The following is a 64,633-nucleotide window of genomic DNA, read 5'->3' as shown; positions in this document are numbered from 1 at the left end:
TTTAACCATGATAGGATTTCATGATAGGACAGTATGAAAAAAAAAAAAAAAAAAAAAAACGATGACCCGGGACCTGTCGTCAAAATCCCAAAAGTGATAAATGTCAGTGCTTTTTTTTTTTTTTTAAACAGCTGTCGGAATCCGTTCCCCCACCCTCACCATCAGTTTAAACAATATTTTTTGCCTTTTAACCATGATAGGACAGTATGAAAAAAAAAAAAAAAAAAAAAAAAACGATGACCCGGGACCTGTCGTCAAAATCCCAAAAGTGATAAATGTCAGTGCTTTTTTTTTTTTTTTTAAACAGCTGTTGGAATCCGTTCCCCCACCCTCACCATCAGTTTAAACAATATTTTTTGCCTTTTAACCATGATAGGACAGTATGAAAAAAAGAAAAAAAAAAAAAAACCGATGACCCGGGACCTGTCGTCAAAATCCCAAAAGTGATAAATGTCAGAGCTTTTTTTTTTTTTAACAGCTGTCGGAATCCGTTCCCCCACCCTCACCATCAGTTTAAACAATATTTTTTGCCTTTTAACCTTGATAGGACAGTATGAAAAAAAACAAAAAAACGATGACCCGGGACCTGTCGTCAAAATCCCAAAAGTGATAAATGTCAGTGCTTTTTTTTTTTTTTTTAAACAGCTGTCGGAATCCGTTCCCCCACCCTCACCATCCGTTCCCCCACCCTCACCATGCATTTTAACCATGATAGGACAGTATGAAAAAAAAAAAAATTAAAAAAATACGATGACCCGGGACCTGTCGTCAAAATCCCAAAAGTGATAAATGTCAGTGCTTTTTTTTTTTTTTTAAACAGCTGTCGGAATCCGTTCCCCCACCCTCACCATCAGTTTAAAGAATATTTTTTGCCTTTTAACCATGATAGGACAGTATGAAAAAATGAAAAAAAAATGAAAAACGATGACCCGGGACCTGTCGTCAAAATCCCAAAAGTGATAAATGTCAGTGCTTTTTTTTTTTTTTTTAACAGCTGTCGGAATCCGTTCCCCCACCCTCACCATCAGTTTAAAGAATATTTTTTGCCTTTTAACCATGATAGGACAGTATGAAAAAATGAAAAGAAAAAAAAAAACGATGACCCGGGACCTGTCGTCAAAATCCCAAAAGTGATAAATGTCAGTGCTTTTTTTTTTTTTTAAACAGCTGTCGGAATCCGTTCCCCCACCCTCACCATCAGTTTAAAGAATATGTTTTGCCTTTTAACCATGATAGGACAGTATGAAAAAAAAAAAAAAAAAAAAAAAAACGATGACCCGGGACCTGTCGTCAAAATCCCAAAAGTGATAAATGTCAGTGCTTTTTTTTTTTTTTTTAACAGCTGTCGGAATCCGTTCCCCCACCCTCACCATGCATTTTAACCATGATAGGACAGTATGAAAAAAAAAAAAAAAAAAAAAAACGATGACCCGGGACCTGTCGTCAAAATCCCAAAAGTGATAAATTTCAGTGCTTTTTTTTTTTTTTTTAACAGCTGTCGGAATCCGTTCCCCCACCCTCACCATCAGTTTAAAGAATATTTTTTGCCTTTTAACATTGATAGGACAATATGAAAAAAAAAAAAAAAAAAAAAAAAAACGATGACCCGGGACCTGTCGTCAAAATCCCAAAATTGTTAAATGTCAGTGCTTAGACAACTAGGCTATAGGGGACAAGTGTAAAACAAAAGTTTGTTGAGTATTTGAACCTCACTGCTAAGAAACATGAGAGGGGGGAACAGAATCCAATGGCAAAAAAACAGCTGTCGGAATCCGTTCCCCCACCCTCACCATCAGTTTAAAGAATATTTTTTGCCTTTTAACCATGATAGGACAGTATGAAAAAAAAAACAAAAAAAACGATGACCCGGGACCTGTCGTCAAAATCCCAAAAGTGATAAATGTCAGTGCTTTTTTTTTTTTTTTAAACAGCTGTCGGAATCCGTTCCCCCACCCTCACCATCAGTTTAAAGAATATTTTTTGCCTTTTAACCAAGATAGGAAAGTATGAAAAAAAGAAGAAGAAAAAACGATGACCTATCGTCAAAATCCCAAAAGTGATAAGTGTCAGTGTTTATTTTTCTTTAAATTGTGATTTTGACGACAGGTCCCGGGTCATCGGTTTTTATTTATTTATTTCATACTGTCCTATCATGGTTAAAAGGCATTTTTTGCCGTTGGATTCTGTTCCCCCCTCTCATGTTTCTTAGCAATGAGGTTCAAATACTCAACAAACTTTTGTTTTACACTTGTCCCCTATAGCCTAGTTGTCTAAGCACTGACATTTAACACTTTTGGGATTTTGACGACAGGTCCCGGGTCATCGTTTTTTTTTTTTTTTTTTTTTTTCATACTGTCCTATCATGGTTAAAAGGCAAAACATATTCTTTAACACTTTTGGGATTTTGACGACAGGTCCCGGGTCATCGTTTTTTTTTTTTTTCATACTGTCCTATCATGGTTAAAAGGCAAAACAATATTCTTTAAACTGATGGTGAGGGTGGGGGAACGGATTCCGACAGTTGTTTTTTTGCCGTCGGATTCTGTTCCCCCCTCTCATGTTTCTTAGCAGTGAGGTTCAAATACTCAACAAACTTTTGTTTTACACTTGTCCCCTATAGAGCTGGTAAGTCCCGCCCCTTCCGTAAAACCCCGCTGGACCTCAAAGTTGAAAAAACGTCAATGCAAGTGAATGGGAGAAAATAATTATTTTCTGGTCCCGTTTGAATTGTGCCATGAATGTGAACATATTGTTGTCTGTGAATTTTTTATATAATCTTTCATGTTACAAGTTTGACAGTATATGGTATGATTCGTCGGCTAGCAGTTGTGGAAAAGACATAACGAGAAAGACTACATGTCGCCTATGTGACGTCACTCCTTAAAGTTGACTTACCCGTGGTTTTCGCCAACCTCAACGGTCCTCTCCCTGAAAGAAGGCGGTGAAGTGCACCAAAGACACAGCCATGTCTAGCGGGATCCGTGAGCTAGATCCGTGAGCTAGTGGTGTTGACGTTTCAAACGTGTCGAAAGCAGTGAAGAGTTGTAGTCCACAAAGTGCTCTCACACAAAGTCTACCCGTATCAAACTTCTACCCGCTAAATTGTAGCATTCTTCACACGAATGAATATATAAAAAATTCACAGACAACATATGTTCACATTCATGGCACAATTCAAACGGGACCAGAAAATAATTATTTTCTCCCATTCACTTGCATTGACGGTTTTTCAACTTTGAGGTCCAGCGGGGTTTTACGGAGGGGGCGGGACTTACCAGCTCTATAGCCTAGTGGTCTAAGCACTGACATTTAACACTTTTGGGATTTTGACGACTAGAGGTCAGGTACCGGGTCATCGATTTTTTTTTTCTTCTTTTTTTCATACTGTCCTATCATGATTAAAAGGCAAAAGATATTCTTTAAACAGATGGCAGTTAAGCTCCATCCACACAAAAATTGAATCAGCCTTTTTTTAAGCCACTTCATCAAAACCTCTCATAATGAGAGTGGGGGAACGGATTCCCGACAGCTGTTTTTTTGCCGTTGGATTCTGTTCCCCCCCTCTCATGTTTCTTAGCAGTGAGGTTCAAATACTCAACAAACTTTTGGTTTCCACTTGTCCCCTAGTGGTCTAAGATCTGACTTTTAACACTTTTGGGATTTTGACGACTAGAGGTCAGGTCCCGGGTCATCGTTTTTTTTTTTTCCCCATACTGTCCTATCATGATTAAAAGGCAAAAAATATTCTAGAGCTATTCAGATAGGGGTGTGATCCTTTTGGGAAGGGGCGTTTTTGTGAAATCGCTTACTGCACCTTTAATAGACATCATTTGAAAATACATTAATGTGTCTGATTATCTGGTTTAATAATCACAGCACAGCTGAAATCCAAAGAACAAAAGCTTTATTAATAAAGGGATTGATAATGGTCAGATGTTAAAAATAAACAATTGTAAAAGTCACATTTTATGCAGAGTGAAACAAAAAAAATTAGAATTGATTATCTTACAATCATGAACAAATTAAGAAAAACGATTTAATGTAGAAATCAGAAAGGCACTTTATCAGCAAAAAAAAAAAAGAAAAAAAAAAAGGGTTTATGTATCAGCCCATGTGCTATTTTCAAGGTAGATTAAAATATTTTCTGTCATCTGATCATATATATGTGACCCTGAATCACAAAGCCAGTCACATGTCGCACAGGTATATTTGTGGCAATAGCCAACAATACACTATGGGTCAAAATGATTGATTTTTCTTTTATGCCAAAAATCATTAGGATATTAAATAAAGATCATGTTCCATGAAGATATTTAGTAAATTTCCTACCGTAAATATATAAAACATTCATTTTTGTGAGTGAATGCAGCACAATCGTGAACATAAATGGACAACTGGTTTTGTGGTCCAGGGTCACATATATTATTAAAATTCGGTTATATGCAAGCCTGAAATTTACACATTTAAATTCACAGACATTTAAGCCAAGTTCATACTGTACAATGTTTTGGCTACAATGTGTATCGTACAGTCTGACATAAAACGGTTGATGTTGTTGTAAAAAGCACTTTATCGTCAAAAAACAGCGGTTTATGAATCAGTCCATGTGCTCTTTTTTCAGGGTAGATTAAAGTATATGTGTACAGTAAAAATCTTAATGTGCACCCAGCTTTAAAGAATGGGAAGATCTGGGATTTCCATGATAGCTTCAAAAGAAGGTGTAGAACAGATGTGGCTAGTGAAGACTGGCTCTTTGTTAGTAATCATGTCTCCATTCAAGATGCAGATATTGTTGGACCGCACTCTCATCAGTTTCCACTAGGGGGTGAAAGAACACAACAGTCAGTTTTTTCACATCATTACCGGTAAGTGATATATTTATTTGAGATATAGTTTTGAACTGTGATTAAAATTCAGTTAGACAAGTTCTTTAAAGTCTTAAAAGCCCTATAAGATCTTCCTTTATGAAAGTGGGAAGCATTATTTGAGACTTTCTGAGTATTTTGAGACTCTCTGAGTTATTTTTTATTTATTTTTCATTTATAGTTACTGCTTAACTATGGATTATTTGTTTTGCTTGTTTAGTCTGTTTTGTTTTATATCTGTTTTTGTTTTTGTTTGTCCAAAATTGTTAGTATTGTTGTTCTCGTCACCTGCTCCTTTTACCCTATTTGTTATATGCCTACCACTTATTTGTGAGTTATTGATATAATAAAATGATTAAAAGTCATTCATCTTAACATTAGGAGTCTTGCTACGAAAATTGATCTTCTCAGGGTATGGGCTGCTTTACATAAACCTAATATAATCACTATTTCTGAATCGTGGCTTCATAACAGAATCACTAATGATGAGGTGGGAATTGATAATTATGTTTTATATAGAGCTGATAGAACATCAAGAGGAGGAGGTGTTGCTACTTATGTTGATACAAATCTGGTCTCTGAGTGTGTCTCTCCTAATGTTGAGCCCATTAACTTTGAGTGTCTTTTTACTAATATAAATTTTCATGAAAATAAACAGCTTACTATCGGAAATATTTATAGACCTCCCTCTGCTCCCACTGATTCCTTTAATGGGATCTTGGCTACTATTAATTATCTTGACAGACACAATGAACTGATCATATTAGGTGATTTTAATAATAATTGGTTGGATCGGTCTTCCTCAGGTGTTAGAAATCTTTTAGGTAGTGTAAGCCTCACTCAGTTAATTAAAGAACCCACGAGAGTTGATGGTCGTTCTTCTACCTTGCTTGATTGGATCCTTGTTTCCAATCCGGATAGGATTATTAAATCGGGTGTTTTATCAGATTGCTTTAGTGACCATTCTATAGTATACTGCATCTGGAAAATTAAAATACAGAGTTCCCCCTATAAATATATCACAATAAGGCAATGTAAAAATATTAATGTTAATTATTACATACATGATCTATTAGATATTAGATGGGACAGGCTTCAACTAATTCCACTTGTCGAAGAGGCATGGAACTTCTTCTATACTGAAGTAAAAACTGTAATTGATAAACATGCTCCTGTTAGAACGATTAAAGTCAAAGGTAGACATTTACCATGGATTAATTCTAATTTACTTCAACTATTTAAACAAAGGGATAATGCTTGGGTTAAATATCGTTTATCAAAAGTTGAATCGGATGGGACAATATACAGGCAGTTAAGGAATAAATGTAAAACTGAAACTAGGAATGCCAAATCCAATTATTATAGAGACTGTTTCTCTCGTGATTTCAATAATCCTAGGCACTTTTGGAATCACCTAAATAACATTCTTAACAAAAATAAAAAACTTCTGTGAAACAAATATGCAAGGATAATTACATTTTGTCTGATCCTTTGCATATAGCTCATGCCTTTAATGATCATTTTTCGTCTTTATGTAGTTTAAAATCTGTTTGCCCTGATGATTTGGCATGGTCCTCTTATTCTTCCATGCCTGCTGGTTCCTTTTCATTTTACAAGATCATGCCCACTGATGTCTTTAATGTATTACAGGACCTTAAATTAAAGTGTAGTACAGGACCAGACGGTCTGGAAGCTAAGTTTGTCAAAATTGCAGCTCAAATATTGATGTTTCCTCTTGCAGATCTTTTTAATTTATCATTAACTACTTGTACTGTGCCTCAAATTTGGAAAGCTGCAAGAGTGACACCTCTTTTCAAAGGTGGAGACCAATCTGATGTGAATAATTATCGCCCGATTTCTATCATTTGTGCAGTTGCTAAAATATTTGAGAAATTAATTTTCAATCAACTTACTGAGTACATTAATAATTATAACATTTTATCTCCGCATCAATCTGGCTTTAGATCCAATTTTTCTACTTCAACTGCTCTCTTAAAATTTACAAATTATGTTTTCTCTGGTTTTGATAATGGTCATTTCACTGGAGCTGCTTTCATTGATCTCTCAAAGGCCTTTGATATGGTTGACCATTAGCTTTTACTGGATAAGCTCTACGCTATTGGTTTGTATAAACATGCTGTGCTCTGGTTCAACTCTTATTTGCATAATAGACGTCAATGTGTTGTTTACCAAGGATTCCAGTCAGATTATTTAATTGTTGATAAAGGTGTTCCTCAAGGCTCTACTTTAGGCCCTTTACTTTTTTCAATCTTTATCAATGACCTGGCACAAGTTTGTTCTAATTGTAAATTAGAGCTTTATGCTGATGACACTGTCATCTATACATCTGATCTGGATTTGCTGCAAGTTCAAAGAACTCTTCAATCTGACTTTGATAAAGTGCAACAGTGGCTGTCCATTAATAAACTTCTGTTGAACATGAAGAAGTCCTGCTGCATGGTTTTCTCCACGATACAAAATCGCCGCTGTGCTACCTGTTTTGAATTAAAGTTTTTAGATGGGTCCCTTATGCAGATTGTGGAGGAATTTAAATATTTGGGCTAGATTCCAACCTTACCTTTAAGATACATATTGATACTATTATTAGGAAAGTATATGGATGTCTTAACACTCTGTATAGATCAATTAACTGTTTTTCATCTCCAGTCAGGAAAAAAATTATTTCTCAACTGGTAATACCAATTATTGATTATGCAGATATAGTCTACACTAATACCTCTGAGTCCAATCTCAAACCCCTTAATGTTGTATTCAATTCTCTTTGCAGATTTATCTTGAACTGTCCATTTAAAACTCATCATTGCTTTATGTATGATTCACTACACTGGCTGCAACCTAAACCACGAAGGGATTACCACTGGATTTTGTTTATTTTTAAATGTGTTAATTCCAATTGTCCTGCATACCTTAAACAGTACTTAATACCCTATTCCTCAACATACTCACTTAGACACCTCCAATATCCAACATTTTTTACGGTGCCAAGGTTATTTTCTGTAGCTGGTAGGAGAGCATTCCAATATAAAGCCCCTCATGATTGGAATAACCTTCCTCTTTTTTGAGGTCCATTTCTACATTTGGTTTATTCAAATTGTCGCTTTTTTCTTTTCTTAAAACTACATGTTCTTGTAATTAGGGACACCAATGGTATTACATATGAATGGCTTATGTTAAAACATTTAGTAATACTTCAATATGTGTGCTATGTTGGTTGTGGGTGCAGGGCAGGTGAGCGAGGTGCTGTTTTGTGTGTGTTTGTATTTGTGTCTTTTTTGTGTGCGGTGTGATTGGCTGTATATGTGTGCAGGACCCCCTTGAAAATGAGATGATACATCTCAAGGGGCTATCCTGAAATAAATTCAATTCAATTATAATCAGGTGTATATGTTTTTGTTTGCTGACAACCGGTTCTGAAAAAATGGAGGAAGCCTTGCATTAAGGCAAAACCTTGAAGTTTGACACAGTGTAATGTTTTTGGCAGAACATCAACAGACATTTTATTTTGTTGAAATGAAGACTTTCCATGTATTTTGAGGGCATTACACTAAATCAAGTTTAATTTTCCATCCCAAGAAAGATTATTTCTGAAATCTATAGTAGCCAGTAAAGTTGTGGCATTAAAAACAGGTTTAGGTCAAACGATGTGTTGTGACTGCCAGAGGTTTATAATGAAAGCCTGTCTCACCACTCTTATCGTCAAAGTTGAGAGCAAGAAGACGCTTTTCAACCTCCTCTATGCCCTCTACACTGGTATAGGGAAGCCCGGTGTAACCTCCCTGCTCCGAGCAGAAGTCAATAAACCTATGAAAATACAAAAGAGACACGCATCATTTAGTCAGTTCCTCATCAGCGTTTGCATTTCATCCATGTGTAAGTTGGAAGTGTACAGTAAATACCGGCCCCAGATTTCATCCGTCCGCAGAATGAAGGGGTTTCCCACCATGATGAACAGCGATTTTGCTCTTGTCACCGCAACATTGAATCTCTAAAGAACAAGACATGAATTGAACAAATTCAAGACTAAAGTGTGTTTTAGCACGTTGTTACAGAAAGAGCATATTCACAATGCAGCACACAACTCAGTTCAAGTTCACATCATGTTGTGATATTACACTACCCTTTTAAAGTGTGTGGTCTGTAAGATTGGGTACCTTCTCATTCTTGAGAAACCCTATGCTGAATGTTTCATCCAAACTGATGTGTTCCTTGCTGCTGCGAACAGCTGACACCATGATGACTTTCCTCTCTTGGCCTTGAAACTCCTCCACGGAACCAACCTACACAACACACCGAACACACAAAGGGAGACGCATATCATTTTGTGTTCACCTGTCCTAATTTAAGATAAAAATCCATGCCAGAGTGTCTACTAACTTTAAGCTCATTAATGCACATGCACTTTTGGAGGTCCTCTTCTAATTTGATGGCCCGTCTGATCTTCTCCACCTATGGAATCAAACCCCAGAGAAAGTAAAGTGATGGTACAGACCATCAGAGATTCAAGAGAACTGTCATATTTTTAACTGATATTTTTGGTGACAGAATAGGGCTGTCCAAGAGCAGGCTCCACCTGTTTCCTGTAGGGGGCGATAATGCCAATTTCTCTTGGGGAGATTCTAGAGATTCCCTTCTTGGCCTGTGTCAGGAGCAGCTTCTTCAGGTAATCTATGATGATATCGATTTCAAAGGTGTTAAAGAACGAGGGGCTGTTCGACTCTCTTTCATCCTTCCCGGGAACTCCATGGAAAATCACAGGAAATCCCTGGGGGGTAAAAAAATACACAAATGGGTAATATACTCCAGGACACTGATTTAACTATAGTGACTAAAGTGCTGTTTAATGTCTCATACTCTTTTGGGCAGGTACTCCCAGCTGCAGTACTGGTTAGAGCTGATCTCATTTGCACATGCCTTCAACTCCCCATCATAGAACAACTCATTAGGGACCTTCAGAATGGATGGATGAGACCTGAAGAGAGAGAGAGAGAGAGAGAGAGAGAGAGAGAGAGAGAGAGAGAGAGAGAGAGAGAGATGGTTGAAAATACCATCATTGGCAGAGAGATAAAATTCTGGGAGTTAAGACTATAAAAGAGAAAGGATGCCCTCTCCTCACACCGTGTCCTAACACACGCAATGCCGCGACACGCGATAAAAGGTGTAGATACGGTTTTTATTTTTCTGTGACGTCGCGCTGGAACAACAAACACAAAGTGTGGCAATGACAATCTCAGGTAATGTTTTCTCTACTAAACGCCGACAGAAGAACAATGAAATATATAAAAAAAATAAACCAGTGTTAAAAAAAAATGTCATTACAACTTTGTAAATAGTGCTGTTTTGAGAAATGCATGTTTTCTATGTCATTTTTGTTATTGTGATTGTAATTCTTCCTTAAAATCACTTGTTCATGTTTCATGTATAAAAATGGACTGAACTGGACAGTAAACTCGATCGGCGGGGAAAAAAGACAGCAAACTCGGGTTTTATTTGGGTATTGCTAGAGCCTGTCCGACTATTACATAATAAACTAAAAGAAAGTTTATCATATTTCCTGGCTAGTGCACTTTATTTATTTATTTTTATTATCATAACCATAGTGTCATGATTCTGCCATCTAGTCCTTGTCTGTCTTTAAGTCTTGTGGCAGGATCATGACAGACCCATGTTTTATGTGCAAACACATGGCCTTGTTGGGCCATGTGCTTGTTGTCTCGTCATCTAGCCCCGCCCTCCTTGTTATCCTCGTTTAGTCATTATTGCTTTACCTGTGTCACCTGTATGTTATCCTCATTTAGTCATTATTGCTTTACCTGTGTCACCTGTTTTGTTAGCATTAGTCTCCCTATTTAATCCCCTTGTGTTTGCTGTCCTGTGTCGGTTCATTGTTAATCCTTGTCAAACCTTTGTCAGTCTGTGAGTATCTTGTGAAGAGCTGTTGCGCTATTGCCTGTATTAGTTGTTTGTTTTCTTGTAGTTATCTGTCACAGTCTAGTTAGTCTCCATTGTTCTGTCTATGTTTTGCCCCCTCGTGGGCTTAGTTTTCCCTGTTATTTGTTTAATAAATCGTGTTGCCCTGACTACTGTCTGCGATTGGGTTTGTACTTCCTCACCATCATAACAGAATGAACCGACCAAAGAAGAACCCAGCAGACAGTTTGTCTTTTCCTGCCGAGGGACAATCTGATCCCCTTGAACAATGGTGGCTGTCGATTACCTCCGACATGAGGAGTGGCAAGGCACCGTTTTCCCCCCAGGGAGAGAGGTCGTTGAGTGAGTACGCCCACGACGTGGAAGAGAGGAGGAGGTTCTTGCCAGAGATCCTCCTCAATTCATACTTCATCGCGGGTCTCAATGGTCCTCCTCCTTTGAATGAACGGGAGGGGCTGATCCGCCGTCCGTTTCGGGAAGTGGTGGACCGTTTGTGTCGGGAGGAGCTGCAGGACTCCTCCACGAGGTCTTCACCTTCTGCCTGGCTGCCAGTCATTCCTGAGGGTCGGCTGATAGGCGTTGCGACATTTGGGAACCAGGTTGGCTCCTCCACGACTCCATCCGCACCTGTAAGTCTCCGCGGCAAGCGAGGGAGACGGATCTCGTGGGAGTCCGCTTCGGAGTCTTCAGCGACGGAGTCAACCCTGCCAGAGTCTGTCCTCCCAGCACCAGTTACGGTCCCTGCTGAACTTCCCCTACCGGTGACCAGCCCGGTTTTGGTCTCTGCTCCGCGGCCAAGGAGAAAGAGGAGGAAGAAGGGAGCTTTCTGTCCCCCATCTCTGTCTCCTCCTGAGTCCGCGATGGCTCTTCCAGTCAACGCTGTTCCAGAGTCCGCTTCAGTCAACGCTGTTCCAGAGTCCGCTTCAGTCAACGCTGTTCCAGAGTCCGCTTCAGTCAACGCTGTTCCAGAGTCCGCTTCAGTCAACGCTGTTCCAGAGTCCGCTTCAGTCAACGCTGTTCCAGAGTCCGCTTCAGTCAACGCTGTTCCAGAGTCCGCTTCAGTCAACGCTGTTCCAGAGTCCGCTTCAGTCAACGCTGTTCCAGAGTCCGCTTCAGTCAACGCTGTTCCAGAGTCCGCTTCAGTCAACGCTGTTCCAGAGTCCGCTTCAGTCAACGCTGTTCCAGAGTCCGCTTCAGTCAACGCTGTTCCAGAGTCCGCTTCAGTCAACGCTGTTCCAGAGTCCGCTTCAGTCAACGCTGTTCCAGAGTCCGCTTCAGTCAACGCTGTTCCAGAGTCCGCTTCAGTCAACGCTGTTCCAGAGTCCGCTTCAGTCAACGCTGTTCCAGAGTCCGCTTCAGTCAACGCTGTTCCAGAGTCCGCTTCAGTCAACGCTGTTCCAGAGTCCGCTTCAGTCAACGCTGTTCCAGAGTCCGCTTCAGTCAACGCTGTTCCAGAGTCCGCTTCAGTCAACGCTGTTCCAGAGTCCGCTTCAGTCAACGCTGTTCCAGAGTCCGCTTCAGTCAACGCTGTTCCAGAGTCCGCTTCAGTCAACGCTGTTCCAGAGTCCGCTTCAGTCAACGCTGTTCCAGAGTCCGCTTCAGTCAACGCTGTTCCAGAGTCCGCTTCAGTCAACGCTGTTCCAGTGCCGGCAGCAGAGAGGGTTGCTCATGAGTCTGCAGTCGTGAGAGCTGAAGAGAGAGCCGTGGCCGATTCTGCTGCTAAAGCAGTGTTACAGTCGGTTTCAGCTAGTCAGGAGATGCCTGTCGTCATTGCTGCCAGGACCCTGTCTGATTATTTGTCTCGTCTCGTCAAAATCCTAGAAGTCCCTGTCAAGCCTGTCTTGTCCCCAGACCCCGTGCCTAGAGCTGCAGAGAACGCTGTTCCTGAGTCGGTTGCAGAGAACGCGAATCCTGAATCGGACATGAGAAGCGCATCTTCCGAGTCTGATGTGAGGAGCGCTGGTTCTGATTCGTCTGCAGAATTCTATGACCCCGTTCCAGCTCTGCAGCCTGCTGCTGCATTGCCTCTCTCCACTGCCCAGCCACCTACTACATCCCCTGTCTTGAGTCCTGCTTCATCTCCTACTGTTTCCCCCATCAAGATTCGTCCCGTATCGTCGCCCCCTGTTGTCCCTATCAAGTCGCCTTGTGTTTCCCCGGTCAGCCCTGTCTGCACTCAGCCCCGTACTGTTTCCCCCAAGACTGTTCCTCGTGTGTCCCCATCCAAGCCTGCCCGGATTCCTTGTCCACAGCCCTCATCCGGAAGACCCAAGACCACAGTCCCACCCACCCACCCTGAACATTCCCCCATGAACTCTCTTGTTCCCCCGCCCCCCCCCTCCCGTGTTTATTTTTATTGTTGCATCCCAACCCAGTTGTCGTGTTTTCGTGTATGCCTTTATTGTTATTTGTCATGTTTAGTTGGTTTGTGTCTTTGTCTCAGTCTGTCATGTCCCGTGTTTGATGTCCCCTTGAGGAGCGTCTGGAAGCCGCTCCTTAAGGTGGGGGTTCTGTCATGATTCTGCCATCTAGTCCTTGTCTGTCTTTAAGTCTTGTGGCAGGATCATGACAGACCCATATTTTATGTGCAAACACATGGCCTTGTTGGGCCATGTGCTTGTTGTCTCGTCATCTAGCCCCGCCCTCCTTGTTATCCTCGTTTAGTCATTATTGCTTTACCTGTGTCACCTGTATGTTATCCTCATTTAGTCATTATTGCTTTACCTGTGTCACCTGTTTTGTTAGCATTAGTCTCCCTATTTAATCCCCTTGTGTTTGCTGTCCTGTGTCGGTTCATTGTTAATCCTTGTCAAACCTTTGTCAGTCTGTGAGTATCTTGTGAAGAGCTGTTGCGCTATTGCCTGTATTAGTTGTTTGTTTTCTTGTAGTTATCTGTCACAGTCTAGTTAGTCTCCATTGTTCTGTCTGTTTTGCCCCCTCGTGGGCTTTGTTTTCCCTGTTATTTGTTTAATAAATCGTGTTGCCCTGACTACTGTCTGCGATTGGGTTCGTACTTCCTCACCATCATAACACATAGCCTACTTTCACCCAAACTGAAATAAAAACAAGTTTAAATGGGTAAATATTCTATAGCCTATATTTGAGTCGTAGACTCATTTTCTTTTCTGACATAGCCTACTCCAGTTCTTGTTAAAACACACATGCAAATTCTGTGCATTTTGGGCACTTTTTGTGTGAAATCATATTTATTTTGTCCATCAAAAGTGTGCTTTCACTTTAATTGAGTAGGAGCAGTGCAGCAAAAATAGACTCGGCGCCGAAGCGATCACGGCACTGCTGCTGATGCGCCGCTTCTGCTTGGCGCTCATGCGCTGCTCCTGCTGCCGGTGTGAATGCACTCATTAACAATGCACGCCGAAAAAAATACACGCTGCTTTGCTCAGCTAACGCGTGCAGTGTGAAACCGGGGTTACTCTCTGGTGCTGTGCACTTGCCGCGAGTCCACACGCTGTTCTGATTGGCTGTGGGTTTTGATTGATTTTTACGCATCTCGCAGTCGCGTCGCGTCTAGTGTGGACAGACAAATGATTTGTCGCTGGAATCTTATCGCATCGCGTCTGGTTAGGACACGGGGTTACACTCTGCAGCCAATCTGTGTGACTGTATGGCTGCTGCAAGAAAATAAACCATCAAATCCAAATGGAAATGTTTGTCTCTTATTCAGTGATATAATGTTATTTGCCACAACACTAACAAATAGACAATATTAAAAATATTTACGATTTATTTAATTATATACCATACTATTCTAAAACCTGATTTATGTATTTATTTAAATTTTTCTTTTTTTGTATTTATTTATCTTGGTTGATAAATATTGCAAGAGCACATGCATTTTATAAAAATAATAATAATGATGTACATGGGAAAATATTGAATAAATACTGCCATATTCCATAAAAATAAGAATAGTCCATTTTGATTTCATGGTGACTTTAAGAACTATTGAGCACACTGGTGTGTCCTACCTGTAGTTCAGAAGAAGTTTGGTAACGTAGCGTTTGTCAAACTCAATGTCACCTTTCTTATAAAGATCATTCTGTGTCATCAGCCTCTCCAGCAAAGAGACATCTAAAGGAAAGACACACAAATCCAGATTAAAATAGATAATGATAAAACACAACATTTTGCTTATCCCTCCATTTTGTTATTTACAACAGTCATGATTTAGCGATTGTTAAAGGTTAGATGGTAAACAATAACAATCCTATTTTTTTGGGAACATAATTTTAACATGAAATGAATGAGCTTATAGGTCGAGTGAGTGATGTCTGTATATATGTGCATCTCACCAAACCCATGATTAATGGCAAGAGGAGATCTCAGGACTGGTCCCAGTTGCTTGGGATCTCCAGCCAAAACAAGCTGCCCGGTCTCCGCATTCAGCAGTCCTAAACACACCCAATGAGACGATGTAATTATTCCAAAAACAGATCTCACTACTATAAGACTTTATTGGAGGCAAAAAGAGCAAACACGCATCTGAGCGAGAGTGGTTGCCCACCTGCCACAGGGATGATGGTCTCTGACTCCACAGCATGTCCTGCCTCATCCACAAAGATGTGAGAAAAATGATCCACAGGAAAACCCCCACTGGCCAGCCTACCAACACAGACACAGTGTTTACTGACTGCTGTAAATCATATCGGTCAGAGAAATGTGAGTTTATTGCATTTGTATAAGAAGATGCCCTTCACCTGCCAGCGGTGACTATAGTGCTGACAAGGATCTTGTAGGACATTAGATCCTCTTTACATGGGAAAATAAACATCTCTCCCTCCACATTGCAGTTGTTCTAAACACAAACACACAAACGCACACACACACACACACACACACACACACACACACACACACACACACACACACACACACACACACACACACACACACAATAAAAAATAAAAAAATATAAGCAAACTCGCATATAGTAACTCCATATAGCATTTGGTCACTTAATAATACATGAATTTCACTGCATTAATTAAAGTGTTGCAAAAAAATCTTGTCTTTATTAAAAAATATATTTAATATATATATATATATATATATATATATATATATATATATATATTTATATATATATATACATACACACACACACACACAGGTGAAACTCGAAAAATTTGAATATCGTGCCAAAGTTCCTTTATTTCAGGAATTCAACTTAAAAGGTGAAACTAATATATTATACAGACTCATTACATGCAAAGTGAGATATTTCAAGCCTTTATTTGTTATAATTCTGATGATGATGGCATACAGCTATGAAATCCATCCATCCATCCATCCATCCATCCATCCATCCATCCATCCATCCATAATCATCAAAATTATAACAAATAAAGGCTTGAAATATCTCACTTTGCATGTAATGAGTCTATGCAATATATTAGTTTCACCTTTTAGCTTCACCTTTTCAGTTGAATTACTGAAATAAATTAACTTTGGCACGATACTCAAATTATTTGTGTTTCACCTGTATGTATATATATATATATATATATATATATATATATATATATAGGCCTATATATATTTTTTTTTTCTGTATTCACTAACCTTTAGAATTTTTGGGATTTCTTTTGGATTGCGTGAACTAGCGTAGAGTCGGAATATTTTCCATGCATCAACATGTTGACTAATGATCAACTTTTCACACAGTTGATCAGCTGCACTGTTAGAAGGAGCGCAAGCTAGGATATAAGCATCGGGTATATTCTTCTCCACCTGAGAGATGTTGAAAAACAGAGAAACAAACAGAAAGAATGACTGAATACATTAGCTACTACACTAACATCTTTCATGCAAGCAAGTATAATACCATATAAAATGTTCATGCAGACCCGCTGGGGGTGTGTTTACTTTGGTGTGTATGATAACCGGTTTTACCTGTTTGATGGCCTCCACTATTGTCACGGTTTTACCAGTGCCAGGAGGTCCAAACACCAGGTACGGTGCCGGCTTGGACGTACCGGCCACAATGTTACATACAGCGCTGTACTGTTCAGGGTTCCTCTCAAGCTGTTGATCAAAGAGTCTATAGACACACACATTGTGCTGAAACACTCAATGTTTCCCTCTGAAGGTTTAACAGCATAATAATAATAGCATATTAATAGGTCTTCTGGGTCTTACTGACCTCAGTGCAGGTGGAGACACAGGTGTCACAGTCCCTGAGCCCACGGGGAACAGCACATTTCTGAGGTTGTGCTGGACCGCCATGTGTACAGCTCTGTGTTGTAGTCTCAATGGGAGACGATTCACCGTGAACTCTACACGGAATTTCATCTTATCTATGTATACATGTTCAATGAACCTTAACACACACACAACAAACACATGTTCAATGAATAGACATCTCTTCATGAATTTGACTGATTACACTGCCCTGCTTCTTGAAAAAAATATTCTGGTGATTTGCCAAAAAGACCTAGTATTACCTATTTTGATGATGCTGAGATTAAAAATATCAATAAAAACTTTCCATCATGTACAGTTTAAAAAAAAGACAAGAAATTAAGATGCATTAAGAAATGATAATAACATAAAAGCAGTGAAATTACAAGTTTCAACAAAAATAAGTATTCAAAGTGTATCATTTCACACACAATCTGTAAAAGAATGAAAAAAGATATGCCCAAATACTCATAGATGTAACAGATAACATCTGGGCTAGATTATGTAATAATGTAAAATAATATGTCATACATGTAAAAATCAGCTGAGAATTTAACAAATAGTTCTAACCTGGCTCGGGAAGATAAGAATCATATATTTGTGGCAGTTTTTCTGGTGTTTAAGTGATAATGCAAGACTTCTTCACCTTACAAATGGTTGTCGAAAGCAAAAATGCTTCGAAATGCATATCATATTTTGTCAGGAAGTGTGTGTGCTAGACCAAAACAGGGCATCATTTTTTAAATCAGCACCCCAAAATTAGTTTAAAAACAAAACAAAAAAACAACAACCAAGTATTGAATTTCATTCAGCAAATATGATGCAGGGTGGCGTCATGTATTGCATGTACAACATGTATTGCATGAAATCTCACTCATAGTTCTTCATACCTTCTGGAGAATCCCAGTTTGACTTGATCCAGTTCCACTTTGTGGACGTAGCCCTTGTATTTGGTCACAGTTGAGAAATTGACCTCCTCACTCTTGGTGAGAAGCAGGTGATCTCCCCTCAGGACTGATGGCCTGTTCTCTGATACACCAGGGAGCTTTAACACAAGAGATACACAAACAGACCTCAAAACCTTACAATCTCCAACACAGGAAGTGCTTTAAAAAAGACATTTCCACTCACGTTTAAGACCAGTAGTCTTTTGTCAGAGTCCCTGAATAAGGTGACTTGCTCTCTGTTGTATCTCTTGATGTCCACATGCATCTGACATTCCTCCAAGTGCAGCAGTAAATCAAAGCGTTCGGCATAATTGTGGAAGCTCAGCGGACTCTGCAGTAATGACCTTCACATTCCAAACACATGGAATATTAATAACTATATAATACATCATATATATATATAATACATCGTATATATATTCCACAAGTTTTCTCAAGGAATTTGTGGGCAAACATGACACAATGCCAAGGTCACAGGTTCAATTCCCAGGGAATTCATGAGCTGCTACATTTTCTTTAAGCGTGCATATACTGTATGTAAAAGCATATAGTGTATGTAAATCCATATATTCACCAACAAATGGGAAGCTGCACCCCTGATAACATTCCTAAAACTGATCTCAAACCAGTTCTACATGGCATAATTGGACATTTGAAGGACATTTTAGAAGGATCATGTGACATTCCTGCCATCACAGGAATAAAATACATTCCACATAAAAATAGAAAACTGTTATTTTGAATGGTAATAATATTTCACTTGAATGACACTTACTGAAGTTTCTGCAACTCTCCTCTGAGGATCCGGCCATCTTTCATGAGTTTGGCCAGCACTGGGACGTCAGGAGGAGGAGTGTATTTCCCCAGTGGCAGAACATTTTCAAGAAAGTTCTGAACATAACTACAGGATTGAAAAACACATGGAGATACACACATTAAAAGCATAAATAAAGCTAAAATATCTATTTACATTTCTATAACTTTAAGGTGCAGGACTAAATATTTCAATGTATTATAATTTTTATTCATTATTTATTTAATTTTCATTATTATTTTTTTAAAGAATAACTTTCATAATATTTGATATTTTATTTACAATTAAACAGTCATCATATAATACCACGTGTGATGTTTCTCTTACCCTTCAGGTGGAACACCCTCGTCCACTCTACAGTTTTCGGGTTCAGAGATGTTGAGTCTCAGGGGTTTGAATGGTTCAGTGGGACCCAGTAGTGCTGCAAGCTTAGTCCTGTACTCGGAATCAATGAAGCGCACAATGTGGAAGGGACGGGTGGTGGGCTGGGTGTTCTGCTTGAACTCAAATGCCAGAGTAGCTGAATAAACTCCAATATGACTGCATTTGAATCTCACAGTCACCTCATACTTCTCATCTATATGAAAAAAAAAAAAACAAAGAGTTAAGCTTCACTTCTGATAGATCACATTTAAGGAGTCAAACCAGAATGTACTGTATATATATCCAAATGTAACCTGTCGGCCACACTCACGTGGTTCCAGACGGAGTGGATTGCTGCGTGTGACTTTCCTGCTGTCTTCCAGAGTGAAACACTGCAGCCAGTGAAGAGCAGTGTAGTAAGTGAAATACACAGCCTCTTGACCCGTGTTCTCCACAAACAGCTTCAGCTCATAAACTTCTGCCCGTTCCACACACAACTGGATCTTTCCATCCTTCATATGCAGCTCTGAGGACACCCGCACCCCATGCTTATCAGCTATAAAATGGGACCTGTTAAAGACAAGAGCAGCACTACGGATTTGTGATGTTATTATATAAATAAGCACTTGCAAGATCCAATTGCAATTTTCACATTATGAGATAATAATAAAATAAATTATAATTATGATTTGCCTATGTGTTACATCCAGTCTGGGTAAAGGATCAAATGTATGAAGTGTACCAGCTCACCTGTCTGTACTGTTCAACCGCTGTAGGATGTCTTTCGCCAGTCTTCTCCTTCCTCTGACTCCACCCTCTGGCCCTGGACCGGAGGCCTCCTGGCCACTAGGAGGCGGCGGCGAGCTAGCATTACTCGGAGCGGGAGTAGCTTGGTTTTGCTGTCTTCGACAGCGTCTGAACCATTGATCATGCAGCCTCACCCGGACCTGGATGGACCTTTTTCATGAGTGCACTACATCTACGCTGCATCACATTTTTTGCTAAATCTCAAACCACATTAAACAATAAAAGCCATTCTAATGCAGAACTCTTATTTTACATAAATAATAGGATACCTTTTAAACTGAGCAAAGAAAAATTTATGTTTTTCAACTCTCCATATACATAAAACTTCCAGTCAGTGAGAAATATTAGCCTTTCCTTGTCTTCTATTTATTTCAAGTATTGGTACACTATATTGTCATATGAGAGTTGGCATAGCTTAATATAGGCTTTTCAGCTAATTCCTGTTAGAGAATTTTGGTAACACTTCACAATAATGTTCATTAGTTAACTACCTTGAACGAATGAACAACACTTCTACAGCATTTATTCATCTTAATTAATATTAATTTCAACATCTACTAATACATGATTCAAATCAAAGGTTGTATTTGTTAACATTAGTTAATGCACTGTGAACTAACATGAACAAACAACGAACAGCTGTATTTTATTAACTAACATTAACAAAGATTAATAAATACTGTAACAAATGTATTGCTCATTAGTTCATGTTAGTTAATACGTCAACTAATTAACCTTATTGTAAAGTATTACTGGAATTTTTAAATGAATCATAACTATAATTTATTTTCCTTGCAGGATTTACATTTATATGCTTCTGAAAACTAAATGTCCCCAACACGTGGGACAAAGTGTGTCTGAATCATGCCTGAACATAACAAAAAGGGAAACGAAATTAGACAGCTGTCTAAATATATAAACTCGTGACTTTTGAGTAATAAGGTGAAGTAATCAATAAATCCAGATTTGCTTTTACGTAGTAACAGAAGGGTTAGCTGAATTATACAAATGAAGAACCAATCATATTATAAAAAATGATGTAATGAATCATGTCACCTTTGCCATTCTCCTATTTTATGAAAAAGTACTCTTTTTGCTGGTGGAATTCTCTGTGATTAATACAAGGCATTCTCAGGAGTCTGTCTAATTATTGCTGTGCAGGATACACACTAGAGATCTTACTTCTATTCTCAAGTGATAGCGTTAGTGGAGCACTAGAGACCTTATTCCTGAGTGATAGTGTTCAAAAAAGACGAGACATTGTCAGACTCGAACAGGTACTGAAATATGATCAGGTGTTAGAGTATAGATGCATAGGTGTTCTGGGTTAATTGAAGTCAGATGATTAGGGGAATTTCTACCACAAAGTAACAAAGTTTTTAAAAAGTTAAAATAATTATGAAACACTAAACGAAAAATGGTACCAATCAATATCCAACCATTTTTTTTTGGTCAAGTTTTAGTGAATAAATACATTTCTAAAACAAAATTAAACATGTGACAGCTGACTTAGAGATTTATGAAAAATACTCTTGTCCTGAGAAAACATTTAAACTTTTTTGGTCAAAATCTACCTTCTAATTTGCTAGTGAGGTTATATTTTCTTAACTTGTTTAAGCCAAAAAGCTACAGCAAAAAATATGTTTTTGGAATTTTAATTCTAATTCTGAAAAACAAACATTATTGATCATTTATTTGAACTAGGTGTTTGAAACCAGCATTTAAAACCTCTGCTAGAGAAAAGAGGAAACTATATCTGTGTAATTGGACTTTTCATGAGTTCACCCTTACATTGGATATAGAAAAGTATGCGTATTTGGTGTGCTGTCTGAGGGGAGGGTTTCAAGCTCAGAATTTGGCCCGATCCCAGAGTATTCCTCCATCCCAGGTTGGGATAGGTAATTGTTTCAGATGACCCAGAATTCAGCCATAAAAATGTCCTGCTGATTAGATTATTTACATGGCTTGACACGTGATCTCCCCTGCTGAAAACTAAATTAATTCTTTGTTGATCCGGGCTGGTTTATGTTGGTCTAGCTGGTGTACCAGCACATTAATGCTGTTCTTAAGCTAAACTGGGCTGGTGTACCTGGTCCAGACACTCCCACTTCCCATACTGGTGGTGACCACCCTTACAAAAAATAAGTTAATTTTTATTAAGTATGCTTAAGTAAAGTTCATGTATATTTTTAAGTATAGGCTACTTTCTAAGTATATAACAATGTACAAGAAGTATATGGGACTAAATTGGCCCACTTTTAGAGTATAAAAGTAATTGCAGATATGCTCACTGAATATAAACCTAACAGATCACTCAGATCATTAGGATCACACCAGCTAGAAATACCAATACTTTGAATTACCATTGTGTATGAAATGTGCTATTTAAATAAACTTGCCTTGCCTACTTTAAGTGTAACAGTAATATTTGAGTACACAACTAGTTTGTACTGCAAATAGCCTATACTACAAGAGAACTTAGGTATACTGGTTTACTAGTCATAGCCTATACTTGTAGCACATTTTTTAGTTCATGCTGGCACACTTAGTACACTCTTTAAAGTCCATGTCGGATCTCTGTGTTTGCGTCATGATTCCTGTCTTGTGTGGACCTTTTGTTATTTCCTGTCTTGTGCCATGTTTTGTAGTTCTTTGTAGTTTTTCATGTTGATTAGTCTCCCCAGGTGTGTATTGTTAACTTGTTATGCTTGTTTGCCCCTGTGTATTTAAACCCCTGTGTCTCCTGTGTTCTTTGTCAGGTGTTGTCCAACATGGATGTATGTTTGGTGTGTCTCATTTTGTTCTCGGTTCCCTGGTCTCTGTTATGGTTTTGTTTGTTTAACTTTTCATTAAAATAATTTGCATTTGCATCGAGCTCTCCCTTCTTGAGTTCACTCTGCCTTACAGTTTGTTTTATGGGGAATTTCCATACACATAATGCATTTTTTTATGTAACTGTATATTACATATCCTAACCCTACGTCTGAACACAACCCTCACAGACAACTTTATGCATTTTTAGAAAAATAATAATAATAATAGGATTTATAAGCTGTAGGCTATTCTTATGGGGACTAATTCTTTCCATCGAAATGTTGTATTGCCAATGGTCAAATTTCCATCATTGTGACTAGTAGCTAGCTACATTTTGTTAGGACCTTTACAAGATTAAACCAACTGATACTGAAAACACATAACCTATAGTCTAAGCTACTTCAAACGGACATAAATCATCTGTCTGACTGGTAGCCAGTGGTAAATGATAAGGTTTCTTACATTGCTGTTAAAGAAAACGTGACCTCTGGAAAGACGCGCTTTGTTGCCGTTTCTCAATGCAAAGATGATTCTAGAGAAGTTTGGATCTTTGACACGACCGTCCCTGTTAAGACAAAGTGCAACTAATGATGCACTTGTTCATTAAACTGACAATTAATAAAAACGTCCACTGATGTGCATATTTCATTTTTTCTTTTACCTGTCTCGAAACTCTTCGTTGTAGATGTCTCGGAGTGTGTTTCTGTCAGTAATGGATCTCCTGTTTGTTTCCTCTAACATCTCTATGAAATCCAATCCGATTGCGCGCACAGCGGCTATAGAGAGATAGTTACTCCTGTTTCTTCTGTTCATTCTGTTTAAAGGATTAGTTCACTTTTAAAATGAAAATTCTGTCATCATATACTCACCCTTAAGTTGTTTCAAACCTGTATGAATTTCTTTCCTCTGCTGAACACAAAGGAAGATATTTAGAAGAATGTCAGTAACCAGACAGTTTTTGGTTCCCAATGACTGCCATAGTAGGAAAAAAATATACTATGGCAGTCATTGGGAACCAAAAACTGTCTGGTTACTGACATTCTTCTAAATATCTTCCTTTGTGTTCAGCAGAGGAAAGAAATTCATACAGGTTTGAAACAACTTAAGGGTGAGTATATGATGACAGAATTTTCATTTTAAAAGTGAACTAATCCTTTAATACCTAAAGCTCCCTGCTCACTTACTATCACAGACACAGAATGAACGGTTTACAACAACCACACTCTAATATGAACCAGGCACAGGGTTTTCTGCGGAAGAGTTATTTCCAGGCAAAACGAAACTTAAGCTTATAGGTTAAACCTGCAGGATACGCATCCATCACACATGTCATGTGAAAGGGAAAATATGATATGAAGTGTATAAGACGATAGTATACTCCCAAAACAAAAGTTGCAGAATTATTTTAAAACAGTTTTTTCTTTTTACAGTATACGGTTCAGAGGGACGCGCGCCACCTGTCGACCAGAGAACAGCACTTCAGATAGACGGAAGGTCAACACTGGGCTAGGCATATTCAGAAAGAAAGACTCTAGACCCAGTGAGGATTATTGCCTGGTGACAATGTCACATGACTGCCCTGCTGGAAAACAAAAACACTTAAACAAGACAGGCTGGTTTTAGAGACACCCGTCAGGTCAGGTTGGGACACTAGTCACACTACCAAAAACTGTCTTGGCCAAGGAAGTCTTCCCATATGCAAATGTAATATATTATGTACATGTATACAATATAGACATATATGACATCTATGCACATATGAAGTAAAAACAAATAGGCCTATGTACATATATGCATACCTATTAGCAAACCTATTAGAAATTTGAACAATTCCATTAATATATAAATGTATCCCATTCAAATATGTGTTTATGTATGTTTATTTAGACATATATGTCTCATATGAAGTATCCATATATGCTCATATAAAAACATAATTGTACATATGCACAGATTTATATGAAACCTATTAGAAATTTGATCAATTCCATATTGACATCCAGTATATATTTATCCCATAAATGTGTTTATGTATATTTTGGCATGTCTCCTATATAAAATAACCATATAAGCTCTTACAAGTAGAAAATGTACATAATGGACAGATATATGAAACCCATTAGAAATTAGAACAATTCCATATACTGACAAATTTATCCCGTGCAAATATATATTTATGTACATTTTGACATGTCTCATATTTATATATATATATATATATATATATATATATATATATATATATATATATATATATATATATATATATATGTATGTATGTGTGTGTGATATGTGAAATATAAAAGTGACACACATGCTTAGCACATTGTTTACATACATGTGGCATTTATGTCACTGATACACAGGTGAAACTAAAAAAAAAATTATATCCTGCAAAAGTTAATTTATTTCAGTAATTCAACTTAAAAGGTGAAACTAATATATTATATAGTCTCATTACATGCAAAGTGAGATATTTCAAGCCTTTATTTGTTATACTTTTGATGATTATGGTTTACAGCTTATGAAAACCACAAATTCAAAATCTCAGAAAATTAAAATATTACATGAAATCAATTAAGGATTTAAAATACAGAAATGTCGGCTCTTTGAAAAGTATAATTATGCATATGTACTCAGTACTTGGTTTGGGCCCCTTTTGCTTATTAAAATAAAACGGCTGCGTTGACTCTGGACTTATAAAAGCACAGTGGACCAAAGTCCTCTTTTCTGATGAGAGCAAATTTTGCATCTCATTTGGAAACCAAGGTCCCAGAGTCTGGATGAAGAGAGGAGAGGCACACAATCCAAGATGCTTGAAGTCCAGTGTGAAGTTTCCACAGTCTGTGTTGGTGTGGGGGGCCATGTCATCTGCTGGTGTTGGTCCACTGTGCTTTATTAAGTCCAGAGTCTACCAGGACATTTTAGAGAACTTCATGTAGATGCTGACTTCATTTTCCAGCAGGACTTGGCACCTGCCCACACTGCCAAAAGAACCAAAACCTAGTTCAATGACCATGGGATTACTGTGCTTGATTGGCCAGCAAACTCGCCTGACCCGAACCCCATAGAGAATCTGATGAGAGACATGAGACCGAACAATGCAGAAGAGCTGAAGGCCTCTATTGAAACATCCTGGTCTTCCATAACACCTCCACAGTGCCACAGGCTGATAGCATCCATGCCACGCCACATTGAGGCAGTAATTCATGCAAAAGGGGCCCAAACCAAGTACATATGCATGATTATACTTTTCAGAGGGCCGACATTTCTGTATTTTAAATCCTTTTTTTAATTGATTTAATGTAATATTCTAATTTTCTGAGATTTTGAATTTGAGATTTTTATAAGCTGTAAGCCATAATCATCAAAATTATAACAAATAAAGGCTTGAAATATCTCACTTTGCATGTAATGAGTTTATATAATATATTAGTTTCACCTTTTAAGTTGAACTTTTGCACGATATTCAAATTTTTCGAGTTTCACCTGTATGCGTAAGGAGGGAGAGCATATGTGGCAAATTAACCGACTTTGAATGCTTTTGAACAACATGAATTTGTTACATATCTTCTAATGCAAGTTATGGACATGTACCTACAGTGGGGCTACAATTCAGCCCTGGACAAATCCAGCCCATCCTGCCCATGAGTTTAACTGTGAATGTTTTGCTGGGGTTAGGGCCTTAAATTGGAATAAATAAACAATAAATAAACAAATTAAATGGGGAAGAAACAAATAATGATAGATGTTATTGCATTTACTGCAAATGCAGGTAACTATAATTTTGAGCCGTAAAGTCAATTTACTGCTATTAAATTATTTTTAAATGCTCTTGACTTCTATTGTATGGACAAAAAAATTCTCAAATGATCTTCTTTTATGCACCACAGAAGTCATACAGGTTTGGAATGACATTAGGGTGAGTAAATTATGACATTTTGGGATGAACTAACCCTTTAACACTTACATTTGTAATGAGTTAACACCTTATTAATGTAAGACACTGATATTTATCTTTCATCAGACTTTCATTTAATGCATTTTCTTTCAATTAAAATTCATTAGAACTATTAAACATCTCATTAAACATATTTAAAGAGAAGAAAGCTTCATGCTTAATTCATTGGAGGCTTTAAACCTGTTTATTATGCTAAAATTATGCTTTGTAATTACCCTAATGAAATTAACAATAGTTCTTGCTTACAATCCAGAGTTTAACTGTAGTAGGCATATCATGGTATAAAACCATGCTCCTCATTACAGGTATATGGTTTCCAAAATAAATAATAATAAACTGTAGAATATGTAAATATAAAAAAAGTGTAAACAAGAAACAACAGAAAAAAAACACGAGATCCTCCATTGTATTTACTTCAGTCAAAAGTCTTTGAAATGAAGTACACGATTTTTTAATGATGTGATTGACTTCATTTGCAAATTTCCAAACAAACCAATGGGAACAAAATCAAAACCATTATCACCATGAATTATTAAACATTATTAAATGAATGCTGCTATGTGTTGTCTGGAAGTTTTATGAAATAAGGCACGTCATTGTTAGTAATCAGTGATCAATCATGTGATTCATGTGCTCATATTTATTCAGCTTAATGTATCTAAACATATAGACAAAATTGCATGCAACGCCCTGAGATTAAAGGACAAGTTTGCAGATTTTCAACCAGCTTTGTATTGTATATCGATATGTAAATGAACAATGTTTACTTTTTTAAAGTTACCTGCAGTGCACCCAGATCTCCCCGTTTATTTGTCAGCAAACATTTGACAGCTCTAGGGCTTTTGTTAAAACTACAGTGCACTATGGGTGTTGAAGTTTCCCTTTCTTTCTAGCCAAAAGGCTACTGCTACAGATCCTTTTATTGAGTTTTTTTCTAATCATAATTTATACATTTAAAAAAGTTCCTTTCTAGTTTATATTGCATAGACAGACAAGTTTTATTAAAAGCATATCGTGAGGAAAATGAATTACCAATTTAATGCAATGTTTATAAATCATAGTACTGTTTTAGCTTTAAAATTAAGCTTGTTAAGACTTTTCCAGTGTAATTCCAGAAAGGGGTGTGCCTATGCTAATGCTGACCTGAGTGGGAGGGGCTTTAATAATGACACTTCATTTTAATGTTCATGTCTCCATGCAGGATTCTCATATTGCTGGACCACACTCTCTTCTGTTTCCACTAGGGGGAGAAAGAATATGATAGTGAGCACTTGGTTTACATGATTTACTGTACATTCAATCCCAACAAAGAACAGAAAATGTCCTTAAAAAAGAGGCTATAAACAAAAGGTTCAAATGCACTACTGTTTAAAAGTTTGATCCTTGACATGATTCTTCATTCAAATATGCTGAGTTGCTGCTGAAGAAATGTATTATTATTATTTCCAGTCCTTCTGCTGGATATTTTTGTGGAAACAGTGATACATCTTTTTTCCATTACTTTTTTCCATGACAAAAGAACAGCATTTATTTGAAATAGAAATATTTTGTAATATTATAACTGCCTTTACTGTCTCTTTTGATCGATTTCACGTGTATTATTTAAAGTATTAAATTTGATAGTTTTAGAATCAAGTATTTATTAAATAAATCTTACTGACCCCAAACATGAACAGTAGTGTATTTGTATAACCAGTCAATAAATGGTGAGTTGTGAATAATGCGGTCACATTAGGCCTCAGGTACACAAAATTACTTCAGACACATTGCAAACATTGTAAACAGGATGTGATGTCACAATCGTGGGCCATTTAAATAAATAATAAATTATAGATACAATACATTTGAAATATTCAAATATATCTCGAGTTCACGACACCTGAACTTAAAGGATTACTTCACTTTCATTTTATAGTTCAAATTTTTTTTGCTGATAATCTACTCACCCCGATGTCATCCAAGATGCCCATGTCTTTCTTTCTTCAGTCGAAAAGAAATTTAGGTTTTTGAGGAAAACATTCCAGGCTTTTTCTACACAGAACGTGCACGTGACCTTTCCAACGTGATTATGTAATGTGTGGCGTGTCGCAGACCAGCACAAGACGAACAATTGTGGTTAAAAAGTATATAAATGTAAAAAGTAAAAATAAAAGAAAAGAAAATGGCCGATCGTTTCGCTAGATAAGACCCTTATTTCTCGACTGGGATCGTGTAGAGACTTTGAAGCTACATTGAGACCTTTTGAACCTTCTTTTGAACATTGGGATAGATGGTTGCCATTGAAGTCCATTCTGAGTAGAAAAAGCCTGGAATGTTTTCCTCAAAACCCTTAATTTCTTCTCGACTGAAGCAAGAAAGACATGGATATCTTGGATGACATCGGGGTAAGTAAATTATCAGCAAAAAATGTTTTGAAAGTGAACTAATCCTTTAAGCGAAAGACTGCCTTGATGGAAGCAAAAGAAGTGCAAAGTCTAGTGTGACCGCACTTTACTTAAGGCCATCTCTTACCTGGGATCTCCTGGTGGATGTTTAGAGCGAACAGACGCTTAACAACCTCCTCCGTTCCCTCCAAGCTGGACATATCATATCCAGTATAACCTTTCTGCTCAGTGCAGTAACTAATAAACCTACAAACACAAATGTGAAAAAAGAAAAGAAAAATGAACTCGCAAGTCCAGAATTCAAATAAAATTTAATTTCATGTTAGTCAGAAGTTTGCATACCTGCCCCAGGATGTGTCTGTTTCTAGAATGATGGGGTTTCCCACCATGATCAGCAGGGCTTTTGCTCTCGTCACCGCCACATTGAATCTCTGGAAGAGAGAGTTGTGAGCCAACTTTGTTTTCTAGGCTTCGCTGTGTTGTATGGTCTACTGTGTGTGTGAGATACTACCTTCTCATTCTTGAGAAACCCAATATTGAATGTTTCGTCCAAAGTGAAGTGTTCCTTGCTGCTGCGAACAGTTGACACCATGATGACTTTCCTCTCTTGGCCTTGAAATTCCTCCACAGAACCAACCTACACAACACGTACAGCAGTCATTTTTTTGCTCACGTGTCCTGACAAGGATGAGAACCGATAACAGAGTGTAGGAGTGCTCAGACTCGCACTGACCTTCAACTCTTCAATGCCTATGTAGGATCTAAGTTCCTTGTCGATCTTGATGCCTTTCCTGATTTTTTCTACCTGTACAATTAAAACAATGTTGAAAAATGGTATACAATTAAAAAAAATGTATGTGATCTGCATTAATCAAAGTTGTTTGAATTCAAAACTTGTTTGAATAATAGGTAGCAATCTTTGTGAAAAGAAAACTGTAGAAGAGGTGTGTAGATATTTCTGATTGTCCAAAAGAAGACTAGTTTTCAAAAAGCACCAGTTTCTTGAGCACCAAATCAGCATATTAGAATGATTTCTGAAGGATCATGTGACACTGAAGACATTCAAATAATATTAAAAAATATTTTTTTCTTTTTTATATATATATATAATAAATGCAAAATGCAGCCTTGGTGAGCAGAAGAGACTTCTTTCAAACACGTTTAAAAAAAACTTGTAATGTAACTTGTAAACCTGTTCAGTAATGAAGCTGAAAATTTAGCTTTGCTAAAGCTATATTAGCTTAAAATATATTAAAATAGAAAAGTTATTTTAAATTGTACTGTAATAATATCTCACAATATTACAGATTTTACTGTCGCATAAGAGACTTCTATCAAAGTCATTTAAAAAAAAGAAACGTACTGACCGCAAACTTTTGAACGGTAGTGTATCTCAGCAAACAAAATTTCACGTGGGTTTACTTGCTAGCTGCATTTTGTTGTGTGTACGCATCAGGTTTGCTGTGGCTGAGCTGTTAAAAATTTATTTTCACCTGTTTCCTGTAGGGGGCGATAATGCCAATCTCTTTGGGGGAGATTTTTGCAATGCCCTTCTTGGCCTGTGTCAGGAGCAGCTTCTTCAAGTAGTCTACGATGATGTTGATTTCAGAGATGTTGAAAAAGGAGGGACTGTTTGACTCTCTGTCATCCTTTCCAATCACTCCATGGAAAATCACTGGAAATCCCTAAAAAAGCAGCACAGACCAGAGCAGAATGTGTCATCTCTAGAAGGTACAAAAATCGGAGAAAGGGAAATCCAACTGAATCCAACTGAAATCATAATTGAAACCCAACAACAAGATTAAAAAGGGACCTTGGTTTTGAACTTTAGACATTTACAGAGTAACATCAGCATTACTAAAATGTGGAGACTGGCTTTTCTGGAATGAAAACATCCTTAAGCGGCAAATGTAGCCATGAAATACAACCAAGTTCAAGAAGACCGTTATCTCAGTTTGTGGCCTTCACATTCCTTACACGAATCACTGTTGTGTGGCCGCATAATCTATGTGGACTATATGTAAAAAATTCTTAGAAAGACTACTATAAAGTACTTGCTGTTGGTAATGTGAATCAAATTATTCAGCAGAAGACATAAATTCTTACAGGTTTGGGACAAAATGATGAGTAATAGGAATTTTTCATTTTTGGGTGAACTATCCCTTTAATGACGCCGCAACCATATGATCAGTGAAGTTAAAAATTAGTTTGCTTCTTCATTGGTGGATGTTGTGATGGATTTTTTAATTAATCCTAACTAACATTTATTTTTCTTGCAGGAACAACATTCATATGCTTTTGAATCTTAGATGTTTCCAAACCCTTTTGTCGAAAACTCGTAACTGAGTGTGTGAGTGAATAAATAACAAATAGGGGAAATGAAACTAGTCAGATGTCTAGATTTGAAAACTTGTGATTAACAATGAAGTAATCGAGAAAACAGTTTGCTTCTACCTAGTAACAGAAGGGTTTGACTAAGAACCAATCAAATTGTAGGGAAAGTATGTACCGTAATGTCTCATGTAAATTTCGCCATGCTCCTATTCTGTAAAAAAATTTGTATTGCTTTTGCGGCCGTAATTAAAGCAAGTTTGAAGGAATTGTCTGAAGTCTGTCTAGTTAATGCTGCGCAGCAAGTAAGGGTTAGGGGACTCGGCCGGCGTAGATGAGGAGACGCGCTAGAGTATAAATATTATTGCATGGGGACGTTGATTGTAGACGAGACCTAGACAAACTAACGTCGACTGTAGACGTTCTGGGACGTCGATTGTAGACGTGACAATCTTAGACTTAATCTACCACAATGTCCTAACATAGCATCTATGCCCCACTCACATGCCACAAAATTATGTGATGTCAAGGAAAACTATCATTTAATTTAATTAGATATTACATATAATTTGTTAGTAAAACATAGTGTTGCACATTTTATTGGTGCAGAGAAGAGTTTATATATTTAGCAAAATGTGAAACAGCTTTTTATTACTTAAACAGACGCATCACAATGACTAAATTGTGTTGTTTGTTACATATGGACTATTGAACAGACATTTAGCAAAGTAAGTAAAGCTATGTTGTAAGTGTCTCCCATTGGGTAATCAAAAGTTCTACACTCACTTACTACACACGGTCTTCATGACCACTTAAACACTTGGGCCAAATACACAAAATTCATCATGTAATAGACATGGTATTGGCACATTTTCATCATTTTCATTATTTATTATCACAACTTTTTATCTTTTGTCAAATCAACTTAGATAATTAATGTGGTTCACATAAAATAATATTTTGAGTTTCTATTTATTAAACCAATCTCCTTTATTGAATTAACTCAACATTTTTTTTATTTCAATAAACTCAAAAAATGTAAGGAACCAATAAAGGAACTAATAAAGTTAAACCAACACATTTTTTTTTTTTTACAGTGAAATCAGCCACATAAAACCATGGCAGCCAATCAAATTTCTAGCTACAAATAATAATAATAACTTTTTGCTAATAATGTTAAATCTGATTACAAAAAAACTGATATATGTCTTTGTTCTAAAGATGTCAAAACCACAACACATCTATTTGTGTCTATCTATTTCTGCAGCTGTAGCTTTTAACCAGGTTATACCGACCCAGCTTGTTGCACAACCGTATGACATAATGGATAGTTGACTTGAGCTTCCTTATCTGACTTAGACACTGGTATAGGAGGATGCAAGTTTCCTGTATATATGCTCTTGCCCTTGTTCTATTGTTCACTTCTTCTTGCTCTCTGCTTCAAGGGCGCATCAGTTCTCTATCTCTTTTTGAAAGATTATTATACTAAGATCTCGATCCTAGATCTCAGACTTACTTAAATTTACTTAATTTATTTTGAAGTAAGATTTCTTTCATTTCAATATTGTACTCTATTAAAAGTTTGACTCGTATTTATTCTTCATTTGTCATTACTTTATTCTCTCTATATTAAAAATATATTAAAAAAATATATTGCATCATAACCTAATCAAAATACATTGTCTTGACATTGTTGAAATGCTTTTTATCCGGCTTGCGTGTCTGGGATGTCTTACTTTTTTGGGCAGGTGCTCCCAGCTGCAGTACTGGTTAGAGCTGATCTCATTTGCACAGGGTAGCAACTCTCCATCATAGAACAACTCATTAGGAACCTTCAGAATGGATGGATGAGACCTGAAGAGAGAGAGAGAAAGAGAGAAAAATGGTACAGTAAATAGAGAGTTAAAATATATATATTATTACAGTGGCCCTAAAACGTAATTCGGACACTGAAGTCTCATTTTAACTGTACATACAATATATATATATATATATATATATAAAGATACTGTCAATTCTGTGGTAGACATTTTTACCAAAAAAATCCTAGATCTGATTAAGTATCCATGATCAGGTGTTCCAGACAATTATTTTGGATTGAGCCTATCCCAACCTATTTTACTCAGATTGGCCCTTTCCCAAAGTTTTCATATGGCATCCTGTCCTCCGAAGACTTGACTAAATAAAGGTTTCTAGTGCCTTTTTCCATTCTACATAGCAAAAACCCAGACACACAGCAGCTTTCTCTGTTTCCCATGTTCATTCATGGTTGGGAGTGAAATTTACGTTCAAGGTCTTTTGTTTTCTTAGTAATGGGTTGTGCCTCTATCTTTGCTGAGCATAGCTCTCTGTATCTTTGCTGAGCACAGCTCTCTGTTACTAAGCAGATAAGGTCTTCTACAACTGGCCACAAGTCAAAACTACTAAATCAAAAAGACAAATGGCTCTAGGTGGAATGTGTGCCTCATTCATAACCATCTGTACTCTCTCCACAAAGAGGTCTAGGAATGTTTGATCTGCAGTATACATCTTGTTAACTTTCTCTACATATATCAGAATTTTCACCTAGACAAGTTCAAAGTAGTTAGTTCAGCCTTGAGGCCTGTGTGCTTGTTCCATTCGGTTGTACTCCAAGCACGTTCCATTAGTTAATATTAGTTAATGCAATAAGTAACATTAACTTACAAAGATCAATACAGTTTGTGGTTAATCTTTGTTAATACAAAAATGTTACTGTTCATAGTTAGTTCATGTTAGCTCAGGTCCATTACATAATATTCACAGATACAACTTTTGATGTTAATAATGTATTAGTAAATTTTGTAGTTAACATTAACTAAGATTAATAAATGCTTTAGAAGTCACACTGTTAGTTCATGTAAACTAATGTAGTTCGCTAATGTTAACAATTGAAACCTTATTGTAAAATGTTACCGTTTTATTTAACACATATTGTGTGAACATGTTTCCTCTCATGGACCATAATTATTTAGTGCTTCCTTGAGACCAGCTAGTCAACTAGTCGGTCAGACAACTAGTCTATTCGTAGTTTTTAAGATGAGGTCTCTGGATTATTCAGACTTTACCTGTAGTTCCGCAGCAGTTTGGTGACATAACGGTTGTCGTATCCTGTAGTGCCTTTCTGATAAAGTTCATTCTGTGTCATCAGCCTCTCCAGCAAAGAAAGACCTACAAAACACATTTACAATGCAAGTTACAATAAGAACAGAGTGTTGTGAAGGAGATTTTTAATTTTAAACATACCTAACATTTATTTTTATTGCAGGATTAACATTTATATGCTTATGCATTTTTATGTTTACACTTTGGACAAAGTTAGTGTATCTGAATATATCAAGGAATCCAAATTTGCTTTTACTGAGTAACAGAGAATTATACATACAGTCATGTGAAAAAGATAGGACACTTAAGAATTTTATGGTTTTAAAATTAAGTAAATACAACCTTAGATGAACAAAAACAAATTACATATTACACTGTGTCATTTTTTTTTTAACAAAAATAAAGCCATGGGTGACAAACTATGATTCAATTGCTTGTAGAGCCACTTTTAGCGGGAATAAGTTGAAGGAACCGGAAGCTCGCATTCCGAGGGTACGGAATCTGCATATGCTGCCTGAAGGCGCAGCCGACCCCCTGCGGAGTAAGGAATGGGCCATCTGGTGGTGGTGGGGTGGAAGGAGGAAGAGGACATCCTGGTGTCTTCAGGATGGGGGGTACCAGACGTAGTGGCGTTGGCGGGGGATGGAGTAAGGTCCTGACTTGGTGGTGGTTGGGGAGGATGAAGGTGGTTGAAGCGACAGCATCTGCGAACTCAGACAAGTGTAAGTACCACCCTTTTATGCTGGCTATTAGGATATGATTGGATAGATGAGAAGGTAATAACTGACGTGAATGATTGAGTCTTCCTGGCAGAATTTGCGCTAGGCTTCATTTCATTGAGGTTTGCAGGCATTTGTTAATGCACAGCTCTCGTAAGTTCCTGTTGCAACAATTCAGTTGGGTTGAGGTCTGATCTTAGACTGGACCAGTGGAACGCCTTGATTCTTTTCTTTTTCAGCCATTCTGTCGTAGATTTGTATCTTTGGTATACAGAGGAGTTCATGGTCGACTTAATGACGGCAATGTGCCCAGGTCCTGTGGCTGTAAAACAAGCCAAAAATCATCAACCCTCCATCAGCGTGATGGACAGTTGGTATGAGGTGTTTGTGCTGATATGCTGTACTTAGTTTTTGCCTAACTTGGCGCTGTGCGTTATGACCAAACATCTCAACTTTGGTCATCTCCACTTTGGTCTAGTTCTTGAGTCTTTTGCGATTTCTCTGAGCATTGTACAGTCTTGAAGGGAATTTGCTGGGATGTCCACCCCTGGGAAGATTGGCAACAGTCTTGAATGTTTTCCACTTGTGAATAATCTTCCTTACTGTAGAATAATGGACTTCAAATTGTTTGGAAATGGCCTTCTAATCCTTTTCAGATTGATGGCAGCAACAATTGCTTCTCTAAGATCATTGCTGATATCTTTCCTCCTTGGCATTGTGTGAACACACCTGAATGCTCCAGACCAGGGAACAGACAAATCTTCTTCTATAGAGCTGATCACACTTGCTGACGATCAATTAAACAAAGACATTTGATTTGCAGCGCCTGGCTGCTACTTACCCTTAATTCCTATGGAAGCAGTAAGGGTGTACTTAGTTTGTCACCCATGGCTTTTACATCACATTTTGGCTTTATTTTTGTTAAATAAATAATGGCATACTGTAATATGTCATGTGTTGTTGTTCATCTGAGGTTGTATTTACCTACCAAGGACCAGATGATTTTTTTATCATGTCCTCCTGCTACATAAAACCATATAATTCAATAGGGTGTCTTTTCTTTTTCACGCGACTGTGTGAAGAACCAATCATATTGGAGAAAAAGTATGTAATGATCAACTTAAGTCAGGTTTGTAGGGAGTATACTACCACAGAGTATACTGTATGTACATTCATTTGTATCTCACCCAGTCCATATTTAATGGCAAAAGGAGATCTCAGGATTGGTCCCAGCTGCTTGGGATCTCCAGCCAAAACAAGCTGCCCGGTCTCTGCATTCAGCAGTCCTAAACACACCCACACAATGATTAGAATAGAGAAATGCTACCACAGACTGATCTCTATTGAAAGATCTGATGGTTTTCAGTGTTATTCTGTAAAGTGTTCCACCTCCCACACTGATGATGGTCTCTGACTCCACAGCATGTCCTGCCTCATCCACGAAGATGTAAGAAAAATGATTCACAGGAAAACCCCCGCTGACCAGCCTACCAACACAGACACACATAAACACTCTTTACCTATTGGCTGCTGTGTGCATGTGAGAGAGTACATGTCATTTGTATAAGAAGATGCCCTTCACCTGCCTGCGGTGACTAGAGTGCTGACCAGGATCTTGTAGGACATTAGATCCTCTTTACATGGGAAAATAATCATTCCTCTTTCCACATTACTGTTGTTCTAAACACACAAAACAACAATCAACAACAAAAACAACAACAACTCCCTCTCTCTGTATTTCCATGACTTACTACTGAAATCATCATAATATAAGATTATTAAATATAGCACATTATTTGATAGATTTAAATTGGTTGAATATCTTACTTAACTACTTAAATTACATTTTAATGGCTTAAAATAAAAATGATTCTGCATACATTTAGCTATTATTCAAATAAAAATATGCCTTCACTGTATATTTTTTAATAATGCTGTATGCATGTCTTTTCCCCCCTTTATAATGATTAGATCTTTCTGACATAATATTTAAAAGTGTGACATCAACGTTTTTTTTTTAACAAGTGGTTCAAACAGAAGTAATGATTCTTCAAAATGTTACACATTGAGCCCCATTAGTTCTGGGGGGAAACATCAAAGTGGATTTTTTTTTTTTATAACAAAAATCAAAGGATAGAAAAAATATTGCGAATAACATGGTGTGGTGCAAATATAATTCCAAGTTAAGGCTGCTATTGCCATATTTGCATTATCATTTGCTTTTAATTTGTTTCAATTATAACTTGACTTTTATATTTGAACTGAGTTATTTGAGTTTATATTTGAACTAGTTTAACTGAGTTAAACTAGAAACTGAGTGATAAAATAATAACATGTATTTATATTAAGCTTAATTATTTATATTTGTCACAATCTCAGCTTGTGTTCCCCTGTCTTGTGTGAGGAAATTTAGTTATTTCCTGTCTTGTGCCATGTTGTGTTTTTTCATGTTGATTAGTCTTTCCCAGGTGTATCTTGTTTCCTCATTACCTTATTAAGCTTGTTTGCCCCTGTGTATTTATAGCCCTCGTGTTTCACTTGTTACTTTGTCATTTGTTGTACATGTAATGATTGCCTCTGTGATTGTCGTGGTTTTGTTCCTTGAATTCTGTGTTATACATTTAATGTGTTATTTTATTAACAACGCTGCGTTTAGATTTGTGCCTCAGCCTGCTTTCTCCAGATCATTACAATATTTAATCGATGTGGAACTTTTTGGTTTGAGGTTTTTATTTTAAACATGAAATGTAAAAATGTACTACTGTTATTCTATATTTTCCATCATAACTTCCCATTTTTATTGTGTTAATTTAATTAAACCTTTAATTTATAAATCAAGTCACACAAGCACTAACCTGTAAGATATCAGGGATTTCATTTGGATTGCGTGAACTAGCGTAGAGTCGGTATATTTTACGTGCATCAACATGTTGACTAATGATCAACTTTTCACACAGTTGATCAGCTGCACTGTTAGAAGGAGCGCAAGCTAGGATATAGGCACCGGGTATATTCTTCTCCACCTGAGAGATAAAAGACGGAGAGAGAGAAAGAAGCAATCACAATAAAATATTGCATACAGACACAATGAGATGTGATAATTTGCATGTAGGTGTGTCTGTCATCTGTGCGTTTAGTTGAACATGATAACCAGTTTTACCTGTTTGATGGCCTCTACTATCGTGACGGTTTTACCAGTGCCAGGAGGTCCAAACACCAGGTACGGTGCCGGCTTGGACGTACCGGCCACGATGTTACATACTGCAGTTTTCTGTTCAGGGTTCTTCTCAAGCTGTTGATCAAAGAGTCTATAGACACACACACACACACACATCCAGCTGGAATACTCCATAATGTTTCACTAAAATATGATTTAGTAGCATAGATTCAGTCCAGATGGGTCTTACTGACCTCAGTGCAGGTGGAGACACAGGGGTCACAGTCCTTGAGCCCACGGGGAACAGCACATTTCTGAGGTTGTGCTGGACCGCCATGTGTACAGCTCTGTGTTGCAGCTTTAATGGGAGACGATTCACTGTGAACTCCACATGGAACTTCATATAATCTATGAAATCGTCAAGCAGCCTGTAAACAAATATGCAAAATGAGACTAATATGAGACATACTTCTAATATGCTGCTCAGTAAACATGTCTTATTATTATCAATGTTGAACACAGTTGCGTGGCTTAATGTTTTTTATTATTTTTTTTTTGGAAACTGATACACTTTTTTTCAGGATTCTTTTATGAATAAAAAGTTCAAAAGAACAGCATTTATCTGAAATAGAAATATTTTGTAACATTAGAAATGGCTCTACTGTGATCAATTTTATGCAATCTTTCTGAACAAAAGTATTATTTTATTTTTTTATAAGTATTATAGTATTCAATATTTTGTTTTGTTACCCTAAATGTATATAGGTTGGTCAGTTTTGAATGCTCTGTTTTATATAAGTTATAAGACATGGGCAGAATATGATGATACATCTAATTTAAGGTTAATTTGGGAAAAACAAAGCCATGAGTCTTGTCATTTTTAAATGTGACCCTTTAAAATACTCTTTTTGCTTAAAGCCTTATATAAACTCCTCATACATCATACCTTCTGGAGAATCCCAGTTTGACTTGATCCAGTTCCACTTTGTGGACGTAGCCCTTGTATTTGGTCACAGTTGAGAAATTGACCTCCTCACTCTTGGTGAGAAGCAGGTGATCTCCCCTCAGGACTGATGGCCTGTTCTCTGATACACCAGGGAGCTTTAACACAAGAGATACAAAAACAGACCTCAAAACGGCATCACTTTCAAACAAATATAAATACAGTTCACCCCAATATGACAATGTATCATGTTGTTCCAAAACCATTTTCTGTTATTTATATTTTTTTCTTTGTAGTCCATTTATCTTCAGTGGAGTTGAAAATTATCAGCGAAAAACAACCGAGTAAATAATGTCAGAATTTTACATTTTGGATGTACTGTCCCTTAAAGAGTCATGTACATGTCATCTAGGCGTTTGAGTCTCTGTATGTGCCCAAAACTAGTCTCAGACGTCATTCCCATGCCTTTCTGATGGATAAAGCATACAAAATGGGAAACACTTCGGGAGTTTTGAAGTCATCATCTGATTGGTTGAATTCTAAACTATTTCCGGGAGACGTATGCGTCACATACTTTAACAGTCCGCCTGGAAACAAAGCCAATGTGATGCCAAACCTCCCCCATGGAAGAAGAAAGCCATTGTGTTCGCAACTGTGAAATTGAGTGTTTATAAGCATCAACTAAACGCTTTTAAAAGTATGTGAAGTTAAGTCTCCTTAGTTTTTCACCTTAGTCTTTTATGTAAGGTCATTGACATTGCATTGTCACGCCCCTAAACATGACGATGAACAAAACCAACTGTGATTGGTTGACAGCCTCTGAGTGGTCCTTGGCCAATGAAAGCTATGGAGTCCTTCTGCCGTCAGTCTGAAGGTCTAACAAACACAGTCGCATGCTTTATTAACAGACAGAAAGAAGCTGCCACTCACCTCTAAGACCAGCAGTCGTCTGTTCTCATGGTCCTTCACCATGGACACATCCTCTTTGTTATATCTCTTAATGTCCAGACGCATCTGATCCTCCTCCAGGTACAACAGTAAATCAAAGCGCTTATCGTAGTTCAGAAAATCCAGATCACTCTCAAGTAGTGACCTACAAACCACCAAAAGTACAGAGAAAACAGTCACAATGACTTTTACTATACATGCTCATGAAGGGAGCTAATTCTGTACCAGTTAGGGACTAGTAACAGGTCTCAGATCAACTGTAAAAAGCACAATTGGACCACTAACTTTAGTTCCTGGAGCTGTGTTCTGAGACTGGGACGGTTGACTTTTAGGACCTCAACTAAGTCAGAGATGTAAGAAGGAAGATGGTAAGGCTCCAGTGGCAGCACAAATTTCAAAAAGCTTTGGGTAGAACTGCAAAAGAGAGAGAAAAAAACATGCAAATGATTGATTTCTGTACAAATAAACACAGGGGAAAAGAGAAAAGTGTATATAATTCCTAAAAAGAGGGATTTTTCTCTCACCTCTCGGGTGGACTGCCCTCATCTATGTTGCACCTCATTGGCTCATAGGTCTCAAGCTTTTGATGTCTAAATGGTGCTGTAGGACCCAGTAGTGCTGTAAGCTCAGACCTGTACTCTGCCTCAATGAAGCGCACAATGTGGAAAGGACGGGTGGCGACCTGGATATTTTCCTTAAACTCAAATGCCAGAATGGCTGAATGAACTCCCATATCATCTGATTCGAATTTCAAGGTCACCTCATACCTTTCAACTTTAAAAAATGAGAGAGAGAGAGACATTTTTCATACATTTCTAATATATCAAATTAAACGCTGTGTCTAAAATCACATACTGTATAGTAGACACTACATATATGGACCATTGACAAAAAAAAATACATTCTATATAGTAAGAAAGTGTGTAGTATGAATGTTAATCTGGATGTACTACATCCACCATGCGTCTTGACTGTCATGTGAACTATGGCGTCAGTTTAGTTGCTTCACTGCCATTAACAAATCCTCTTCCGTGGCCTCACGGGATAGTAAAGTGCACATTAGATGCACACTTCAGAATCTCGCCGGACATCAAGGTACTTTCCGCCTACTGTTTTATGAATACTATGAATTCAGACATACTACTCAGCCCACAAACTGTTTTTTTTGCCTATATATAATATGGAAGTAGGCATATTTGGAAGCAGGAATAGCAAACTACAGTACCAAATGTAGCCCAACAACAACAAAAAACCAACACCAGTTTCTCTCGTATTGCTGTACAGTTTGGTTGCACTCACGTGGTTCCAGACGGTGTGGATTGATGCGTGTGACTTTCCTGCTGTCTTCCAGAGTGAAACACGGCAGCCAGTGAAGAAGAGTGTAGTAAGTGAAATACACGGCCTCTTGACCCGTGTTCTCCACAAACAGCTTCAGCTCATAAACTTCTGCCCGTTCCACACACAACTGGATCTTGCCATCCTCGATTTGATGATCTGAGGACACCCGCACCCCACGCTTATCTTCTATAAACACAGACCTGGGAAGGAAAAAGGGCAGCAACACTGTTTTGATATTTCGATGTATTTTCAGAGGTTGGTTTCTATCACTGTTCAAAAAGACCAGCGAAAAGACCTCTCTGTACTGTTCATTCGGCGTAGGATGTCTTTTGCCAGTTTTCTCCTGCCTCTGACTCCACTCTCTGGCCCTGGCACTGATGGTGGGTCAGGACCCTGCCGCTGCGCACTAGCGGGTGGCGTTGAGCAACCATTACTCACAAGGGGAGCTTGGTTTTGCTGTCTGCGATGGGGTCTGTCCCATTGATCATGTGGCCTCGTTCGGACCTAGAAATGCCACAATAGGGTTGTCAGTCTATGGCCATTCTCACACATTACATTGTAACAGGGCTCAACAGTTATGATATAACAATAACAGTATTTTATTTTAATTTCTTTGGCAGGTCGAGTGTTTCAGATTTTCGGTAATTAAAATTAAGAAATAAGATATAAATATTATATGAAATAGGCTCCTTGAACAACATTATAAAAGTTGCTTTGGTAACTAAAATAAATAAATAAGTTGAAGCTAAAGTTCTAAATTTAAACTAAAACTGAAATAAAAACAAATTAAAGTTAAATGGAAATGACAATACATCAAAAATAATAAAAATTAAAAAAGCTTATCAAAAATGACTAAAAAAGTAAAATTAAAATGGAAAACTCATTTAATATTATTAAATACTGATTGTATATGTAATTAATATATATAATTTTTATAAATATATTCTATATTTTTATTAGGGCTGTCTAATGATTAATTTTTGATTAAATGTGAAAACATTTTAATGCGTTAAAATATGTAATGCAATTAACGCAGCATCCGTTAATTTGTGTCATTCTTTGGCTAGATTTAGATTATATGATCACACTCTTATTAATGCAAATGCTTTTAAACCATTCAAACGCGACAAAACAAAAGAGACCGCGCTGTCTGTGAATGTCCTGTCGTGACTCGTGACACACACACGACGCACTGAAAGACGTGCGCCAGTATCGTGTACAGACAGCACGCCAGATATTTTTATAAAGCATGTTAAAGTTTACACTTTTTGAGGGTTTGCAAAAACTTTAAATGCAAATGAGCTGCTGCAGAGGTTTCAAGAGCTTCTGTGTGTTAGCAGCTGCGATTTCCTCACGCAGACACACTAAAATGACAGGAACTGTTCTGCCTTTAATGTTAAAATGGAGTCAGACAAAGATGGAGAGACTCAAGAAGAAGTGACAACATGTAGAATGCAACAGGACGTCTCTGAATGTTTAGTTGATGAATTTATGTTGCTGATGTGGAGTTAACTATCTTCAATTAGGATATTCATGGTAATCTATAAATCGCTTGTATAGGAACTGTTGTGAGATGCACACAGAGTGACTTTCTATTGCATGTGAAAAGATGGATGCTAAGTTTGAGCTGACTCACAAATGTGCTCGACTACAACAACTTTTCCTCTTCTCAACATGGACTGTGTTCCCGGGGGCGGGTTTATGTACATTTTAGGCTTGCTGATGTCACTAACCCCGGAGGAATGTTGTGTAGTCCCTACCAGGCGTTTGTTGTAGTCCTTTTCTTTAAAAGCAAATATCTTCCTTTGCTTTGAACTTTGAGCGTTGTAACTTTGCAGAGGTTGTTTATGCTCAAACAGCAACATTACACACTAACTAAAGTTAGAAAAGTGAAATCATACTTTACCACCCCTTTAAAGGGACAGCAGCCAATAAAGCTTTCTGTCAGTAAAGTTAATCAAAGAACAAAACAAAAATTACGAAAATGACTCACTGCTCTTGACTAAAGAACTTTTGAAGCTTTAATTAGGAATAGTCTATATCTAATCTATAATGTATGCCGTCCAGACTGTTTGATAACTTTATTCAATTTCTGTATATTGTTCTGTATATGACAGGTAGAGTAGGAAGGGCACAGGTAAATATGACATTTATTATGGGTTTATGTGGATTGTTTGAAGTTCACTTACATTTAAAGTTGTTTTTAATTGCGATGAATCGCATGGAAACATTTTTATTAATCAAGTTTTTTTAAATCGATTGACAGCACAAATTTGTATATATAGTATGCTAGCAATGTTTATTTTTCATTAAATATTAAAATGAACAAATGGAAAATTGTCAGCGGCAACCCAGCAAATGCACGTGACTGTAGCATCATCTGACTCAAAAATGTCTCACACTAACAGCCTATCCTTATTGTTGAGCCCTGTATAACCAGCTCATTTATGACAGAACTATCTGATCATATTTAATTGCAGGGTTATAAATTCCCCAAATTCGATAAGCCATTAATCACAGTTTCATGTTAGTCATGACTAGCCTGGTAATACCAAACTCTGCTACTTCGCTTTGCTTCATAGACAGAGTCTGGCATGGCATCATTGAAAAGTGTTTTCTTTATCGCGGGGGGCACTCGTCTGAAGTATAAAATCATTGGTTACCCGTAAGCCAATCACATAACGTTTGGTTATGACGTGTGTTACGCGCCAGCTCAGGAGCATCGAACTGCCACTGTAAACCGCTGTAAACACATTATAAATAATACGAAAATGAAACCATCGAGAGAAATACCAGAGTGAACATGGATGTCAACGACTTTTGTAGATTATGTGATGTAAATCTACGCATCCACGGCACAATCGGGGCCTCTAAACTATTATTTGACAGTAAAGAGAAACCGGAAAATATTTGCAGCCAACTGTCAAAGTTAGGATTAGTTCTGTCAAACACAGCTCTTTGTTCATTTCGAGTCTGTCGGAAATGCTGCAGCTTAATTGCAAGATTACATTCCTTGTCTCCATATCCGCGGTCGTTTTCGATTTCCCCAATCTCAAACTCGGCGCTTTGCGTCTACGTCACGGCTCTCAGCCCGCCCTCTGTTCGTTGATTGGCCGGCTGTTTTCAGGCCGGAGGAAAACTGAGAGACATGTCGATGTCTCAGACTAAGTACAGAAGCGAAACGAAATTGAGCGGAAGTTCGTCCAGTTAGTTTCATGAATAATTTTTCTACATTGAGATCAAAGAAGTTAACATAGTAGGTATTGTATTTTTTATTATTAAAAACAATAACTCATGCTAGTTGCTTTTCAGTGTGTGTAAATTTTACATTATGGGGAAAAGATGAGATGAGGAAAACAGCTTGAAAATGTAAAAATGCAGAACGTTTTCTGTGATGGGTAGGTTTAGGGGATAGAATATACAGTTTGCATAAAATGTCTATGTAAAGTCCCCATGCATAAAATATGAAAACACAACAGCTGAGTGCATGTTGTGTTTTTCTCTTTTACTGTGTCCCTCTCCAAAGATTCCTCAAAGACAATTGGCGTCACTATTTCTCATGAGGCATCGTTGACCTTGTCTGAAATGGCAGAGTGGAGATTGGTGTGGTTTTCTCACTTTATTATAAACCTTCAGCAGAGAGGTTTATGCCCAGGATGTGCTGTCTTTATTTAGTCTTTTGTTGTGTGTCTGCACTCCCACCTTTTTTCCATAAAAAATAATTAGCTTGAGTAATAAATTGCAGTGCTAGCACATCCTAGCTTATGACAGTTGTCTTGAATTGACGCAAGACACTAACATTATGCTGTTTTATAAAAAAAGTATGGCATAATAATCAACATAAAAATGGCACCTATTGTATTATAGTAAGTGACAAGTAACAATACAGAAACAATTATAGGTAGGCTAGCTAAAAATAGGTTTTAAAATAAGCTGTGGCATCAAAAAAACACACACACAAAAAAAAAAACACCAACCAGACAAAGCAAGAATCTGACCAAAAACTGCAGAGTGGCATAGCATCTCCTTCATTGTAGAGAGTCCTCATAATAGTAATCCTATAATTTGGTCATCAATAGCATCATACTGGTAATTTACATGCTAGTGTTAGCCTACAACTTCTCATAAAAAATATGCCAGAACTGATTTACTGGTATTTTACTGGCATTCTTTTTCAACACATGATATCTAAACAGTAATTACCCTTAATGTAAAAACTGCAAAGGATTATAGATGACTCAGTGCTAATTTGCATCTGATTATCCATCAGCTAGTCAAGATAATACTGAATCAATTAACTCTGATCAAAGGTTAGGTTAAGATTGCAGTTTGATGAAAATGAAACACTTCTGGCTTCAAATTCAGAGACATTTGTTTTGCTTTCCAAAAACAGTTTATCTTAGCATAACGTTACAAACTATTTACATAAACCGCATGTAATCGTGAGAAGATCAACTTTTTTTATTTTTTAAACCCCAAGACGACGTAGGCCTACAGACTGTTTCTGGTTGTGTAGCTATAACAAAAAGATAAAAATACACAGCCTATACAGAACTACGAGCATACTGCCATTGACGACATAAATACATCTTAATGGACATCAACGATAGAATTACAAACTGTCAGCCAGTGGTAAATAAAAAAAGAGGTTTCTTACATTTTGGTTAAAGTAAACATCTGATTTGGTGACGCGGGCTTTTCTGCACATTCTCATTGCATAGAGAACTGAAGAGAAGTTTGGGTCTCTGACTCCATCCCTGTGGATAAAAATGTGTTAAATAAATATGTATGTGTGTTTTCATATTTGCCTCATGATATCGTTCTGTCCACTCGTTTTATTTGTCGCTAATTTCGGTCATTTTATTTTCACGGTTTTGACTCAATTTTCAGTATCAGTAGCTAAATTCAAAGTGAACACTGCATGTTGAAACTTCCATTACATAAATAAATCAAGAATTTAAACGTGTAATTTAACTTCTGAAGAAAGAAAAAGTTGTCTGATGTTTGTTTACACTGTAACGCTATCTGATGCACTGCCGCTTTAAACAAATGTTTTCTGAATTCCACATATCGACCATTTCAGTGTACGTAAGTTGAATACTCAATACAAGCAATAAATAAAATACATAAATTAAAACATGTCAAATGATAACGTTACCTGTCTCGGAACTCTTCATTGTAGGCTGTTTTGAGAGTGGTTCTATCAGTGATGGCTCTCCTGTTGCTTTCCACTAGCCACTCTATAAAGTCCAATCCAACTGCACGCAGATCAGCTTTAGAAATCTTTTTCTGTACCATATTCTTGCCGTTGGTACCGTGAGCTCTGTGGTAATGTAGCCTAAGCGTCAGTTATGATCCACAGTGGTTTTAAAATGAAAGCGCAGCTGTTTCAGCGGAAGCAGTTTACTGGAGGAAACGAAACTTAAGATCTATTACGGTAGGTTTGTTCTTCTACAATGAAAACGTGTATATAACTGTTAACGTTACTTCGTTTACTTCTGTTAAAGAGAGACCCTCCTGGAAATGTCCAAAGCGCTAGTAGGAAAAACATTAAAGGAGTAAAAAGGCACAACATTATTATAAGAAACTCTGTTCAGGTGCTCGGAGAGGTTAAAGTGCGCTCTCTGGTGGTCAGACTTAATATACACAAATTCTTGAAAAATCCTTGCAGTTGCAGATCTATTGTGTTCGTTTGATTTATTTGGGTGTGTGGCTATTTCATTTATTTTATATGGTCCATTTTGCTTTTGCTTATAAAAATGAATTCAGACAATTACGTAAAATATTATTCAGGACAGGGAAGTGTTTCACACAGGCCCAAACATGTAGGCTAACTCGATTAAAAGACAACACCGGAACCGGCTCGTTTTTTGAACTGACAAGAGTAATTTGTTCATGAGGGCTAACTCTGGTAGTAGCATTGTTTGTTTGTTTTTGCGTGCAGCCCAGGAACAAAGCTGTTCTTATTGCATCCCATTCGGACTTGAAAACCGGTAAAGCTAACACAATATGTATTTATAACGTACCCCAGCCGATCATGTAGCTATGGACTAGTTGCACGTGGCCGCCATTTTGTGCACGGAGCGGTGGCAGTTGGCAACTGCGGTCACGCCATCTGCACTTTGGAGAAGCTTAGGGGTGCAATGCCCTTTTCACAAGATGTAAAATAAGTCTTTGATGTCCCCAGAGTGTGTATGTGAAGTTTTAGCTCAAAATACCCCACAGATATTTTTATATAGCATGTTAAAATGGTCACTTTTTGAGGGTGAGCAATAAAAAAAAAAAACGTTTTTGTGTCTGTCCCTTTAAATGCAAATGAGCTGCTGCTCCTAGCACACAGGGGGCGGAGCTACAACACCTCCTGTGTTGGCAGTTAGATTACCTTCAAAAACTTTTAGCTTTTTATGTTCAAACCGGAGTCAGACAAAGAAGGAGAGACTCAAGAAGAAGTGACAACATTAGACAACATTCCTGATGGTTAGTTGATGAATTTATGTAGCTTATGTGTAGTTATCTTCTAGACATTGATTAGCATATTCTGTCTTGATAATCTATAAATCCTGTTCCCAGGGCATGGGTTTATGTGAATTTTAGGGTTCGTGATGTCACTAACCCAAGAGGAATGTAGTGTAGTCCCTAGTACCAGCCCTTAAAAAGCAATTTCTTTAAGAGAAAATAACTCCATTTGCTTTGAAATATGAGTGTCGTAACTTTGCAGATGTTGTTTATGCTCAAACAGCAACATTACACACTTAGACAAGTGGAATCATAGTCAACCACCCCTTTAAAAATATATCTATGATCTTGCGTGGTAGGCTTAGAAAACAATTTGATGTAAAAAAAAAAATGAATTTTTAAATATGTCTGTATAGCAAGGTAAATATATGACTTTGGCATATAATTATATAAATAAAATGTATTTTTTAAGCGCAGCTGGTGTGACCGCAGTCATGTGGCATGTGGAGTTCTTAGGCCCCGTTTCACAGACAAGGCATAGATTAAGCCAGGATTAGGCCTTAGTTTAGTTAGGACATTTAAGTATCTTTTATAAATGTGCCTTAGAATAAAACATTACTGTGGTGAGCATCTTGGGACAAAACAGTGGCATTGATTTAAGATATGTCAGAGTGTCTTTCAGTAAAAACTGCTCAAACATGCATTTAGTCTGGGACTAGCTTAAGCCCTGTCTGTAATACCAGCAATTAGAGTTTTTGTCCTTCTTGTTCTTACAGTGAACGAAGCTTCAAGCCTTTAGCTTACAAGTTTAACTGTGAAGCACAAATTGAACTGTAGGTTTGAGCATAAGACGCCATACTTTAAACCTGATGTACCAAATCAGCTGATTTAAAACCAAAGCTACCAGAATTTACATATTGCATCTCACATATTTGAAGTGTATACATTTCTTCTTCTTTTTTTGTACATTATATTTATTGGGTGAAGTGTATAAATTTCACGTTGACTTATAACACGTCACAGCTAGACTTATTATTATTATTATTATTTATACACCTAGACATGTTGATACTGACAATAAAAGCCATATTTGTCGTCAATAATCTGTATCTTCCCCCTATGGTGTCTATGGTGCTTACGGCCTTGGAAGTTTCAGACTGATAAAAATAATAATAATCTTTTTTTTTTTTACACAAATGGCTGTAAAATCAGTAGTATGCATCTGGTCATTAATAAGAAAGTCCCCATGCAGTGGCCCTCTTCATGTAAAATAAATAAACTTTTGTTAGGCACTTATGATTCTTCCCCTATGTACGGTGTACATAATTTTTTTTTTACATGTAAAACTCATTTACCGTATGTAAAAGCTGTTTAAGGAAAAGTAAGAGCACCAAAATTAATTTAGATTTTGCCTTGAACATGTATGTAGGGATGTGTTGCTCATATCAAACACTAGATGTCAGTCTTAACCTTAAAAAAAATATATATATTATATATATATATATAGCCAAAAAGTCTTGTAAATCATAAAAGTTTTCCCATTAAATGCACTTGATTGAACATTTATGCTAATTCTACATTTACCATGTCTAATATAAATGTTTAAAACCTGACCAGTTAAAATAAGTAAGTATCAGGGGCCTATCAGCTGTAGTTTTTTTTTATTCTCTACCCCCTATACACGCTCTCTCTGCCTCTCACTGTGATAAAGGGTGATATGGGTGGTTAGATGTTAAGAGTATGTCTGTCTGTGGTGAAGAGGATGCTTGAGGTTCTTATCAGTTCCTGCTTTTGCCTCTTATGACCCAGACAGACTGGAGAGCCCCTCTTCAGCTGCCTGCCCTCCCCAGGATGAGTGCACCCTGCCGGGCCAACACTCCATCGTTACACCCTTATCTCCACCTGTGGAGGAATTCTCCAGCCATATATGCCGCTCTCCTACTACTGTGTGCACGACAGATGAGGCCAAGTGTGCTGTAGCCAGCATCTGAGAGTACGTGTGTAGGCATACAAAAATTGTGGTTGTATGTAAGTAGTTCTCGAATGAAGGGTGTGTAAGTAGTTCTCGAATGAAGGGTGTGTGTCTGTTTTGGGTCTCTTCCTCTAAAAAGATGTTAAAACTTCTCATCTCTTTCTGGCTTTGATGCTTTAAGACTCCATTTTTATAGACTGTTTGGACTGATAATCTCTGTTTACAAGCTTTACCTTTATTTACAGCACTGTTTACGAGCTATTCTTCCTCTTAGTGTTGGGAAAGAGAGCAGGAAGGAGGAGGGAGGGAGAGTGGGAGATGAGAGGAGAGGAAAGAGTGTTTGTTGAGGAATGCAAAGTGGTGATGGGCAGGTTATGGTGTCTATGTGTGTTTGAGTGAGTGTGTATTGGAGATAGTAAAACTAGGAGAGTCATGAGAAGGTTAAGAGCCATGTTGTACTTCCCTAAAAAACTCATGATAGATCAAAGGGGGGTCTGTCTGGTCCCTCTTCTGTGTAACTCTGTATGTGACTGGAGCTGATTTTTTTCTCGTATAACGAAGACTTTCACCCATCACAGTGACATGTGCTGATCCCGCTCTCCGTGACAGTGACCCGACTCCTCAGCAGATCCGTCTTTCTGTCACAGTAATTTGAGCTTATGTACCGTATAGCCTATCTCTCCTTGAGCGGATCCCAATTTCAGTGATTAGAGCTCATCTCTATCAGTGACACTGATTTGAGCAGATCCCTTTTTTTGAGTAACAATGATTTAAGCAAATTTTTATGTGAGTTCAACCCCTTTTCAGAGACTGTGATTTCTCCTTGAACTGATCCCAATTTTCAATACAGTGATTTGATCCGATCTTTTTATCAGTGACAGTGTTTTGAGCTGATCACTCTTGTTCAGTTTGACTCTTTTTCACTGACTCTGTTTTGAGCTGACCCCTCTCTCCTTCAGCTGATCCTCTTTTCAGTGAAGTGATTTGAGCTGATCTCTCTACCTGAACTTCTCTATATGACAGCGACTTGAGCTGATTCCCATTTCAGAGGAGTGATTCAAGCTGTTCTCTATGTCAGTGACAGTGGTTTGATTTGACTAATATAGCTTCTCCTCCATCTTGCCACTGACACTATACACTACAGGATGTATTGACAGATCACGTACACTCCACTGACTTCACTCCTATTGGTTGTTGCTAAGTCGCTCTTCATTTGCATAAAGTTAAATATATCTCAACTTTGTGGCGTCGCTGGACACGCCTACATCCTGTCGCCAATGGTCACTTTTTCCTGTGTTGCCGGAAATCGCCTCTCCATTAAATGAATGGGATCATGTGGCTTTTGAGAATTTGAGATAATTTCTCTATTTGATCTAGCCTAATCTTTCTCTCTCTGTCCCAGTGACTTTAGCTGATCTCTGTTCTTGGGTTAATTCCTCATTCAGTGACTGTTCCCTCTCCTTGAGCTTGATCCCCCTTTCAATACAGTGATTAGAGCTGATCTCTCTATCCATGACAGTGATTTGAGTTTCCATCTATCTTGTTCAGTTTTGACGCTTTTTTTAGTGACTGATTTGAGCTGATCCCCCTTTCACTGGATTGATTGAGCTGATTTGAACTAATCTCTCTATAAATGATTTAGCAAATCTCTCTCCTTGAGCTGATCCCCTCTCAATACAGTGACTCATGAGTTCACACGTACATATAATCAGATAGAGTATGCATATTGGCATGCTATTTGAGGAGAGGGCTCCTAGATCGGAATTTGGTCCGAATCCAGAGTACTCCCCCATATTCATGGCTGGGATAGGAACAGCTGAGAGTGAGGAGTTGGGGTGGTAAACTGGTAAACATGGGTGAGTCGGCTCCTCTTGTGCTGCGCCTACAGAACTTTGTTAATAAAACATCATTCTGATATCTACCAGTAACAGTGACTTGAGCTGATCCCTTTTTGAGCGACAATGATTTAAGTGGATCTTATTTTTGTGGCAGCTATTTGAGCTGATATCTCTCCTTGAGATAATATCTGTATTTTAAGCAGATCCCTCTTTTTTTTTTTTTTTGCTGATCCCCCTTATAATATATTAATTTGTTTTGAGCTGATCTTTCTATCGGAACCAATCCTTCTCTAAATGACTCGAGCTGATCCCTTGAGAGCGACTTGAGTTTATCCCTTTTTCAATGACAGTGTTTTAAGCTCAGCTGATCTCTCTATTTGAACTAATCTCTGAGTGACTTAAATGGATACTTCGCCTCTGTAAAGATGAATGTGTATTTTAAATGGGTAATTTATGTAGTAGAAATATTATAATTTTTTTATTTGGAGCCTTCCAGACTGAGAAAAGCCATAAAATGTATTTGTGGCTCATGTGGATGAAAGACAACAACTCCCAGAATGCACTTGCTTCACTGCCCTAGGCTAGGCTAGACTACTAGTGAGTCTCCGTGACGAGTCTGTCCGGGATTTCGAGACCGCCCAAAATGTCCGGGGATTCGGCTTTTGTGTTTTACAGACGCCATTCATTATGTTTACTGTGGCGAGCAGGATGAGACTGAGGGTCGCGGGAGAACGGCGCGAGGCCGGTGGCGTTATTACTGATGAGCGAGACCTGTGAGTCGCACCGGTCTCGTATCTCTCACGGAGGAGCGGGAATGTTCTTAGCAATGTTAAAACGCACATTAACCCATCACTTGTTTAGCGTTCATGTAAACACTACATTCAGATTCACCGATCGGAATGAACTCAGTTAGATTTAAACAAAAGGTGTGCATGACATTTTGGACGATCTCGACGGCCGGACATGTCCGGGAAAAAGAGGATGGTAACCCCTACTACTCAGCTTTCTCCACAGAATAAGAACCTGTTAGCTTAGCTTCCAAAAAAAGCTGGCTGACACTATTTGTACATTCTGTGAGTGAGATCCCACCCTCTATGGGCGGGTTGAAAACATGCGGATCTAGCGATCTAACTACTGGCTGTAGTTTTTAGCCTCTGGCCAAAAAAAGCCTCTGATGACGCAAAATGTTTTTACAGACAAAAAATACATAAATCTCTTGTCTCAGGGGGATATAAGGGAGGGAAGCACGGTAATTTGAAAATACTACAGGTTTTCTACTGATACAAAGCTTAATGCTAAATCCTGAAGTATCCCTTTAGGCTGATCCTTCACCTTGAACGAATTCTTTATTCATTGACAGTGATTTGAACTAATCTCTCTCTTCACGACAGCGATTTAAAGTTGGCGTGAACCGGAAGTTGCGATAGTCTTTTCTTTTCTCTATTGTGATGTATATCCGAGGGAAACGGCTTCTTGAACAAGAAAAAATGTCGGGAGAGACTTGATTTTGTCCATGAGGAATTGATTGGATTTGGATCGTCGTGGTTCGCTATTGTTGTGATCTCATGTGAGAAACCAGTTGTCCCAGCCTCTCGCCAGTAAACACGTCATCAGAGAAGAAATGTTGTTGCAAGATGAGATGAGGGGGAAATTAATTTGGTTAAATTACCTGAAAAGTGAAGCCAAAGCATTTCAATCACCCCCTGGTGGTCGGCTGCAGTACAGGTCATAAACCCCACCCTCTCCATGTACAGTAATCGAATGGGACACGAGCCAAACTGAACAATCTAAATACACTTCAAATAATTTTTTTCCAAAGAGGGATTGTGTCATTTTAAGCATTTATTATCACGCAGACGTATGTTCAAATTGGTTTTACTTAGTTATTTGATGCTATAGAAACGGGGTGTATTTTGGCTTCGTTTTTCTACATAACAATGATGTGCGCAGATAAATAATTTATAATAAAGACTGCAATATTCCTAATCAAATTTTTCTGATTTTGATTTAAGCTGCCTAATTTTTCATTCAGTGACAGTGATTTGAGCTGATTTCTCTTTATGACAGTGACTTTAGCTGATCCCTCTCTCAGTGACAGTGATCCTTCTCCTGCATAGTTCAGACTCTCTCTGTGGCTGTGACTGATCCCTCTTCTATGTAACTCTCTCGTCTATTTTCTGCTCTAATAGATGGTAAATGTCTGTGTGAACAGAGCAGTGGGATCCAGAGCAGAAAAAAATGTTTACAACACTGTGATCTATCGACCATTAACAACAGGCTTAAAGCAGCCAACCCACATATCTCAGCATAACTCTGCACACCATGGAGAATATCACTGCATGATGGATTCACCAGTGTAAATGAGAGTGCTTTGTGCATGCGTGTGTTTAGTACATATGTGTACTGGAATGGTTGGTTTGCTTCTAGATTACAGAAATGTAATTCGATTAAGACAGAGCTCTTTTTGAGTGTGTGTGGGTGGGTGGAGTAAGGTGGATTGCATTGAGACACACATGATATTAGTATAGCTAATAGGGCTCAGAATTATTAAAGGGTTAGTTCACCCAAAAATGAAACGTCTGTATATAGTTATCATTAAAACATTTTATATCTGGAGGCCTATATCTTTGAATGTTTATTTAGTCATATAGCATCAAAGCTAACAGGCCTTAATACTCGAACTGATTTCTGCAGTGATTCAGTGCAGCTGGACACAGCTTCGTGGCAGGGCATTTCGCAATTTAGCTTATTTAAAATTTTCTCTAACATAATATCACAAATGAGTGCAAAAAAACGTCAGATCATAATCAGAGGCCATCACCCACTGAATTCAGCATGTGTTTTAGTGTAAAATCCAGAATGTTTGAACCTCTTTATTACTGTAAGATACATAGCCTGAAAAGTTCAAAGGAGGTATTAGTATTGATTTGGTATTAGTGATTTGAAATGGCCCTCAGAGGGAGGAGATTCTTATCGCAGAGCGGGTCCACCTCACGCCAACACATGTAAGCTATGTGAAGATAAAAAAAACAACAACATGAGAGTAGGAGAACTCAAACAAATCCAAAGCAAAATACAGAGATGCCAAAACATCTGCTTCTATGTTAAAAGAGAATAAACGTACCAATAAGGTAGCAAAGATCCAAAGAAGGCCCAGAGCTATTTTCTCATAGGCATATATGCAATAGAATAAGGGTATGTTTACACAACACCATTTTCAACTAAAAACTTTGTATGCGTTTTGGCCGTTCATTTACACGACAACCGTTTTGGCGGCTTGAAAACGCAAGCTTTTGAAAACGGGTTTAAACGTGCAAGGTTTTGAAAAAGATACCTTTACCGTCTCCATGTAAACAACAAAAACGTGAATTTGTGAAAACGGAGGTGTCATGCCCATGTTCAGTCTATAGGTGTAGGGTTTCCCTGTACTAAGTGACATCACCAACTACTGGCCTGGCATGCATAATGCAGCATTTTTTGTCGTATTTGCAGATCCGTGGGAACGGTGTTCCCTTTGACAACATTGTCATTTGTTTTTAGTATCGTTGTCATCCACAAAACAGCAAAACAGCTTGATGAAAATGTGTGATCAAATGTGACTAAAGCAAGTCAAAATATCTATAACCTGTTGAGTTCAGTGTTTTTAGTGTGCTGGAGTAAATAATTTAAAGTAACAACATTACTAAAAAAAAATCAGTAGCATCACAGTAGGTTTTATGGTAAAAGAATAGCCTACTTTTATCAACTGATTTTACTTGTGCTTTATTGCACATGCATATTTAAAACGGACTGAACTCAAGCGAAACTGCAATGCAATGTTAGAAACCAAATTGTTTTAGTGAATTGGTTATTTTCGCCTTTTTTTTTTTTTGTAAAGTTTATGTAAATTAACACATTAAAAAAAACATTCACTGATTGATGTGCTGCACAGCATTTGACTTTTTCCAAAGACTGCCTGAAGACTGATCACTGAGTTTTCATTATCTTAGGACTGATGTGTTACACGCCTGAATGCAAAGATATGCTGCTGTTATCAATGCAAGGCCACAGGGTCAGACAACACCTGAAAAAGGCAAACACACACACATTTGCACACACAAACACTCACTTGATAGCAAGGGCTGGTGTGAAAAGTGAGAGTTGGCAGGTGAAAAGAAACAAATGTCAAGTAGCAGAAATCAGAACAGCTGGAGAAAAGTGATTTACACACTACAGGAGTGTGTGTGTGTGTGTGTGTGTGTGTGTGTGTGTGTGTGTGTGTGTGTGTGTGTGTGTGTGTGTGTGTGTGTGTGTGTGTGTGTGTGTGTGTGTGTGTGTGTGTGTGTGTGTGTGTGTGTGTGTGTGTGTGTGTGTGTGAAGCATCAGTGTTTGTATTTATGATTAACTATATCTATCTATCTATCTATCCGTCTATCTCTATCCTTCTAATTTTGTATCTGTTTGCTGTATTTTGGACGCAGCTTTTTAACTTAACCAGCAAGACTTCCTTGGAAAAACAACTTTAACATGAAACTGGTTTCCCAAAGAAGTATTGCTGGTCATATTGGTCGAGCAGTTTCACTAGGGAAATGGCAAAAAAACATAGGCTAGCTATACTGGTCCACCAGCTAACAGCACCAAACCAGCACTAATCGGCATAAACCAGCATAGATCAGAGTGAAAAATGGATATGCCTGACAGACATAAAGTACACTGATCACAAGTAGTGTGCTGTGCTATGTTGTGTGTTGCATGTGTCTCTCTGTCTGCCCTCAGTTTGCTGTTCGTGGGTGTGATGAGGTGTGAAGTAACGCAGCCAGTTGTTTACAAACAGACGCGCGGCTTGACAGGGTGACGCTCTCGTTGTTTGTGTTTTGCGTTCCATCGAAGCTGGCGGACACTGACCCAGGGCGAGAGGAGTCGGCAGAGAGCGGGGAGTGTTTGAAAAGATGCAGATAAGTGGAGAGCCACATTCCGTACGCTGACCGGAGGCGTCTGAGAGGCACAACACTCTCACAGGATCAAACCCAACCTCTGCTTTGACTCTGATGGTCTGGACCACAGAATGTTTTCGGTTCGAGCTTGTGTCCCAGATGTTGACTGATGTTTTTGAGAGGCTTGCGAAACATTCCCTTAATATATAGATCCGCAAATCAATATCTCAAATGACAGTTTTGCTCCTGACACGCCTTTCATTCAAATAGTAAATGAGAGAAACGCATAGATAATTTGTGTATATATTTATTAGTTCAAGGATGTTACATATTTATGGTAGACAGTTTCTGCCTGAAATACAAAAAACAAACAAATATAAATGCAACTTTGTTTTTTTTATACACTACGGTCCATAATCTTTAGATAAAAAAATTAAAAATTATGTAAAAATTTTTTTAAAGTATCTTATGGTCACCAAGACTGCATTTATTCAATCAAAATGAACTATTTACTTCATCCATCAGAGAATATACTGTATGATAGACTGTAAGTATATTATTTTGTTGATGAACATCCACTTTACACTTTTGGAGGTCTTGAAAACCAATAAAAAGCTAAACCGCTAAAATTGTATGGCTCTTTACTAGCATGACAGTTTGCATGTGTATTAAAGTATTAGTTGGCCCGAAATGAAAATGATCCCATAATTTACTCACCCTCAAGCCAATCTAGGTGTATATGACTTTCTTCTTTCAGCCAAACACAATCAGAGTTATATAAAAAATATCCTGACTCTTCCAAGCTTCATAATGGGAGTGAATAGTAACTGTGATTTTGTAGCCCAAAAGAAGTGCATCCATCTATCATAAAAGTGATCCATACAGCTCCAGGGCATTATTAAAGGCCTTCTGAAGCAAAGCAATGCGTTTTAGTAAGAAAACATATCCATATTTATAGCTATAAACTATAATCACTGGCTTCCAGTAATGGACGTACACAAGTCTGGTACTGGCGAAAGAGTGACCTCTGACCCAACGCATGACGTATTGATGAATGCAGAAGCGCAGAGGATAGAGCAAAACAAAACACCGGTCATGAATAGAATTTTTGAAGAGAAATGTCGGAGGAGCTTGAGTTTGTTGCCCAGCACTATTTGTTTGAAACCGCTAGAGGTGTCTACTCTTACCTAAGCATAATCTTACGTCATGCGTCGGGTCAGAGGTCACTCTTCCACCGGAACTTCACTTGTGTACTGCCGTTACTGGAAGTTAGTGATTATAGTTTATAAAGTTATAAACATGGATATTTTTCTTACAAAAATGCAACGCTTCGCTTCCTTTAATAACCCCTTGGAGCCGTATGAATTATTTTTATGATGGATGGATGCACTTTTTTGGACTTTAAAATCTCCAATTATAAAGCTTGGAAGAGTCAGGATATTTTTTAATATAACTCTGATTATGTTTGGCTGAAAGAAGAAAGTCATATACACCTACAGTAGGATGGCTCGAGGGTGAGTAAATTATTGGATAATTTTCATTTCTGGGTGAACTAACCGTACATAATTACATAACCACAGTGAATATCTACATGACGAATTAAATTGTACGCGCATGCCTTACAAAGCGTAAATCTGCATTCAGAATTCAGAAGAATCATTTTGACGTTTGTAATATAGCCTAAATTCCGGCAGCCAAATGCGCTACTGTAATGAAGATGGACAACTTTTAATAAGCAGGGGAAAGTCCTGACTTTAAACAAATAACCATTTAAATGTTTAGAAAGTTTGCATTGTAAGGATGTACAGGGAGACTTCAGACTTAAAAAATGCTGACTCGCTAGGTTAAATTTTCTCTTTAAAATCATATAATTTCCTAATAATTAAAAAGAATGTGAGGGAATACCAATATGGTGGTGCTTCACTTTGTATGATGTCATTAGCAATACAGTAATTTATATAGATCAGTGTATATCACACTTTATTTCTTGTTATTGTGAATATATATCTCACAATGTAAGAGAGTCCCGCCCAAACTGGCACCATTGGTTGAGCCGATGTTGTTGTTTCTGGCTTGTTGAGATGCTCAAACAAACAGAACGGTGTTTTGATAGCGCCACAGTGTTTACCCCTTTCAGGTAAATCAACCTACAAACAGCTTACTTTTTCTTGTCTCTGTATATCAAGCCGGGACAGGAGCTAGTAAGTGTATGTGAATATGAGGAACACACAGCAAGCAAAAGCAGCCTGACATTACAAGCTGTCAAATCACAACAGCCACATCACAGAAAGAGAGAGAATAAGACAGAGAGGGTCCGTATACCGATGGACCACCGAGGGTTCTATTAAAAGCACATGGTGGGTGGGGGGCAGACTATGTTCTGGTTTAGGGGCTGTGGAACAGCACGACCAGGCCTCTAAGATCTGTGTAATCTACAACAGACCAGACCACCTAAACCTCCGACCTCCCCCTTCTCTCTTTCATCTTCCTCTCTTCTCTTCCTCTAATCTCTCCTTAGAACACATCTTGGTCATTTTAAACCATTTTTCTTATGATTCCTTTACGATAATGATTCATTACCTCTCATCATATCAATCTTGCAGATATTTGATTTTAACTCAAGTGTGAGGTGAAGATCGCCATGGTAGAGCGATTTGGTCAGTGGCCTCTCTTTCGCTCACTCTCACTCTTTTTCTCTCTCAGGTGAAATATGGCTAGAGTTGGGTAAAGGTTTTTTGGCCTTCTCAGCGGCTGACTTCATTTGAAATGGAGAACGGTTTCACGCTGCTTGCAAAATCATAACTCAGGCAGGCAGGAGGAGAAGCCAGAAACGAGGCCCAGAGATTTGAGATGCTCAGCCAGTCTTCTCAGGTCAGGTACAGAAAACACCAGTCCATCTCAGGTCAGAACAGAAAACACCAGTCCATCTCAGGTCAGGTACAGAAAACACCAGTCCATCTCAGGTCAGGTACAGAAAACACCAGTCCATGTCAGGTCAGAACCGAAAACACCAGTCCATCTCAGGTCAGGTTCAGAAAACACCAGTCCATCTCAGGTCAGTTCAGAAAACACCAGTCCATCTCAGGTTAGTAGAGAAAACACCAGTCCATCTCAGGTCAGGTACAGAAAACACCAGTCCATCTCAGGTCAGTACAGAAAACACCAGTCCATCTCAGGTCAGTACAGAAAACACCAGTCCATCTCAGGTCAGGTACAGAAAACACCAGTCCATCTCAGGTCAGTTCAGAAAACACCAGTCCATCTCAGGTCAGAACAGAAAACACCAGTCCATCTCAGGTCAGAACAGAAAACACCAGTCCATCTCAGGTCAGAACAGAAAACACCAGTCCATCTCAGGTCAGTACAGAAAACACCAGTCCATCTCAGGTTAGTAGAGAAAACACCAGTCCATCTCAGGTCAGGTACAGAAAACACCAGTCCATCTCAGGTCAGGTACAGAAAACACCAGTCCATCTCAGGTCAGAACAGAAAACACCAGTCCATCTCAGGTCAGGTACAGAAAACACCAGTCCATCTCAGGTCAGTTCAGAAAACACCAGTCCATCTCAGGTCAGTACAGAAAACACCAGTCCATCTCAGGTCAGGTTCAGAAATCACCGGTCCATCTCAGGTCAGGTACAGAAAACACCAGTCCATCTCAGGTCAGTACACAAAACACCAGTCCATCTCAGGTCAGGTTCAGAAAACACCAGTCCATCTCAGGTCAGAACAGAAAACACCAGTCCATCTCAGATCAGAACAGAAAACACCAGTCCATCTCAGGTCAGTACAGAAAACACCAGTCCATCTCAGGTCAGTACAGAAAACACCAGTCCATCTCAGGTCAGTTCAGAAAACACCAGTCCATCTCAGGTCAGGTACAGAAAACACCAGTCCATCTCAGGTCAGTTCAGAAAACACCAGTCCATCTCAGGTCAGAACAGAAAACACCAGTCCATCTCAGGTCAGAACAGAAAACACCAGTCCATCTCAGGTCAGAACAGAAAACACCAGTCCATCTCAGGTCAGAACAGAAAACACCAGTCCATCTCAGGTCAGGTTCAGAAATCACCGGTCCATCTCAGGTCAGGTACAGAAAACACCAGTCCATCTCAGGTCAGTACACAAAACACCAGTCCATCTCAGGTCAGTACACAAAACACCAGTCCATCTCAGGTCAGGTTCAGAAAACACCAGCCAATCACAGGTCAGGTACAGAAAACACCAGTCCATCTCAGGTCAGTTCAGAAAACACCAGTCCATCTTAGGTCAGGTACAGAAAACACCAGTCCATCTCAGGTCAGGTTCAGAAAACACCAGTCCATCTCAGGTCAGGTACAGAAAACACCAGTCCATCTCAGGTCAGTTCAGAAAACACCAGTCCATCTCAGGTCAGAACAGAAAACACCAGTCCATCTCGGGTCAGGTTCAGAAAACACCAGTCCATCTCAGGTCAGTTCAGAAAACACCAGTCCATCTCAGGTCAGAACACAAAACACCAGTCCATCTCAGGTCAGGTTCAGAAAACACCAGCCAATCACAGGTCAGGTACAGAAAACACCAGTCCATCTCAGGTCAGTTCAGAAAACACCAGTCCATCTCAGGTCAGAACAGAAAACACCAGTCCATCTCAGGTCAGGTACAGAAAACACCAGTCCATCTCAGGTCAGAACAGAAAACACCAGTCCATCTCAGGTCAGGTTCAGAAAACACCAGTCCATCTCAGGTCAGTTCAGAAAACACCAGTCCATCTCAGGTCAGAACAGAAAACACCAGTCCATCTCGGGTCAGGTTCAGAAAACACCAGTCCATCTCAGGTCAGTTCAGAAAACACCAGTCCATCTCAGGTCAGAACAGAAAACACCAGTCCATCTCAGGTCAGTACAGAAAACACCAGTCCATCTCAGGTCAGTACAGAAAACACCAGTCCATCTCAGGTCAGTACAGAAAACACCAGTCCATCTCAGGTCAGGTTCAGAAAACACCAGTCCATCTCAGGTCAGGTTCAGAAAACACCAGTCCATCTCAGGTCAGTACAGAAAACACCAGTCCATCTCAGGTCAGTACAGAAAACACCAGTCCATCTCAGGTCAGTACAGAAAACACCAGTCCATCTCAGGTCAGTACAGAAAACACCAGTCCATCTCAGGTCAGGTTCAGAAAACACCAGTCCATCTCAGGTCAGGTTCAGAAAACACCAGTCCATCTCAGGTCAGTACAGAAAACACCAGTCCATCTCAGGTCAGTACAGAAAACACCAGTCCATCTCAGGTCAGTTCAGAAAACACCAGTCCATCTCAGGTCAGTTCAGAAAACACCAGTCCATCTCAGGTCAGAACAGAAAACACCAGTCCATCTCAGGTCAGTACAGAAAACACCAGTCCATCTCAGGTCAGTACAGAAAACACCAGTCCATCTCAGGTCAGTACAGAAAACACCAGTCCATCTCAGGTCAGTACAGAAAACACCAGTCCATCTCAGGTCAGGTTCAGAAAACACCAGTCCATCTCAGGTCAGAGGGTCCAACCTGCTTACTCACACAAACACACAGTTTTTCAGTCATACTTCAAACACAGCCAGAGTATCTAACACTCACCTGTTTCTATCCATATCTATCTATCTATCTATCTATCTATCTATCTATCTATCTATCTATCTATCTATCTATCTATCTATCTATCTATCTATCTATCATCTATCCATCTATCGTTCTAGCTATCATTTGTTCTATTATTCTATCTGTCGTTCTATATTTTGTTCAATCTTATCTATCTTTCTATCTATCTATCGGTCTGTCTGTTGTTTGTTCTATCATTCTGTCTGTCGTTTGTTCTACCATTCTGTCTATCATTCTATCTATCGTTCTGTCTATTGGACTGTTTATAATTTGTTCTATCATTCTGTCTATAATTTGTTCTATCATTCTGTCTATCTTTTGTTCTATCATTCTGTCTATCGTTTGTTCTATCATTCTGTCTATTCTGTCTATCATTTGTTCTATCATTCTGTCTATTCTGTCTATCATTTGTTCTATCATGCTGTCTGTTTGTTCTATCATTCTGTCTGTCGTTTGTTCTATCATTTGTTCTATCTATCGTTCTGTCTCTTTTCGTTCTACCATTCTGTCTGTCATTCTATCTGTTCTATCATTCTGTCTATCCTTTGTTCTATCATTTTGTCTATCTTTTGTTCTATCATTCGGTCTATCTGTTCTATCATTCTGTCTATCATTTGTTCTATTGTTCTGTCTATCATTTGTTCTATCATTCTGTCTATTCTGTCCATCATTTGTTCCATTGTTCTGTCTATCATTTGTTCCATCATTCTGTCTATTCTGTCCATCATTTGTTCTATTGTTCTGTTTATCGTTTATTATATCGTTCTGTATCTATCTATCTATCTATCTATCTATCTATCTATCTATCTATCTATCTATCTATCTATCTATCTATCTATCTATCTATCTATCTATCTATCTATCTATCTATCTATCTATCTATCTATCTATCTATCTATCTATCTATCTATCTATCTATCTATCTATCTATCTTTCTGGGTGTTTGGTCTTGGTCCTTTGGTCTGAATGTTCTTCCAACTCATGTGTAGCACACGGAGAGAAAAAGACAAAGAAACATACTCTGTTCCATCACATCAAAATGACATCAGCAGAGAAATATCACCATCTCAGGAAACAAAGGTGCTGCAATCCTCTAATATCACCTGCCAATAGTTTTAACACACGGTAAAGAAATCTGGCCAAATGCTATATCTCTCTTTCTCTTTGCCTCTATCTCTCTCTCTCTCAGCATTTGTCTCTGGAGAATGATGAAAGAAACACAAATCATTCAGATGTAGTGATCGTTCAGAGGAATAACAGTTTGATTTTTTGGAAAAATGATTTCTTGAAGTTTTATTTGGCAGAACTGATGAAATATGAGCAGTTAGAACAGATCTCTCTATCAGATCCAATCCAGTGAAATATGAAGTCTTTGGAACTTAGTAAAAGTAATTAATTTGCATACACTTACCACAAATGAGTCATTCAGTCCAGTCCAGATATGTCAAGAACTAAAAATTTCAGATGTGTTTAAGCATATTGGTTATTTCATGATGTTGTCATATTCATGATGCTGTTTAATCCATTTTTAGCATTGACTTCACTCTATGATCCTTTTTACAATCCACATTGATGACCCTGCCAAAAATCCACTGCAAAAACCGCATGGAAGTTTGGGCCGAGACATACATGACCTTTCTGTTAAAATATGTACAAAAACTTCATCTAATATTTCAGCTTGTAAAGAATGAATGAAAAACAGGAAAAGATTACAAAATGTGAACCACTGCCATAAACAAATGCAGATTTAACTTTCAGCTGATTAGAGATATCATTTACCACAGAAAACATAAAAGTCAGCAACAGTCGTATTACTTTAGTCACCCATAATTGTAATGAATAATCCTTTGCTTCTTTGATAGTCATGCCAATACGGCCTTATCAATTTGATTTTACATGAGAGAAAGAGAGAAACAGGCATCAAAAGAGACAGAGAGTTTGTATAAATCGAAACAGAATATGTTTCGGCTGTGTGCTGGTTGATCTGTGGTGTAGAGCAGGTCCGTCCTGGCTCGAATATCAAAGCTTTCCTGTAGGCTGTTCTACATTCAAGCTACACACACACACACAAACACCTGCAGCAAGTTAGAAATGGTGTCATCGCTCAGAGAATAGTGAGGTACTCTCATTCTCCCTCGCTCTGCCTTCTCATGTTGACCCCCTCCAGGCTGAG

General features: G+C 38.1%; 2 protein-coding genes across 4 annotated transcripts; both read right to left on the bottom strand.

Annotated features, from left to right (window-relative positions):
* Positions 1-3,888: 3,888 nt before the first annotated feature.
* Positions 3,889-24,006, bottom strand: LOC307011130 (putative helicase mov-10-B.2). The gene is made up of 23 exons (XM_079636488.1): positions 23,920-24,006; positions 23,422-23,582; positions 23,223-23,325; positions 19,890-20,086; positions 19,471-19,709; positions 19,104-19,353; positions 18,738-18,863; positions 18,147-18,306; positions 17,906-18,060; positions 16,978-17,154; positions 16,728-16,875; positions 16,398-16,565; positions 15,533-15,630; positions 15,340-15,437; positions 15,128-15,226; positions 14,804-14,906; positions 9,738-9,855; positions 9,457-9,648; positions 9,261-9,332; positions 9,038-9,163; positions 8,783-8,871; positions 8,572-8,687; positions 3,889-4,818 (listed from the first exon to the last, which is right to left on the bottom strand). The coding sequence occupies exons 2-23, from the start codon at positions 23,571-23,573 to the stop codon at positions 4,757-4,759; spliced, it is 3,048 nt and encodes a 1,015-aa protein (XP_079492614.1). The 5' UTR covers positions 23,574-23,582; positions 23,920-24,006; the 3' UTR covers positions 3,889-4,756.
* A 2,558-nt stretch (positions 24,007-26,564) lies between these two features.
* LOC307011129 (putative helicase mov-10-B.1) lies at positions 26,565-47,788 on the bottom strand. 3 transcript variants are annotated; one of them, XM_079636485.1, is made up of 23 exons: positions 47,691-47,788; positions 46,823-46,987; positions 46,322-46,421; positions 41,960-42,168; positions 41,626-41,864; positions 40,851-41,100; positions 40,612-40,740; positions 40,309-40,471; positions 39,382-39,536; positions 38,690-38,863; positions 38,439-38,586; positions 38,134-38,301; positions 36,861-36,958; positions 36,668-36,765; positions 36,466-36,564; positions 34,523-34,625; positions 33,173-33,290; positions 30,599-30,790; positions 29,839-29,910; positions 29,617-29,742; positions 29,448-29,536; positions 29,233-29,351; positions 26,565-27,961 (listed from the first exon to the last, which is right to left on the bottom strand). In XM_079636485.1, the coding sequence occupies exons 2-23, from the start codon at positions 46,960-46,962 to the stop codon at positions 27,900-27,902; spliced, it is 3,051 nt and encodes a 1,016-aa protein (XP_079492611.1). In that variant the 5' UTR covers positions 46,963-46,987; positions 47,691-47,788; the 3' UTR covers positions 26,565-27,899. The 3 variants fall into 3 exon arrangements, with proteins under 3 accessions (XP_079492611.1, XP_079492613.1, XP_079492612.1); XM_079636487.1 differs by having other exon boundaries at positions 46,823-47,199; positions 47,691-47,739; XM_079636486.1 differs by having other exon boundaries at positions 46,823-47,704.
* Positions 47,789-64,633: the final 16,845 nt, after the last annotated feature.

The sequence above is a fragment of the Phoxinus phoxinus genome (genome assembly GCF_949152265.1).
Source record: "Phoxinus phoxinus genome assembly, chromosome: 15".
Lineage (NCBI taxonomy): Eukaryota > Metazoa > Chordata > Actinopteri > Cypriniformes > Leuciscidae > Phoxinus > Phoxinus phoxinus.
The sequence above is the reverse complement of the archived record's forward strand: the minus strand, read 5'-3'. Positions and strand labels throughout refer to the sequence as shown.

What these genes read in the sequence shown, in the direction of transcription:
- LOC307011130 (XM_079636488.1), bottom strand. Translation starts at nt 23,573, where the DNA reads ATGAACAGAAGAAACAGGAGTAACTATCTCTCTATAGCCGCTGTGCGC. An exon ending in ACGTTTTCTTTAACAGCAAT is followed by an intron (nt 20,087 to 23,222) that starts GTAAGAAACCTT and finishes AGGTCCATCCAG; the next exon opens with GTCCGGGTGAGGCTGCATGA. An exon ending in ACTATAGTCACCGCTGGCAG is followed by an intron (nt 15,438 to 15,532) that starts GTGAAGGGCATC and finishes CTGTGTTGGTAG; the next exon opens with GCTGGCCAGTGGGGGTTTTC.
- LOC307011129 (XM_079636485.1), bottom strand. Translation starts at nt 46,962, where the DNA reads ATGGTACAGAAAAAGATTTCTAAAGCTGATCTGCGTGCAGTTGGATTG. An exon ending in TCCACACCGTCTGGAACCAC is followed by an intron (nt 41,101 to 41,625) that starts GTGAGTGCAACC and finishes CATTTTTTAAAG; the next exon opens with TTGAAAGGTATGAGGTGACC. An exon ending in AAACTGCTGCGGAACTACAG is followed by an intron (nt 33,291 to 34,522) that starts GTAAAGTCTGAA and finishes CTCTCTCTTCAG; the next exon opens with GTCTCATCCATCCATTCTGA.